The sequence below is a fragment of the Hyperoodon ampullatus genome (assembly GCF_949752795.1).
Source record: "Hyperoodon ampullatus genome assembly, chromosome: 5".
NCBI lineage: Eukaryota > Metazoa > Chordata > Mammalia > Artiodactyla > Ziphiidae > Hyperoodon > Hyperoodon ampullatus.
The window spans coordinates 35,392,636-35,464,596 of record NC_136918.1 but is presented as its reverse complement, the minus strand read 5'-3'; the positions used below and the strand labels follow the sequence as shown (position 1 = coordinate 35,464,596).

Below are 71,961 nucleotides of genomic sequence, written 5' to 3'. Positions count from 1 at the left end.
CAGGTGTTTATAAGGCAATTAGAGACGTTATAGGGCTCCACTAACAGTTCTCAAATTGAGTTCCATAGGAAGCTGGCTAGTGATACAAAGTAAGAGGTCATGCATACCAGGATTGTGGGGGATGGTGGTGGAGAGAAACCTGTGGACAGTACAGTGAGTTTATGACAAGCCAGAACAAAAGCAAAAATATTCTTTAACTGGAATTCTTCCATGGTTTATGAAGGCTTGGCATAAAAGTCTACTAAGAAACTGATTTATAAAGTGATATGGTCTTTATACAATTCTGCCAACAACAAAAAAAAACCTAAGCAACATTTAGTAAAAAATTTTACTGTAAAATCTAATACTTTCATTAAAGAGCATTAAGGAGTCTAACTGCATAGGGAACTATGAAAACAGAATTACACAGAGCTACTGACAAATGACTTTTTTCCCCTTCTGTGCTCTCAGAGCTACGAAACCTGAAATAGTACTATTGATTCAAGTAAGGTTATTTGTTAAGGAAAGGAAGAAAAAGAGAAAGAAATTTAAAAGGCATAGGCAACAAACTAATTGACATTTCACCTCTCTGAGCCTGTTTATAAACTAGTCTCCATTTTCAAACGGTGAATATCACCTGAAAAGCTTTTTAAAAATCGCAAATACCCGGGTCCCATTTCAGATCTATTAAGGTAGTGTCTGGGCATCTGGGGTTTTGTTTTAATTCCCCAACAGATTCTGATGTCCCTGCAGGTTTTGGAACCACTGGATGAGATGACTCTCAAGGTCCCTTCCGTATCCATGACTTAAAATTCCAAATTGACAATTCTGTGTCAAAGGAACTGAAGATTGCACTTCATCATGCTTCACTGAGCATCATCACACTCCAATGAGGGAAGGTAAGTACCCTTAATTTGTCTGACCAAGCAACTGTAAGAACAGGTGCTACTCACTCAAGTCACTGATTGCATCTCCCTTCCCCCCTCCCCAAACACTTCTCTTAGGGTCTACTTAAATTTCAGAGCAGGGAATGGTCTTCTCTCACCAATACAGAGAAAGGTATCTCCTCATATTAACTTAGAACTGTAATGTTCAGCCACTCAAAGGATTCAAGTCCCTATGTTTATTCTCTGAACATTTTCAATTAACATGAAATGCTTTAGAAGCAGAGGGAGGAGTCCTCAGAAACGTGCAAAGAATTCCTTCTAAAGCGGGCCAAGGTGTGAATGAAGCCCCTCCCAGCTTTTCTCCTAGAAAGGGCCCACTAGACATACTGAGCAAGAAGCAAAACTGATTTAGGTCATCCCTCATTCACCAATAATGTGTAATCAATAAGCATGAGACCTCTGGGTGACTAGGAGGAACTGATTTCTTTCTAATGCTGCCCGACCCAAAGCAGAGACCGCAATTAGCTTTTAACCACAAGATCCTAGTATCTCTTCTGGCACCCTTCTCCATACCAAGCGTAGTTATTCTGGGTAAAAGACATAATTAAGAACCTACCATTAAGCGTCCTGGGTACTCTTAAACCGACTTTAACCTGATTCCCAGAATATTTCATGATTAACGTTCTGCTTTCTTCATTTCATTTAGTTCTCCCAACTAATTTATACAGGTATAAGAAAGTTCCACTTTACATGGGTTAAAAATGTCTACACAAGATTAAAGCCACCACCAAGTGGCAGGCCAGGATTTCAATTCAGCTTTTCGAACTCCAAGTCCAAAACCCTTATCTCCGACATCCTCTCCGCACCCCTCCTCCCCCAAAAGAGTGGTCATACACTGTAACGGGGGTTGATACTGCCTAGCATAAACAGAAGGGAAAAACAGGCTTCCCACCGCCCAAATGTTCAATTGTGCCATACCCGTTCACTAGAACAGGGTCCCAGGAGTGTGAGGATGGAACCAAAGGCAGGAAGGAAGCAGAACTGTCCGAACAAATAAAACCCAAGACGGCAGGAGCTAGAGGACCTCTACCAGCAGCTCTTCCGCTCAAAGATTCCCCCGGCTTCAGGAGGAGCGGCCGGGGGCGCTAGCCCTCTCCGCTTCTGCGTTGTACAGCTCGGACTGGAGAAAAAAAAGGGACACTGGTCCCTCGGGACGAGCTCCTTCCCCGCCCCCAGAAAGGCACAAGAGCGCCCGGGGAGAAATCCGCTGCCTCTGGTTCGGCGGTGGGGGAAGAGCAGCGCTCGAGGCCTCCAGGCCAGGGTGCTGAGCTGGCGCGCACTGGCGCGAGAATAGCCAGCCAGCCTGGTCCGTCAGTCATTCGCCGTATTTGACACCCGGGCTCCCGCTTACCTACGTCCCTCGCTGCCGGCACCTGCCCCGCCGTGGGTCCAGATACTGCGGCAGTTCGGACTACAGCCCCGCCTTCGCCAGCTTTAGGGGAAAACCCGTCAGCCAGCAGACGTCCGGCCTGCTTACAGCGGCCACGGCCGCCGAGCTTCCTCTGGAGCCACTGCCGAGAAGCCGGCGCTCACTTACAACGTCACCTCCTTCGGTACCCTTCCGCCTCAGCCCCGCCCGCGCCGCGTGCAGGGGGCGGGGGAGGGAAGCGAGGGCTCGGGGCTGGGGGCGTGGCCCCGCCTTCCCTCCACTTCCGGCAGCGCACGCTCCCCCGCCCTCCCGGAACGGCTTTCTGACGATTCGCGCCCCCGGCGTCGGGACTCCGCTTTTGGTCGCGGACCCGGCTTTTTCCTCGTGGCGCGTGAGGATTGTAGAAACTCTGATCTGAACATTGCAGAACGGGTTTGAGACTTCCTTACAGCCTGCTCTCAAGTTTTTAACCCCCATATGGCTAAGGCAAACCGCAGCTACTATACGGCGTCTCCCTCCACTAATCCCTTTTCCCTTTGGTCAAAAGCGAAGGACCACATTCCTGCTCTGGCTGCACTTTGAGGCCTGGCCCAAGCTTTTCTTCTCTGGTTTTTCCATGGTGATCTTTCCCCTTGGCATTGCGATGTGCCTCTATATCTCTGACCCGCCTCTCCTCAACTGAGAGCACTTCCCCAGGAGGGCAGAACCTGGTCTTATTCACCATTGTAGCCCCAGCCAGCACCAAATAGTGACTGGCCTACAAGTGCTTAGTAAGTCTGTGCAATAAATCTATTATTCTCTTTCTGAACAAAGAGGAAAGTGACTTCAGTCTGATATGTTAAAGCACGATTCTTTCAACAAGCATTTTTTTTTTAATGTGAACATGAAGTAATATTTCTCTTGCAAGCCCTCAGTCTAATTGTGGGGAGACATACATAATTTTAATATGATATCCTGACAGGTGGAAAATATAATACCAGATTTATTGTGGAAGATGAATTCAATTTTGGCCGTAATAGATTTTTGGAATAGAGTGGAGATGTATACTATGGAATACCAAGGGTGGGGTGCTGGGAGCATTGTGCCCCAGGTACAAGCAATATGGGTGTGCATTGACTGTAAGGAAGGTTAAAAAAATAATAAAACCGACTACAGTGTGGTTTGCTTTTAATCACCACACGTGTCAGCAAATTCTAACCAATGTCAGTGATAAAGTAGTCCTTTACAAACAAAAGCTTTTCTTGGCCTTCCTTATAAACAATTGCTGTAGTTATTGAGTTTTAATAGCATATGTGTAAGCTCAGCTTGGCACATTTCCTCAGTTTAAAAGTAAATCTTTTTGAGATTTCCACTTCCAGCCGAGATGGAATAAGAAATCAGATTTTACCCTTCCAACTGAAACAACTAAAAAACCAGACAAGAAATATGAAACATTTATTTATTTTTTAATAGCTGTTTATTTATTTATTTGGATGCACCAGGTCTTAGTTGCGGCACGCAAGATCTTCGTTGCGGCATGCGGGACCTTTTAGTTGGAGCATGCAGAATCTATTAGTTGGAGTATGCGGGATCTTTAGTTGCGGCATGTGAACTCTTAGTTGTGGCATGTGGGGTCTAGTTCCCTGACCAGAGATCGAACCCGGGCCCCCTGTATTGGGAGTGCGGAGTCTTAGCCACTGGACCACTAGGGAAGTCCCTGAAACAACATTTAAAAAACATTTGACATAAGGCAAAAAAGAATGGTGATCCCTGAGAGATGGACAATAAATGGGGTGAGCCCCCCCCAAATGCACCAGTTTACTGCCTGGCAGGAGTCTCCAGGACAGTCACAGGTAGGGGACACCAAGAGGAGCCTGGTGGTCTCCTTGTGTTGAGGAGAAGACACCAAAGCAGCTAGAGTTCAGAGGAAAGAGTCCCCAGTGTAGAGACAGCTGCACAAAGAGAAAGTTCTAGCTGCTTTTTAATATTTTCTCTTTGTTGTTGATTTTCAGCCATTTGACTATTTTGTTACCTACTGTGGTTTTCCTTTTATTTATCTGACCTGGGTTTCCCTGAGCTTCTGTGATGTGTGGGTTGACATCTTTCATCAGTTTGGGGAAATTCTCAGCCATTATCTCTTCGACTATTGTTTTTGCTCCATTCTCTTATCTCTGTTCCTCTGGGAGTCCAATTACATATGTAAGATTATTTGACCTTGTTCACCATATGCTTTATACTTTGTATCATCTTTTTTTTGTCTCTTGACGTTTCAGTTTGAATGTTTTCTATTGACCTGTTTTTGAGTTTACTAATTCTCTCTTCTATAATCTCCAGTCTGTTATCAAATCTGTGCACAGTGTTCTTAATTTTTAATTTGTATTTTCAATTTTAGAATTTGATTTGTTTTATAATTTTTAAAATAGATTCGTTATGCATTGAAAGTCTCCATCTTTTCATCCATTTTGTTCATCTTTTCCTGTTTTCTTTATCTTATTCATCAGTTTTTTGTTTTTGTTTTTCGTTCTTTGTCTGCTAACTTCAACATTTTAATCATCTGTTGGTCCAGTTCAATGGTTCATTTTTCTCTTTTATTGTTTTCCTGCCTCTTCACAGACTTGGTAATGTTTTCTTCTGTGCCAGACAGTGTGTATAAAAGAACTGTAGAGTGAGCCACCACATGATATCATCTCCCAGTGAGAGTTCCCCCTTCCCTCCATTAGGTTGATAGAATGAGGGTCTGATAATCACAATCTAATTAGGGATCGAGCTGGGTCTTGGCAAGGTTGCCTTCTTACTTAGACTCATTCCACTTCTGGTTCATCCATGTTCCTCAGGGGTATATCTCCTCAGACCTGAAATACTATAGTACTATTCAGTTCAGTTCTTTAGAGACATTGAGCTTAGCTTTTTCACCTCCAACTATTCAGCTTCAAAACATGAGAAATGTTTCGAGGGAGAGAGTAGCCATGTGTTTGAGGAGGCCATGTCCCTCTAACTTTTAAAAAGTTTTGACCCAGGTCCACAGCCTCCCAAGGAGGTCTTGAACATAGCAAATGCCCCACGCAGAAAATCAGCCATGCACTGAGGCTCTTCGGGTTTTCAAACCAATAGTCCCACGTGACCACCAAAAGTTCCTCTGGGTTTTCTTTGCCCCAGTAGACAACCTCTGCCTAGGTTAAGACTGATCCTCAGCCTGTAACTAGAACCAATAAATGTTTCCACAAAAGAAAACAGCCACTGATTATCAATTCACCTCAGAAGGGCCCTCCCCTCTCTGGAATTTTAGTTTATGTAAAATAAGGTAAAAAGTCTTAGTCATTTCACAGTCCTCTAATATATTTTAAAATATGATGTTTTTAACTTATTCTGCATTTTTTAAGGTTGTTGTAGCAGGCACATTGTCCTGCTGCAACCTACTACATCCTATTTGGAAGCAAAAGTGACTTGTATAACTCAGTTCTATCATGTCCACAATGCCCAACTGTATAAATGATACCTCCTGTTTATAATTCTGACATTTCTTTAGACTTAGACATTGACATTTATATAGATCCATTGCTCAGTGAAGAACCTTTTTTCCATACTTTATTCGGTTATCATTTGGTTGCCCTAAGTTTGTCCGGTAGAAGATTTTTTAAAGATTTATTTATTATTTATTTTTGGCTGCGTTGTGGCACACAGGATCTTCATTGAGGCATGTGGGATCTTTCGTTGCAGCGCGCAGGCTCTCCGTTGTAGTGTGTGGGCTTCTTTCTAGTTGTGGCCTGCGGGTTTTCTCTTCTCTAGTTGTGGTGCACGGGCTCCAGAGCACATGGGCTGTGTAGTTTGTGGCACGCGGGCTCTAGTTGAGGCACGTGAGCTCAGTAGTTGTAGTGCGCAGGCTTAGTTGCACCATGGCATGTGGGATCTTAGTTCCCTGACCAGGTATTTAACCCGCGTCCCTTGCATTGGAAGGCAGATTCTTTACCACCGGACCACCAGGGAAGTCCCTAGAAGATTTTTTTTTTTAATTTATTTATTTTGGCTGCACCGGGTCTTTGTTGAAGCATGTGGGATCTTCGGTGCAGCACGTGGGATCTTCATTGCAGCACACATACTCTTAGTTGTGGCATGCATGTGGGATCTAGTTCCCTGACCAGGATTCAACTCCAGACCCCCTGCATTGGGAGCATGGAGTCTTACCCACTGGACCACCAGGGAAGTTCCTCTAGAATATTTTTAAAGATGTAAATAGCTATTAATTGAGCTCTTACCATGCACTAAACATTTTATGGGCATCACAAAATTTAACTTTCACAACAAAACTCCAATTACAAGTGAGAAGAGGCTTCTAGAATTTGATGAAGTTTCTTGACTGCAGAATGGTTAGCAGCCAATGAGGAGATGTGGCTCTCTAGGGACCAGTTCCCCCAAAGAACTGGGAATAGCAAATGGATGGGTATTGGCTGCATGGCTCATACAAACAAAAACTATCCAAAGGTGCTAGATTAGTACACAAGCCACTTCATGGCTCCTAGGAAGTGCCTCGTTATACCAAAATTCAGGGGACTATATATTTCGGATTTTGAACCAATGTTTCTCTGGGTTAAAAGGAATTGTTTCATAATTTTAATTTTCTTTAAACATGCACAATTGAAAATATCCATAAAACAATTTCCAATCCAAAAATTTAAATCTTTCAATAAAATCTTCACATTTTCTAGACATTTCTCCAAAGAAGACATACAGATGGCCAACAGGCACATGAAAAGATGGTCATCATCACTAATTATTAGGGAAATGCAAATAAAAACTACAATGAGGTATCACCTCACATCAGGCAGAATGGCCATCATTAAAAAGTCTACAAATAATAAATGTAGGAGAAGCTGTGGAGAAAAGAGAACCCTTCTATGCTGTTGATGGGAATGTAAGTTGGTGCAGCCACTGTGGAGAACAGTATGGAGGTCCCTCAAAAAGTTAAAAACAGAGTTACCATATGATCCAGCAATCCCAATCCTGGGCATATATCCAGACAAAACTATAATTCAAAAAGATACATGCATCCCAATGTTCATAGCAGCACTATTCACAATAGCCAAGACATGGAAACAAAATAATGTCCATCAACAGATGAATGGATAAAGAAGATGTGATATATATATACAATGGAACATTACTCAGCCATAAAGAAGAATGAAGTAATGCTACTTGCAGCAACATGGATGGACCTAGAGATTATCATACTAAGTGAAGTAAATCAGAAAGAGAAAGACAAATATCATATGATATTACTTATGTGTGGAATCTAAAATAGAAATGAACATATCTACAAAAGAGAAACAGACTCACAGACAGAGAACAGACTTATGGTTGCCAAAGGGGTGGGTGGGGGACGAAAGGATTGGGAATTTGGTATTAGCAAATGCAAACTATTATATATAGGATGGATAAACAACAAGGTCCTATTGTATAAAACAGGGAACTATATTCAATATCCTGTGATAAACCATAATGGAAAAGAATATGAAAAAGAATATATATGTGTATAACTGAATCACTTTGCTGTACAGCAGAAATAAACACATTGTAAATCCACTATACTTCAATAAAGTTTTTAAAAATCTTCACATTTTCCTTATAAACTTCATATACTTTTTTGGTATTAGTACTGGGTACTCTATATTTTTTTATGTCTTATAAATGGTAGACTTTTAAGATTATATTTTCTAGTTGTTGATAGTGTTTAGCAATAGAATTGACTTTTGCACATTGGTTTTGTATCCAGCAAACTTGCTAAATTTCTCATTAATTCTTATAATTCATCATGTATTCTTTTGGGTTTCCAGCATTCTCAACCTTATCTGCCAATGACAGCGTTTTTTAAAATCTTACTTTCCAGTTCTTACATCTTCTCTTTTTCTTAGTACACTAACTAGGGTCTTCAACTTCAAATTTAAATCAAAGTGGTGAATATGGGTATCCTTCCCTTATTCTGATCCTCAAAAGAATGCTTTCAGTGCTTCCACTGAGTATGATATCTTTTTTTTTTTTTTTGGCCACGTCACACAGCATGTGGGATCTTAATTCCCTGACCAGGGATCGAACCCGGCCCCCCTTCAGTGGAAGTGTGGGTCTTTTTCTTAATTTATTAAAAAAATTTTTATACAGCAGTTCTTATTAGTCATCCATTTTATACACATCAGTGTATACATGTCAATCCCAATCTCCCAATTTACACCACCACCACCACCACCCCACATGTCCATACGTTTGTTCTCTGCATCTGTGTCTCTATTTCTGCCCTGCAAACTGGTTCATCTGTACCATTTTTCTAGGTTCCACATATATGCATTAATATATGATATTTGTTTTTCTCTTTCTGACTTACTTCACTCTGTATGACAGTCTCTAGATCCATCCACGTCTCAACAAATGACCCAATTTCATTCCTTTTTATGGCTGAGTAATATTCCATTGTATATATGTAACACACCTTCTTTATCCATTCATCTGTTGATGGGCATTTAGGTTGCTTCCATGATCTGGCTATTGTGAATAGTGCTGCAATGAACATTGGGGTGCATGTGCTTTTTGAATTATGGTTTTCTCTGGGTATATGCCCAGTAGTGGGATTGCTGGGTCATATGGTAATTCTATTTTTAGATTTTTAAGGAACCTCCATAGTGTTCTCCATAGTGGCTGTATCAATTTACATTCCCACCAACAGTGCAAGAGGGTTCCCTTTTATCCACACCCTCTCCAGCATTTGTTGTTTGTAGATATTCTGATGATGCCCATTCTAACTGGTGTGAGGTGATACCTCATTGTAGCTTTGATTTGCATTTCTCTAATAATTAGTGATGTTGAGCAGCTTTTCATGTGCTTCTTGGCCATCTGTATGTCTTCTTTGGAGAAATGTCTATTTAGGTCTTCTGCCCATTTTTGGACTGGGTTGTTTTTTTTTTTAATATTGAGATGTATGAACTGTTTATATATTTTGGAGATTTATCCTTTGTTCGTTGATTCGTTTGCAAATATTTTCTCACATTCTGAGGGTTGTCTTTTCGTCTTGTTTGTGGTTTCCTTTACTGTGCAAAAGATTTTAAGTTTCATTAGGTCCCATTTGTTTATTTTTGTTTTTATTTCCATTACTCTAGAAGGTGGATCAAAAAAGATCTTGCTGTGATTTATGTCAAAGAGTGTTCTTCCTATGTTTTCCTCTCAGAGTTTTATAGTGTTCGCTCTTACATTTAGGCCTCTAATCCATTTTGAGTTTATTTTTGTGTATGGTGTTAGGGAGAGTTCTAATTTCACCACTTACTGAAGAGACTGTCTTTTCTCCATTGTATATCCTTGCCTCCTTTGTCATAGATTAGTTGACTATAGGTGCATGGGTTTATCTCTGGGCTTTCTGTCTTGTTCCATTGATCTATATTTCTCTTTTTGTGCCAGTACCATATTGTCTTGATTACTGTAGCTTTGTAGTATAGTCTGAAGTCAGGGAGTCTGATTCCTCCAGCTCCGTTGTTTTCCCTCAAGACTGCTTTGGCTATTCAGGGTCTTTTGTGTCTCCGTACAAATTTTAAAATTTTTTGTTCAAGTTCTGTAAAAAATGCCATTGGTAATTTGATAGGGATTGCATTGAATCTGTAGATTGCTTTGGGTAGTATAGTCATTTTCACAATATTGATTCTTCCAATCCAAGAACCTGGTATATCTCTCCATCTGTTGGTATCATCTTTAATTTCTTTCATCAGTGTCTTATAGTTTTCTGCATACAGGTCTTTTGTCTCCCTAGGGAGGTTTATTCCTAGGTATTTTATTCTTTTTTTTTGCAATGGTAATTGGCAGTGTTTCCTTAATTTCCCTTTCAGATTTTTCATCATTAGTGTATAGGAATGCAAGAGATTTCTGTGCATTAATTTTGTATCCTGCAACTTTACCCCATTCATTGATTAACTCTAGTAGTTTTCTGGTGGCATCTTTAGTATTCTCTATGTACATTATCATGTCATCTGAAAACAGTGACAATTTTATTTCTTCTTTTCCAATTTGTATTCCTTTTTCTTCTCTGTTTGCTGTGGCTAGGACTTCCAAAACTATGTTGAATAATAGTGGTGAGAGTGGACATCCTTGTCTTGTTCCTGATCTTAGAGGAAATGCTTTCAGTTTTTCACCACTGAGAATGATGTTTGCTGTGGGTTTGTCATATATGGCCTTTATTATGTTGAGGTAGGTTCGCCCTAAGCCCACTTTCTGGAGAGTTTTATCATGAATGGGTGTTGAATTTTGTGAAAAGCTTTTTCTGCATCTATTGAGATGATCATATACTTTTTATTCTTCAATTTGTTAATATGGTGTATCACACGGATTGATTTGCATATACTGAAGAATCCTTGCATCCCTGGGATAAATACCAATTGATCATGGTGTGTGATCCTTTTAATGTGCTGTTGGATTCTGTTTGCTAGTATTTTGTTGAGAATTTTTGCACCTATATTCATCAGTGATATTGGTCTGTAATTTTCTTTTTTTGTAGTATCTTTGTCTGGTTTTGGTATCAGGGTGATGGTGGCCTCATAGAATGAGTTTGGGAGTGTTCCTTCCTCTGCAATTTTTTGGAAGAGTTTGAGAAGGATGGGTGTTAGCTCTTCTCTAAATGTTTGATAGAATTCATCTGTGAAGACATCTGGTCCTGGACTTTTGTTTGTTGGAAGATATTTAATCACAGTTTCAATTTCATTACCGTGATTGGTCTGTTCACATTTTCTATTTCTTCCTGGTGCAGTCTTGGAAGGTTATACCTTTCTAAGAATCTGTCCATTTCTTCCAGGTTGTCCATTTTATTGGCATAGGATTGCTTGTAGTAGTCTCTTAGGATGCTTTGTATTTCTGCAGTGTCTGCTGTAAGTTCTCCTTTTTCATTTCTAATTTTATTGAGTCCTCTCCCTCTTTTTCTTGATGAGTCTGGCTAATGGTTTATCAATTTTGTTTATCTTCTCAAAGAACCAGCTTTTAGTTTTACTGATCTTTGCTATTGTTTTCTATTTCTATTTCATTTATTTCTGCTCTGGTCTTTATTTCTTTCCTTCTGCTAACTTTGGTTTTTGTTTGTTCTTCTTTATTTCCTTTAGGTGTAAGGTTAGATTAGATTATTTGGGATGTTTGCTGTTTCCTAAGGTAGGACTGTATTGTTATAAACTTCCCTCTTAGAACTGCTTTTGCTGCACCCCATAGGTTTTGGATCATCGTGTTTTCATTGTCATTTGTCTCTAGGTATTTTCTGATTTCCTCTTTGATTTCTTCAATGATCTCTTGGTTATTTAGTAATGTATTGTTTAGCCTTCATGTGTTGTTCTTATGTTTTTTCCCCTGTAATTGATTTCTAATCTCACAGCATTGCGGTCAGAAAAGATGCTTGATATGATTTCAATTTTCTTAAATTTACTGAGCTTGATATGTGACCCAAGATGTGATCTATCCTGGAGAATGTTCCATGCGCACTTGAGAAGAAAGTGTAATCTGCTGTTTTTGGTTGGAATGTCCTATAAATATCAATTAAATCTATCTGGTCTATTGTGTCATTTAAAGCTTGTGTTTCCTTATTAATTTTGTCTGGATGATGTGTCCATTGGTGTGAGGTAATAAAGTCCCCCACTATGATTGTGTCACTGTCAATTTCCTCTTTTATAGCTGTTAGCAGTTGCCTTATATATTGACGTGCTCCTATGTTGGGTGCATATATAATTGTTATATCTTCTTCTTGGATTGATCCCTTGATCATTATGTAGTGTCCTTCCTTGTCTCTTGTAACATTCTTTATTTTAAAGTCTATTTTATCTGATATAAGTATTGCTACTCCAGCTTTCTTTTGATTTCCATTTGCAGGGAATGTTTTTCCATGCCCTCACTTTCAGTCTGTATATGTTCCTAGGTCTGAAGTGGGTCTCTTGTAGACAGCATATATATGGGTCTTGTTTTTGTATCCATTCAGCAAGCCTGTGTCTTTTGGTTGGAGCATTTAATTCATTCATGTTTAAGGTAATTATCAATATGTATGTTCCTATTACCATTTTCTTAATTGTTTTGGGTTTGTTTTTGTAGGTCTTTTTCTTCTCTTGTGTTTCCCAGTTAGAGAAGTTCCTTTAGCCTTTGTTGTAGAGGTGGTTTGGTGGTGCTGAATTCTCTTATCTTTTGCTTGTCTGTAGAGCTTTTGATTTCTCCATCGAATCTGAATGAGGTCCTTGCTGGGTAATCTTGGTTGCAGGTGTTTCCCTTTCATCACTTTAAATATGTCATGCCACTCCCTTCTGGCTTGTAGAGTTTCTGCTGAGAAATCAGCTGTTAACCTTATGGGAGTTTCCTTGTATGTTATTTGTCATTTTTCCCTTGCTGCTTTCAACAATTTTTGTCTTTAATTTTTGCCAATTTGATTACTGTGTCTTGGCGTCTTTCTCCTTGGGTTTATCCTGTATGGGACTCTCTGCACTTCCTGGACTTGGGTGGCTATTTCCTTTTCCATGTTAGGGAAGTTTTCAACTATAATCTCTTCAAATATTTTCTCTGGTCCTTTCTCCCTCTCTTCTCCTTCTGGGACCCCTATAATGCGAATGTTGTTGCGTTCAATGTTGTCCCAGAGGTCTCTTAGGTTGTCTTCATTTATTTTCATTCTTTGTTCTTTATTCTGTTCCACAGCAGTGAATTCCACCATTCTGTCTTCCAGGTCACTTATCCGTTCTTCTGCCTCAGTTATTCTGCTATTGATTCCTTCTAGTATATTTTTCATTTCACTTATTGTATTGTTCATCTCTGTTTGTTCTTTAATTCTTCTAGATCTTTGTTAAACATTTCTTGCATCTTCTCGATCTTTGCCTCCATTGTTTTTCTGAGGTCCTGGATCATCTTCACTGTCATTATTCTGAATTCTTTTTTCTGGAAGGTTGCCTACGTCCACTTCATGTAGTTGTTTTCTGGGATTTTATCTTGTTCCTTCATCTGGTTCATAGCCCTCTGCCTTTTCATCTTGTGTATCTTTCTGTGAATGTTGAAGTGTGGGGTCTTTATCACTGGACCATCAGGGGAAGTCCCTATGATTTCTTGTTGCAGGTTTTTTGTACATACACTTCATCACGTTAAAGAAGTACAGTCCTACTTTGCTAAAATATATTTTTTTAAAAATTGAGTTGATATTGAATTTTACTAAATTCTTTTTCACCTTTTGAGATGCTCATTTAATATACTAATATGGTAAATTAAATTGACTTAAAATTTTACTAACTGTGCATAACTCTACTTGATTGGGATGTACTACCTTTTTTATACATTGCCATATTTGGTTTTTCATTAATAAGCCTGCCCTGTAATTTTCCCTTTCACATGTTGTTTTGGTATCACACTTTATGCTATCCTCATAACAGGATTTGGGGAATGTTTTCTACATACTGGAATAGTTTGTGCAGGATTGGAATTATTTTTCCTTGAATATTTATAGAACTTGCTGGTAAAACTGCCTGAGTCTTTGCTCTAAATTTCATCCATGGAACAGGTAATAACTAGCCTCATAAAATGGATTAGAAGAGAGGGAAACAAAAATAAATGTTCTTTGCACACTTCAGGAACTGCTTGGTCTACATTACTGTCAGTGTCTAGATGTAATAGAGAAAAGTCTGAAAAGACAAAATGGTAAGATTTCCTTCAGGAAAGGGACTTGGAGTGGAGTAAACCTGAATTGCTGTTAGTTACGAAATGAGAATGTATTCCTGTTTTACTTACGTAGTTAAACATTTTTTAAAGAATAAAAATGATTACAGGAGTTGGGCTTTCTGGAGCACTGGAAAGTTGGGGGAGATGCCTTGACTAGTTTTCTCCCCACAAGAACGTGGCTTTGTCAATACTGAGTTTGACTAAAGAACTAAGAGAGTCTGTGCTTCTAAACAGTCAGATTGTTACATCTAAATTCTTCCATAGTAGTGTCGTAAACCTGAGTATCACACCGCAGTGGCAAGAATCAGTTTTTCGTGTCCCGCACGATCGATCTTTCAGACTGTCTGTGGCAGCAACGCCCTCTAGAGGGAACTCAAAGGCAAGGCAAAGCCATGAAAGACCATTTGCACTGGGCAAGTGGGTCATCTCTGCTCCTGCTCTGGGTAGCTGCCTTGCCTCAGCTAAGCTAAATCAATCACTCCATCAAGAATTCATAGCAGCTACTTGTGGTCTCTTCCCACTGATGGATTACTAAATGTGTAGCACTGCAACAATATTTAAATTGCATTTATGTTTTCATAAGCTATGTAAACAATTACATTCCTTCAAAGTCAGCTATCTCTACAGCTGAGGTGAGGCCTATGGAGCTGAAAGTTGTTTCCAGTTAACTCTCGAGGAGTTGATGGGTAATGGAAAGGCTGAAATTCTAGCTGGGTCATTACTGAGTAAATTATTCAGCCTCTCTGACCCTTTTTCCTTCTAACTAAAAATGAGCTATGTAGTATCAAAGGAGACAACAGATGTGAAAGGGGATGCCAGAGACTGAATGTTTGTCTCCCCCAAAATTCATAGGTTGAGACTTAACCCCCAAAGTGATGGTATGAAGAGGTGGGGCCTTTGGTAGATGATTAGGTCATGAGGGTGCCCTTATAAGAGACCCCCAAGGAGTTCCTTTGCCTCTTCCACCATATAAGGACATAGTGAGAAGCAAAGCTATGAACTAGGAAGAGGGACCTCACCAGATACCAAATCTGCCGGCACCTTGATCTTGGACTGAGAAATGTTTCCAGAACTGTTAGAAATGTTTCTGTTGTTTATAAGCCACTCAGTGTATGATATTGTTACAGCAGCAGGAACAGACTAAGGGGAAGAGCTATAAAAAATTGAAACTGTGCAGTTTTCACATGCAAGCTATGGTGGCCACTGCTGTATACCACGTCCATTCCCCCTTCTTTACTAACAAGTCTGATTTTGTCTGGGGAGGCAACGTGCCCAGCTTTTAAAACACTCTTGCCCAGACCTCTTGCAGCTAGGAGAAGCCAAATGAGAGTTATGGTCAATGAGACAGAAACTAAGGGTTTCTGGGAACATATTCTTTACTGATACATGTACTACTCCTTCCTTCTTTCCTCGTCTTTTGCCCACCTTTCTTCTTCTTGCCTGACGTGAGACTGGAGGTGGAGCAGCCATTGTGCATCTGTGTGGCAACAGGCATAAGGATATAGGCCTACGTGTGAAGAATGGTGGAGTGAAAATACGAACAAAGCCCAAGTTCTTGGTGACATCGCTGGACTCTATGACAACCGAAACTACCAGTGAACTTTTTTGGTGTGACTTAAATTCCTGCTTGTTCAGTCACTCTTGGGTACCTGTTACTTACAGTCAAACTTATTAATAATAGATATATAAACCAATTCCAAAGAACATTTTTCTTTTTATTTTTTTTTTTTTTTTTTTTTTTTTTTTTTTTTTTTTTTTTTTTTTTTTTTGTGGTACGCGGGCCCCTCACTGTTGTGGCCTCTCCCGTTGCGGAGCACAGGCTCCGGATGCACAGGCTCAGCAGCCATGGCTCACGGGCCCAGCCGCTCCGCGGCATATGGGATCCTCCCAGACCGGGGCACGAACCCGCATCCCCTGCATCGGCAGGCGGACTCCCAACCACTGCGCCACCAGGGAGGCCCCTTTTTATTTTTTTAATCTCTTTCAGGAAAATGATTATCCAAACTATAATACAGAGTGTCTCATATTGCAAGTTATGCAATACTGTAAAATGAAATATGTAATTTCATAGTATGTTACCAAACAATGATGTATTGGGACTGTCTTCATATATTTGCAATATAATTTCCTTAAGATATATTATGCATACAGTTTTTTAAAAGATGAGGTGGGGGGAAAGGGCAAATAGCTCTGTGCAGCATTCTCAGTTCATTAGCCCCCTATCTGCTACTGCATTGTCATAAAGGGCTGTCCAATGAATATGGTTAAAAAAAGTGATAGGTGGGGACTTTCCTGGCAGTTCAGTGGTTAAGGCTCCACACTTCCAATGCAGGGGGGCTCAGGTTCAATCCCTGGTCAGGGAACTAAGATTCTGCATGCCACACAGCGTGGCCAAAAAAAAAAAAAAAAAAAAAGTGATAGATCACACTTATCGAGTGCTAAATATATGCTAGGCACATTCCAAGCATTTTATGTGTAATTAACTCATCTGGCCCTAAAAAAAATCCCTATAATGTAGGCACTTTTATTATCGCCCAAAACAAACAGAAAACAACCAATTCACAGCAACAATTTTCAGTGCACAGTCTACTAGAGTAATATTGTTACTAACTAAAAGCATAACTGGTTCTCCCATTGGCAGCAAAATTTAAAATTATACACTCCAATTTTATTTCTATTTAGAAGAAACTCCTAAGCACAAATAACTATATGATGAAACCAAGTTATTAAAAAAAAGCTTTAATAAAGCTCTGCTTTACAATGCTTAGTGATGAAGAAATGTGCAGCGAGAAATACTCAAGTACTTAGGGTTCTTGTGTCAAGACCATGGTCACCTGTGCATAGTCATTAAAATAAATACTGAAACAGGACACACAGTGGCACACAGTGGAGAGTATCAGCAGTAAAAACATGCATAGATGAAAGGAGGTGGAAAAGTATTTGCTTGGCTGACAATGCAAGTTATATGAAAGTGGCTGATCCATGTATTCAACAGTCTATGGCCTACACTTATTTTTCAATGAATCCTTGGTCTTAGAACATACTCCAAAAGATCTACAGATGAACAAAAGAAAAGGCAAAACATTTAAATACTTCTCGTATCACCAAGAAGAGTGTGATCAAAATAGTGGCAATGTCTGTAGTAAAACGTCAAATGGTTAAAGTTTTTTTTTTTTTTTTTTTTAGTTTATTGAAAAACAAAGCTCTTCAACAAAGTTACTAGCAGCAAAACTTATAGTATCCTAGAGTGTAAGGAATACTGAATGTGATTAAGAGGTCTTCTAGCTTCATCCACAAAACTCCTTAAATATTTTAAAGACAATATATTAAAGTAATGAGAATCAGATTGTACTGTTAGACATTCCTTAATCTTATGGCCCAGATCAAATAGTTTTTGAAAATGGTGCATTTGTTTTTAAATATAGGAGAAGTCAAGGTAAAGTAATTCATTAAGAAATAGAGAAAAACATTTTTTGGCAGTGCATTCATGGCAATACTGTATATACCTACAGATCTAAAAATGAAAGACAAGAATGTATGTGGCACTGTTACTCCATTTTGATTGCTTAAAAAGAAAAAGGGCAGCACAACTAGGATGAATGTTTTCATCTGCTACAGAACACAAACTGGGATCTGTGGATAAAAAGTAATGAGTATACCAGAAGTTATATATCCACATGAGTGTTGTTCATTTCAAAATAATCAACCTCATGGGTTACAAATTTATACAAAGGCTGTCATTATATACTGAACATATTTTGTTTTCTAGAAAGGCAGTATTTTTAGTCTTTTCCCCTAAACAAAAACTAAGATGCCTAGGTTAAAAAGTTATAATCAGGACTACACAGGCTATAAAAATCTCTTTATACTCATCAACTCTTAATTTCTGACCAAGAATCTATGACTGGTTTTTAAGGCTGGGCTAGCTTTCCTCCATCACTCTGCACATTCTTAGGTAAGCCTTTCTCCTTTGGGTGCCCACAATAATATGCTCAAAGAACAACACACGTTTTAAGACTACTCAAATAATGTACAGTACAAATTACGTTCTGAAGAGATTTTTAAGAATTTGCTCTTTTTTATCCTTACCACTCTTCCTTCCCGATTGCTAAGTTTACCAAGAGCTACTTGTATATTTTATATTCAGTGGTGAAAACAGAACCCTACTGATTAAAAGCTTACCAAATCCATACCTGCATCACATTCTGGACCTTAGCCCGAAATAAATATCTGGTCACAGCACTTTTAAAAGGCTAGGAATAAAAGTCCTCTATTTTGCATAAAGGAAGACTGATAACGAGTAGAATCTTAGAAATTCTCAAATACACCAGTGAGCATGCTAGTTAACAGTCAACAGAAGTCACTTTTTTGTTTTTTGCTTTATTTCTTTATTTATTTGGCTGCACTGGGTCTTAGTTGCAACATGCGGGATCTTAGTTGCAGCATGCTTGTGGGATCTAGTTCCCTAAGCAGGGATCGAACCCAGGCCTCCTGCATTGGGAGCGCAGTGTTAACCACTGGACAACCAGGGAAGTCATCTTTTTGATGTTTTGAGAATCTCTTGGAAATTCAGTGATTTGGAGATGTTTGTAGGGATAGTTTCAAAGACATGTTGACAGTAGATGCGATATGATAATGAGAAAAACAGGAAGTATGGTCTCCTCTTTCCACAAGTTTACCTGAGGAAAGTCAAAGGAAACTTTTAAAAGGAAGATAGGTGAGAATGCTTGTTTTGCTGAGGGTTGGAAAGAACAGAGGCACAGGTAAAAGGTATAGGAGAGTTAGGATCAAAGTGCCCTGGAGACCTGGGAGGTGGTGGAATACTGAGAATGGGTCCCTGGTGAGTCTGGCCACTGAGAGGAAGAACATCTTTCACTGAGACCAAAAGGAAGAAGGCAAAGTAAAAAACCCAGAGAATTCTGGCAGTAGGGGAGAAGAAAGTGTTGAGATGGTGGGATAAAGGGGTTGGAAGTCATGAGATAGTTTGGAGAAAATGAGAAAGGAAAAAAAAGACCTAGGAGCGAAATGAATGAGCAGTGGGCAGCACCAAGAGCCCCGCTGAGAATTGAGAAAAATCAGTGTGAAATGTTTAGTGCAGTTCCAGTGTTATACTTAAAAAAAGAACCCAGAAAAAATAAACAAACCTGGAGATAATTAAAAAACTCTTTTAAAAAAATGACCTATTATGGTTTGAATGTCTGTGTCTGCCCCCGAATTCATCTACCCCTCACTGTACTGGAATCTGGAGATGGGGTCTTTGGGAGGTAACTTAAGTTAGATGAGGTCATGAGGGTGGGATCTTTTGATGGGATTAGTGTCCTTGTAAGAAGAGACTCCAGAGAGATTGCTCTTTCCAAGTGTACATATACAGAAGGGGGTCCAGTGAGCACATAGCTAGATGGTGACCACCTACAAGCCAAAAGGCCTCAGAATGAAACCTACTTTGCCGGCATCTTGGACTTTTAAGACTCTGCAACTGTGAGAAATAAATTTCTGTTGTTGAAACCACTCAGTGTATGGTATTTTGTTATGGCAAATTGAGCTAAGGAAAAACTCTTTAATACACCAGGGAAGATATTGAATTTATGAAATAAGAACAGAAGGCTGTAAAAAGATCAGAAAACGAGAATGATCTTAAAAACGTGAGGGAGTTCCCTGGTGGTCCAGTAGTTAGGACTTGGTGCTTTTCCACTGCCGTGGCCCCGGGTTCAATCCCTGGTTGGGTAACTAAGATACGCAAGCTGCACGGTGAGGCCAAAAAAATAATAATAATAATAATAATAATAATAAATAAGTAAGTAAGTAAAACAACAAAAAAAGTGATAGTTGATATATATTCAAAAAAGGGTTAGAGGTAAAATCAAGGAAATTCTCCCAGAAAGTTAAAAACAAAAGACAAAGAGATGGAAAGCAGGAAAGATAAGAAAAACAGGAGATTAATGCTGGAATTCCAGAAAGAAATAACAGGGAAAAAAGTGGCAATTATTACAAAAAAATACAAGAATTTACCAGAACTGAAGGAAATTACTCTGCTATCATGAAGGCCTGCCAAAAGCTAAACATATAGACCCTCTCCAAGGCATTTCATGGTAAATTTTCAGAACAAAAGCTCCAGAGAGGCAGAAAAATGGGTTACATACACAGATGTTATCAGAAATGGCAGGTTTTTAAGATAATGAAGCAGGGACTTCAAAATTCTCAAGGAAGACTATTTCCAATCTAAAATCCTGTACTATCTGAGACATTTTCAAACATGCAAGCTCTTAAAAATCTTAACCTATATGCACCCTTCCTCAGGACACTAATGAAAGATGTACTTCTCCAGGACACTAATGAAAGATGTACTTCTCCAAAATGAGGAATAAACCAAGCAAAAGGAAACAAAGGATCTAAACTCAGAAGAAAAGTGAAACTGAGTTTCAGATGCCGAGGCCTGTAGAGAAATAGCCCAAACTGGAGCCCTAATCAAGTTCCCAGAAAGAAAAAGGAACTGTCCTTATCCAAGACATTTAATTCTATAGAAAATTGTTTTCAGAGGGCTTTTGTGGTGAGTTTGGAAAAACTTAGTGATAGGAACATAGAAACTTTGAAAGGAAACAAAAAGACAAAATTAACAATAAGAAAAGCAAAGAGTTGCACAAGAAATGACATGTGATAATAAATTACTCAACTCAAGTGAACAACAGTCCCACATAGTCATAAGGTAAAAACTGACTGCTAATCAAATAAAACTTTGCCACCTTTCTTAATTGGGAGACTAGAGGGAGTAGAAATTGGAAAATGGGATGGTATAATAGTAACTAAATTCTCAACTGTCATAACAGGAAGTTTCCAGAAAAAGTAAAATACAGAAATGTCAAGAAATACCTGTAGGACTTCGCTGGTGGCTCAGTGGTTAAGAATCCGCCTGCCAATGCAGGGGACACAGGTTTGAGCCCCGGTCCGGGAAGATCCCACATGCTGTGTGTGCCACAACTACTGAGCCTGCGTGCTGCAACTACTGAAGCCTGCGCGCCTAGAGCCTGTGCTCCGCAACAAGAGAAGCCACCGCAATGAGAAGCCCACGCACTGCAACAAAGAGTAGCCCCCGCTCGCCGCAACTAGAGAAAGCCCGTGTTGCAATAACTAAGACCAAACACAGCCAAAATAAATAAATAAATAAAATTAATTTAAAAAAAACCCAAACAAAAACCGAAATAAAAAAAGTTAAAAAAAAGAAATACCTGTATAAGTATATAATATAGAAATCTGAAAATTAATGCATGCTAAAACCAGCTCAAAGTTAAAAGCAGATGCCTCTGTGGAGCAGGACTCTGCAGTGAGAAAGTCTGCAGCTGGGGACTGACACTATTTATAATGACTCCTTTAAGATTATCTTTTTAATCTGTGCATATTATTTTGTTAAAAACCTAAAATAAAGGTCAAAAAAGACCTTTCCCTTCATTGTTCTACTCTTCCTCCTCTTCAAAAGATAAAAACTTGTTAAATGATTTGCATAAAAAATAATTCCCTAATTTAAAAAAAGTCACAAATGTCAAAATAGTAGTAAAGCATGTGTTAAGCTCCTACAAATAGTGCTTTTCAATAAAATCAATCATCTAGGCATTTTTGAACTTTTCTTAGGCAAATGTTTTGGGCATTTGCTATAGTTTAAGAAATACAGGGCTTCCCTGGTGGCGCAGTGGTTGAGAGTCCGCCTGCCGATGCAGGGGACACGGGTTTGTGCCCCGGTCCAGGAAGATCCCACATGCCCCAGAGCGGCTGGGCCCGTGAGCCATGGCCGCTGGGCCTGCGTGTCTGGAGCCTGTGCTCCGCAACGGGAGAGGCCACAACAGTGAGAGGCCCGCGTATCGCAAAAAAAAAAAAAAAAAAGAAATACAAATGGCAGAATAGCACAAAGCAGTTTTATAGTGTAACGAATATATTTTATGCAGTCATTGCCTACATCCCCCACTCCAGGCTAAAAAATGTATAATTTTGCTTTTTCATAGTGAACTCTCTATAATGCACCTGTTCTCCATGTCAGCATATCCAACATTCAAATTAAATGCATATAATGAAGTGATGCCTTAACGTATGGCACTTTTAAAGATTTCTTGGTGCATTTAACACAAAAATTCTAGTAAGATTCTTATTACTTCACCTAGGTAAGCATTAGAATTTCAGGCCAAATTATTGAAGGTATTTCAACAGATCAGAAGTGCTTCCCTGGGTCTGATAGCCAGAACATTTTGAACAAATTTATTCTGAAACTGATTTAGAAGAGCGAAGGCTCATGCTTATTACTCATTAATTTTTGAAAACCTTTCTAATTTGGAGCTCTGTAATACATTCATGGTGCCATGACATGTTTAAAAAACATTCATCCCTAAAAAATACTAGAACATTCTTTGAAAACCTATTACACTTATTCTTTTAAGCTATTCTGATCTAAAGAAAGAATTAAAGTTTAGGAAAAGGGAAAATGAACATTTAAAAAGTTTATTTCTAGCCCTGAAAGAACAAAATTATTGAACAAGGTCATCAAATACAGCAGTTAATGTCAATGTAACAATTAAATAATTGAATGGGATTAAATTAAAAATAAAAGTCAATATAAAATTTGAAGACAAAACAGAAAAGACAAGTTACTTTCACTTAATTCCATTTCTATCTAACAAAAACAAAAACAAAACAAAACAAACAAACAAAAAACACACAAGACATTCCTACCAAAGATGTTTGACAGAATTATCATACATTTCTTTCTCTCTCATTTGGCAACATTCTAGAATGGTGAATGAGAAAGACTTCAGTTCTCTCAAGGCTAGGCCAGTGCTTGGTTCTCCTTTGTAATTCCCACAATATCTACCACAGTGTCTTTGTCAAAGTGGTCAATAAATGTGTTAGTGAGAAATAAAATCAGTGTGTGTGTGTGTGTATTTTTCCCCCTTTCTTACACATACTCATATACACACACTGTGGAAAAACTGATTTTAGTTGTTTATTGTGGGAGCAGTTGAGACAAGGAAGACAATCTGCTTTCTGTATTACTATAATTTCACTAAAAAACCCCCAGAAGAATCTTAATCTGGATTTTAGCTATATTCCATAATGATTTTTTTGACATTTCACTGGATATGGATCTCAGTATATTTAAAAACTTTTAGATTAAAAAACTGATGCAAATTTAAGCACCCACTGTTTTTTCTAACTATAGCTACTGCCTGATCAGATCTAAAATTATTCTGGCTAGAATACAGTATATATAAACAAACATGTATTTATGTGAGCCCTACAAAGAAATACTCATAGGTAGTTTTAAATTGCTTATTAAAGGCACAGGTCATTTAGGACTGGTGGTAACTAGATACATTTTAAGCAGGAGAAGAGAATTTGTATTGTGTGCCAGGCACTCAACACATGAAAACAGAGTTGTGTTAGCTTTAGTTTCTTATGCTAGCACAATCACTCTACTTGTTTACTATTCTATGTAGGATGAAATATTCAATATTTTCATGGTTTCCCAGTTTTAACTGTCCCTAAAAGCAGCAAAAGGAACAAGAGGAGAAGGAAACTTTTAGACTGAGAGTCTGAAATATAATAAATACTACAGTAATATTGTCTTAATAACAAAAGAGGACTACTAAGGTAATTTTTAGATTTAAATGGGAATTTTCATTCTAAAGTAATGACAAAAAGGTAAATACAAAAGGCAGTTATTAAAAAAAACCCATGAATCTTGATTCAGATATAATTTTTCTTGCAACAACATGTGAACATTTTAATTTAAAATTAATAAATCACAATTCTGTATTGCTTTTAAGATTAAGATTATTCAAAAATTGACACATTTCAGAATTAACCAAAGTACATTTCTATTACAAGTTAGTTTATCCAAGTAAGTAAAGAATAAACCACAGCGTAGCTCCCTTAACCTAGGAGTCAGGTTTTAATGACAAAGTCCGTTGCCAGCAATGGACATGCAGGTAACCATCAAGCAAGTTGTAAATACAAACCCCAAACTGCTTCTATAAACTGAAAAGACCTTTGTTGAGTCACAGGCATAAAAATGGGGCATTGGCACTGCATTCAGTGAATATGGTCTTTATGACTTACGCATGGAAATGCCTTCTAGAGTGGTCATGAGGATCACAGTCTTATACCATCTAGTTGGTTTTTTATTTCATTGGTAGAATCTTCTTTATCATAATCCATCCAGACAACTATTTACAAAGAATGTTCAAATCTGGAACTCAACAGACACTGTAGCTTTCCACCAGAAATAAACCAGCTTATTTCTGTAAAGTAATTTAGTAATAGCTGTAGAAGGCCAACGTAATCCAGAGAAAAATGAAATCAAGAATCAAATTGAAAACAGAGACTATTAAGTGCTCTAGATACAAGTTTCACTAATTATCTTATTTTTATGAAAACCTTCCTGCATTACCAATTAAAAAAAAAAAACCCACCAGCCATTTCTATCCTTATACCTGTATCTTAACAGAGATATGATGGGAATGATAGGAAATAAAACTCATATTAAGTTCTCCTAATGTACTCCAAAACATCAAAATTATTTTTATTCATGATTTGTACTATTGCAGGATGGCAAGTAGGTGTGAAGTCAATTAGGAGCGAATGGTGGGAACAAAAAGCCAGAACCAAAGCACATATTTTTCTCTTTCATGTGGCTCTTGGCATGTCAGAAGGGACAATACTGCCTCCAAAAGCCAAACAATTAAAATGATGAGAGAAGAAGAAGGGAGGAGGGGAAGGGAGAAGAGGGCACTCTAATAATTAATGTTACAGGTCACAGACCTTTTTTAAATCTTTAAAATAAAAAATGTATTGCTATCAACAAGCACATTTCATTATTCTTTCTCCAGTTTTTTACATGAATATTATTTACTTATTTGAAAAAAATTTAAAGTAACTCAACATCTCAAATGACCCATGAATTTACCAAGAAGTACTTTGTCACTTAAGTTCTCACAGACAGTAAAAATGTTGGTAATGGGCTGGGAACAATGTTTATAACAAATCTCTACAGTTTACTGGTCAGAAACTGCATCTCTAAGTAACTGACAATTCTCTTTCATGAATATAATCTTATCTATTTTAGAGCTCACCAAGGTTCAAGCCTCTCACTTTGTCTCTGCTAGCTCCAAATATTTTTTACCTTTAAATGGAAAAAAAAAGGTTAACTTTTAAATTCTGAAAATTCAATGGTTATTACATTATTTACCATGGGAAGTGGGGGAGGAGTAGGGTGAGAAAGGGTTAATTAAAAAAACAAACTAGCTAAAATTACAACATATACAGAAACTTATTTCCAAAATGAAGGGAAAAAAAGAGGGAAGGGGAAATTAGCGGCACAAACCAAAGTCCTGAAGCCAAATCTGAAGAGGACACAGAAAGAAAAACAAAGTGTAAGAAAGTAGAGTCAATGGGATTCTTTTTCTGTTTCAATGATTTAGTTATAAATATAGATTATTAGTCTTCTCTCTATACATGTAACAAATGCCAAACAACTCACTATTATGAAATTTTTAAAACTGATTCTTTCACATTTGTTAAAAAAGGTAAAAATCACATTCTTTTCTTCCCTTCCTTCAGTTCAAATTCTGAACTATTACATGTAACAATAGCTGGTTCTAACTTCTATACAAAGTTAAACCATATTGAACTCCTTTGCCGATATAAGGAGCTACATAATTTCTATCACACTTGCCTCCAATTTAGGCATAAGAAACATTTCTCAAAGCAACTCAAAAGGAGCAAGTCAAGGAAAAGAAAGTTATGAAGAAGAGAGAAAAGAAGACTAGCAGATAAAACACATACTCTGAAAAACTCAAATCTGCCATTCAAGTACTGAGAATACCCCAAAAGGGACAATGAATGGGATCTATTATAACGAAGTCAGCAAAATAAAATGCAAATCTCAAGCATGATAAATGGCCCTGATGGGCTTTCTGCTGAAAGATGTAAGGCTAGTGATTCAGTCCACAATTCCTTTTGGACCCTAAAGAAGGGATTCAATAGAAAGTTGTCATTCTGTCCTGCAATTTTTTCTTGGTTGTCTTCAGAAAATAGTAGCTTGTTTTTTTCCTCCATGTTATGTAGACCATTTCTTTAAACCCCAAAAGAATAATAATTTTCATATATTAAAAGATTCTTTTAGAAAATGGAAAAAAGAATATGAGGCCACGGCAATGATGTTAACGGTTACTCTTCATTGCTTCTTTAGCTGCCATGATCAGTGGTGTCAAGCTGGATAATGGTTTGGCCAGTTTCAGGAAGGGATGCTGTCAGAAAGAGTGGGGGAAAATAAGTGTAAATGTCACCAGTTTAGAAGCCAAATATTTCAATTAAGCCCTAAAGACTACTTTATGGATCATAATTTATTTAACAAATACATATTTCAGTACTTATATAAAATCAACATAATCACTACATCACTTTTATGGTTGAAAGTGTAGTCTTTTTAGTTTTTCTCATATTATAAAATCTCAGTTAAATGACCCAGATACCCATGCCTGCAATGAACTGGTTTGAGAACTGGTAATATGAAAAACTCATACATTTATCCCAGTATTATGGGTATTTTATTCCCAGCAGATAAAATCCTGAACTGCAGCAGCTGCCATGCTGCTGGTAATGAATGAATAGTGAAATGTAATTATTAACTCTATGTAAACTTTCTGCCAGTTACTCAAAAAAGTCAACTTTTCCCCAAAATAGTATTATTTCCAAATTCACCTGTAACAATTCTCTGGCTGAACCCCTTTTCTCCACATCCATCTCCAAACATCGATTTAAGAAATCCCGAAATATTGGGGAAAGTTTCTCTGGGTTTTGAAGTTCTGGGGTTCCATTAGTCGCTATCAGGTACAAGGCCTAAGAATAGAAGAACAACTCTGACATACTTAAGATAGCTCAACAAAGTTAGAGAGTACTTTAAAGTTTATGGATCTTTTACGTATTTAAAGACAACTGTCATACACACTAAAGCGTGGTTATTATTTCTACCCATTTTGATTAGATATTTTTCACTTTATTTTTAGATATTACATTTCCCTGACTTCTTTTTCAAAATTATCTTCACCTTTTTCTTTTTTTGGATTATAAATACATACTGATAAATAAAACTACCACTATAATAAAATGGTATAAAGAAAAATGACCACAATCCCACCATCCACATATAGTATCCCATTTATCTTTCTTAAGATTTTTTTTCCAAGTCATACCACATTTCAAAACAATGGGATTTGTTGAAACCGCTTTAAGAAATTTTAAATTAACTGTATCTGTATAGCTATAGGTGAACAGGTGGAACACATAGGATTTTTAAGGCAATGAAAATACTCTTTAAGATACTTTTATAATGGACACGTTATTCAGTATACAATTGTCCAAACCCACGATATATGACATCAAGAGTGAACCCTAATATAAACTATAGACGCTGAATGATAATGATGTGTCAGTGTAGGTTCAATGATGGTAAGAAATGTACCCTCTGTGAGGGATGGTGATAATGGGGGAGGTTATGCATGTGTAGGGGGAGAGGGCATATGGGAAATCTCTGTACTTTTCTCTCAATATTGCTGTGAACATGAAACTGCTCTAAAAAAACAGTCTTAAAAAAAAAAAAACCCGAAACAAACCTAGCTATATCCCACCCTCATCATTACTATCAATAATAACAGATTAGATCTACAAAATTATTTTAATGGCTGAATTGAATAGTGTCTTATTATATGGGTGCTTCATAATTTAGTCAATCCCCTTTGGAAAATCTTTGTATTCTTTATGTAATTCTCTGACTATTTTCTTTGAATTCCTAGAAATGGAATTAAAAAAAAACAAAAAACCTCAATACACTTTTAAAAAGAAGTTTTAGATGTACAGAAAATTGAGCAGATAGTACACAGCTCCCATATACCACCCCTACACACATACACACACACACACACACACACACACACACACACACAGAGTTCCCCCCTTATTAAAATCGTATATTAGTAAGGTACACTTTGTTACAAGTGATGAACCAATACTGACACACTTTCATTAAACATAAGTCTGTAGTTTACATTGGGGTTCACTCTTTGTATTGCACAGTTCTATGGGTTTTGACAAATGTACAGTGTCATGCAACTACCATTATAGTATCATACAGAATACTTTCACTGCCCTAAAAATTCCCTGTGTTCCACCTATTGGTTATTATGAATAATGCTGCCATGAACATTTGTGTACAAGTTCTTGGGTGGATGAATGCTTTTAATTCTCTTCGTTATTTACCTAGCAGTTGAACTGCCAAGTCACATGGTAACTCAAAGTTAATTTTTACAGGAACTGTCAAACTGTTTTCCAAAGTGCTGTACCATTTTACATTTCCACTAGCAGTGTATGAGGGTTCCAATTTCTTCACATTCTCACCAACACTTATCATTGTCTGCCTTTTTGATTACAGTCATTCTAGTAAGGGTGAAGTGATCTTGTTGAGGCTTTGATTTGCATTTCCTTATTAACTACTGATATTGAGTCATATATGATAATTTAAAAGAAGTAAAAGATAAAAGAGAAAGAAAGAAAGATGGAACTCTCCACCTCAGCTGCTGGAATACGTACATAACTGTTTAAAGTTTACTGACTTCATCTGTTTCTCAGAACCCTCACTCTTTTGTTTGAATATGGGTTTTAACATTGCCATCTACACAGCCTTCTCGTAGATGTGATCCTGCTTTCCTCTTTGTACCTGGGGGTACAGAGGCCAAGGTTCAAAGTCAACAACCTGAAAGATATATCTAGAATCCCTTAATTCTGCAGAAAAGTGACCGAATTCTTACTTATGTGCAAATTTAGAAACCATTCAGCTTACCAAAAATTCACAAACTCTTTACCTAACACATTCAACTCAATAAGCCAGAAGCAAATGATTTTTAGACGTAGAGTGAGGGCAGAGACTAGGTTTTATCAACTTCGTATCCTAAATTCTTGGCCAGTGCCTGGCAAAAGCAAGGTCTAAATAAATGATTTAAAGAAAATTATTTTTCTTAAAATAAGGCTGGTGCTTAATTGGTCTTACCCTCAAAGGATTTTCATTGAGATATGGAGGCTCTCCTTCTACCATCTCAATAGCCATAATACCCAGAGACCAGATGTCAACCTTAGGGCCATAGGCTTTCCGTGTAACCACCTCTGGTGCCATCCAGTATGGCGTTCCAACCATAGTACTTCGCTTGCTCTGCTCAGGGGTGATCTGGGCACAGAAACCAAAGTCAGCTATAAAACAAAATAAAACATCTTGAGTTAATCGTGTCCATGGGTTGTTTAAGAGTTTACTTAATATGACTTAACTAATTACATTTGAGTCTTCAGCCTCTTAAGTTTTAAGAATGTATTAATAAAGAAAACCAGAATGGGCTTACAAATATTTTGATGATGTTATTATATACTCTCACTTTTTAACTTTTACTTCCCACAAGTAGAGTGTAAATTATCAGGAAACTTTTTTTTTTTTTTTTTTGGGGCGGTACGCAGGCCTCTCACTGTTGTGGCCTCTCCCGTTGCGGAGCACAGGCTCCAGACGCGCAGGCTCAGCGGCCATGTCTCACGGGCCCAGCCGCTCCGCGGCATGTGGGATCTTCCTGGACCGGGGCACAAACCCATGTCCCCTGCATCGGCAGGCAGACTCTCAACCACTGCGCCACCAGGGAAGCCCTATCAGAAAGCCTCTTATTCTAAATAATTCTATCCTAAGAATTTTAATAAAGTTGAAAAAAGTCTAAAAGAAAAAGTCACCAAAGCCGGACACCAAAACTATGTCCACTGTTAATCAGGCAAAGGTCAGGAAGTGGAAATTACTTTTGAAGAAAATAAACAGAAGCTAGAATTAATAATAATATGCATCCGACTCAGCAGACTGCCTAGGAAAAGAACATGTTTAACTGCAACTGTACCTACAAGGTCTTCACCAGCATTACTCTATTCCAACCACCTCATTTTATAACTGAAGAGCAGAATGCCTAATTTAGTACCCAGTATTAATTTAGTGGAAAAGTCAAGATGAGACTCTAGAATTTTTTCCTTCCTTCTACTGTTAAACCCATTCTACTCTATATGTAAATACTGTTAACATTTAGGTTGGTAAGCTTTAGACTTTTCGTTATGCATTTCCAAATGTACAAATAATACCCGTGAACCGATTGGTTTATTTTACCTAGTTAGGATATTTTGTAAACTGTTTTTTAAAACCTAATTTTTTAGATATCTTTCCATATTAGTCCATTAACCCACCTCATTATTATAACTACACAACTTCACGGAAAATAAAAATACCATAATGTATTTAACCATTTCTGTACTACTAGACATTTAAGATATTGTTGGTTTTTCTTTACAAGGTTGCAGAGAACATTTTTGTACTTATTGCTGTGCATATGTTCAGTAATTCTATAGGAGAGAATCCTAAAAGAGCAATTGTTAGGTCAAATCATAACATCTACAGCTAAAATGAGTGCTTATAACTGTTCCAAGTATAATAACTCATAAGAATTAACATACCTCATGATAACTTTATGAGACAGGCATATTTACTACTATTATGATTTCCATTTACAAATGGGGAAACTGAGGCATACATATTTTTATATAACTTATCCAATATCATTCATCTAGTAAGTTGTAGAGCCATGGTAACATATTATCCAAAAAAGTCAAATTTAGTTTACCTGTGTATCCACCGAAAATGTATGAGAATGTCAATTTCTAGTTTTCCCACTAAAATTACAATTATTAACTATATATTCTGACCATCTGACAGAACCTGTGGGTCCCCTTTCTTGTGGTTAAATAACCTTTGGAGGATCTATCTTAAAAAAAGATGTTGAAAAAGGAGCCAAACTCTCTAGGCAAACAGAAGAAAACATTTTTGGTCTCTTGATCTAAGAAATGCCTTGAATTTTGCATAGTTGGAGAAACCTCACTAGAAGGTCTTCTTGAATCCTCCAGAGGACATGGATGGAACTGAGATTATAACCAGCAGAGGAAAGGAGTTTTTTTTTTTTTTTTCCATGACTCTACCATGTCTGATACAGAAGTTAATTAGAGAGAGGTTTACACATGGTTTTTTTCAGACCTTGTCATCTCTGACATAAGGGTCATACAGCCCTCCCCCAATTAGGCCACCATCTACCAAATCCAGAGAAAGATGAACAGCATAATGACAAAAACCTACCCCAACAGGTAGCAGAGATAAATCCAAGTTTATGTTTGGAAGACAGCACCAACATTATAATAGTCCCAGACACTGTCCCTCAGTGCTTTACATTTTTACTACTCAGAAGAATTCTCTAAGATAGGTACTGTTATTTTCCTTATCATACAAATGAGAAAATGGACACAAAAAGAGATTACGTAACTCACCCACAATTATTCAGCAAGTAGTAGCAGATCCGCTATTTAAACTCAAGCTGTCCAGCTGACAGCCCATATCTTTTTACTACTATTCTCCCCCCACTCCATGTATTGTCATAAAAATGTTAATAGCAGAAGAGGGTTTTCACTTAAACAAAAGGCAGAAAATTGTAAGTAACATATAAATGTTATTTGTTCACTTGTTACTCACTAAGTTTAACAGATCCTTCCATGCCCAAAAGCACATTGTCACTCTTGATGTCTCTGTGGATCACTTGATTAGCATGTAAAAACTCCAATGCCTGTAAACACTGAACAGGAGAAAAACACCTATCAATGAAACAGTCCCTGAAAAGTCTAAGGGAAGTTCACATACACTATTTATGACCTGAGCACCACCTCTAGTAACCAGCAGAAGACACTCTAATAATACATTTATGAAGAAAAAAAATCCTGTCACATGCAGTTATGAAAATAGGACACCTTAAATAATTAGATCCCCCTCTTCCCACTCTCTGCTCTTATCCAGAGACAATTATTAAATAATGTCTCATCTAGTCCTATTTCTGCCACAGATTATTTAATACCATAGAATATCACATAGTCTTCAATGTTCTCATTTATGAAATGGTGGGTGGGTCTACATGATTTCTAGGTCTGCTCAGGTTTAAATGCCTAAAGGTATGCAGTACTTGGTAAAGATGCACAAGGCTTTTAAGAAATCATTTCAACAGTAAACGATAAACTTGTTATCATTCTCATTTGAATCTGAAATATGCCGAAGTCTAATCAATGTAAGCCACTGTGGGTCTGGTTCTCTCCAGCTGTTCAAAACTATGTAAAATGTTTTCTTCATTTCTTCTATGGTAGGTTTTACATAAAGCTATACCCACACCCTAGACACCAATGATGATCCTAGACACCACTACCCTCTTATGCCGTATTTCAGAAAGCACTGAGTCAAAAGAGCAGAAGAACTACTCTCACTTCCTTAAAAACAATAATGAAATTCAATTTTAAAAATCTGCTTGCTATGTTTTTTTAATGTAACTGAGTATAAATTGTAACTTGGAAAAAGTTGTTTTTATTTCTTACCCCCACTAAAGTATAACAACAAATAAAGTCTGTACATCATTAATAACAAAAGTCTCATTCAAAATACTCTACTATTCAAAGAAAAAAACCAGATTAACTGTGTATTACTGCAATACATTTACCAAGCATTTAAGCAGATTCCTGAAAAGGACAAACCCCCAGAAAAATACTTGTGTAAACAAATAGAAACAAATGTTATCACAATTAGAGGAACTACTAAAATAATTTTATATTGATTATGAAAAAAATTATTAGAAAAACAAATTAAGTATAAATAGATAAATCCTTAAGTTTTTATCAGCTTTTAAGTGATCAAACATTCTTTGTTAAGGGATATATTATTGTTTCCCTCCTGAGTCAAGAGGGCTCCCCTTAGGTGAAGCATAATTACATTAGAATTAAAAGTTTCAAAGAATACTTTTTAAAAAACACCTAATAAAAGCTGAAAAAGGAAAAACATCACATATACTGTTCTTACATGAACAAAGTTTATAATTTACTTATAATTCACTGTAAAAATGCTGAAAGCCAAATCACAGGAAACATAATAGTCCTAAGAACTTTTACAATTTTGTCCTTTGTGACAATGATTCCTAGGATATTCAAAGAAAGTACTGTTGCAGTTTTAATGACAATAAGCAAATCATTAACCTAAGTCTCATCTGTAGGAAAAGATTACATGGAAGAAAGAAAGGCTCATTTTTGGCTTAGATGTAGGCAATGTGGCAGAATTCTACTAGCCTAAGCAAACAGTATGTCTCAAATTCATTAATGAATATCATCTCATTGGTCACCTTTAATGAGATCGATAAAGCCACAAGTAAACTTATTAATTAATACTTAGGGTGAAGATGTGTACCACTTTGTCCTTGTTTCCACTGTTTAGGGGTGTATTTTTAATGGCACTCCCTCTCACCCTTAGAAGTATCCTGCTTGGATAATAACTAAAAATTTGCTTTTTTTCACATCCTCTTAACCACATTGTTACTGTAACTTTTCAAAAAGGGAGCAAACTCACCTCTCTGCATACAGCAGCAATCTGTGCTTCATCCATGCAGGTCTCTGTTACAACATCAGTAAGTGATCCCCCAGCGAGGTACTCCATTACCACAAACAATTCGTCTCCCACCAGGTAACTAAAAAAAGAACATACAAAATACATTCACACTTTCACTTTTTCTAAACATGTGGCACTCTATATTGAAGAATTCAAATGTTAGGATCCTAATTAAAGAAACTAGAAAGCTGGTAGCTTTGATAGCTGGGAAGAAAACTGAAAAGTTGCTATGGAACAGCACAAAAAAAAAAATAACTGAGGGTCATTATGATTTTCCCAAATCACTTTAAAATTTTGCCCACAATTCTAACTTGAGTGTATACATAGATTATTCCAATTCAAGGAATGATTTGTCCTGTTCTACAGATGAAGAGATGGAGGCTTGGAAAGGCTAAGCAACTCATCCAAGGTCACACAGCCAGTAAGTGACAGAACCAGAACGTGAAGCCAAGCACAACTGATTCCAAAACTTATGGCTTATTTTAACCACCATGCTTTACTGACTTGAAATACTATTTTAAAAAGCAGAGAAATGTACCTGGAAAGTTTCTTTCTATGAATATGGTCCCCAGAGCTAGCCCTAAAGTCTAAAAATGTGTTTTCTTTTAACCCATTCAAAACAAATTTAAATATCGAAATTAAAAAAAAATCACCCATGATTCCCTATCTCCAATACAATCACTACTATAATTTTCATTTGTTTTTCTACAATTCTTCTTTCATTCACATATATGTAACTGCTTAAAAAAAAAACAGATGTAAGGTAATTCCCTGGCGGTCCACTGGTTAGGACTCTGAGCTCTCACTGCCGAGGGCTCGGGTTCAAGCCCTGGTTGGGGAACTAAAATCCCATATGCCACATGGTGCAGCCAAAAATTTAAAAAAAATTAAAAATTAAAAAAATTAAAAATGTAAGATACATAATTTTCTCTTCTACTTTTTGTTCTGCTATTTAACATCAATTCCTAAATTAAGTGAGGTTTTGATAAACATGCTATTTGCCCATGAAAGACAAAATTTGAAATCAAAATTGACTTGAAAGTTTAAAAACTGGGTGGCCGGTCACCTCTGTCAGTCAAGACATGAGTCATAGCCAACGTTTCCTCAATGTTTCTGCTTCTGATCATTTGTAATTCATATGAGCACCAGCAGCAATGTCCTTCATTTAACTGCCTTCTCTCGCTTGCCAAGTGATAGCTATGTAGAAAAAGGACCTTCTAAACTGTAATATGCTATTTTTACCTCTCCTCCTCCTTCAAGTTTATTTTTCAGTGTTGACACTCAACCTTAGTCTAACTAAACTGGCTAGCCCCCAAAACCATGAGACTTAAAATTTCAACATTTTTCTCCCAATGTTTAAGAAATATTTATATTTACCTGTCTAAGAAGTTAACTATGTTGGGATTCTTTAATTCTTTCATCACCAGAATCTCATTAATGATTAATTCCTTCTTTGGCTGTTTCTGTAAATTAATCTGCTTAATAGCAACCTATGATGGAAACAGGAAAAAAAAAAAGTCAGAACAAGTTTCCTAATACTCTTAGAAAATTACAAACACAGATCAGTTAATAATCTAATTTATTACATACATACTATACGATGAGATTATAATTTACTCACAGGCAGTACTTTAACTTCCACACTGCCTATGCACAATTCTTTGTAATACACAGAGCTTAAATATTTTTAGATTTCTCTTGAAATCTAAATGCAAGGTTAGCCCAGTGCCAGGAATTAATCCTCTTTTCATCCCAAGCTGGGAAAATAATTTTTAAAATATTTATTTATGAAACCAAACAAATAATTACTTCTTTTTTCCCCTCAATAAGGAAAGTGCTATAAAATTACCTAGAGTAATTCTTTCAACATATTCAACTGCAAGAGATTCCTTATTGATTATTCACAGGCAGATCTAGTTTCTTCCCATATTAAAAGCTAATGGTAACACCCAGAAGTATGAAAAAGTAGCTACCTCTTGTCCCAATGCCACATCAGTAGCAGTGAAAACTGTGCCAGAAGCCCTAGGGAAAAAAAGACACAACCAGATTTAAGGTTTCGAAATCATTCTCATTTATAACATCCAAAGACTTTATACTCAGAACAACTAAAAAGAGGTTAAAGAACGTTTAAGATTGAACATCTTTAAAAGAAGTAAAAGCAAAAACAAAGGGGGAAAAATAAGAAAAAGAGGCAATTCTTGTGGCCAAAACTTATGTTAGAAATTTGTCATGAATTTCAGATCTACAAAAATACAGAAAAAAGATACAGAAAAGAAAGAAAAAAGTCACATATACTCATAGATCCACTGCCCTGTTTAAGAAACAAAGAACTACAAATAAATTTGAAGGTTCTTATGTGCCCTGTCCAAAGGCATCCTACCTCCTCTCTAAAGTAATCTATATTGGGTATTTATTCTGTATTTGATGTGCATCATTTACATGTATTTCTCTATACTTTATTAGGCCCATAGGTGTGTACCGCTATAGCAAATGTTTCACATAATTTTTTAACTTCAGATAAATGATTTCATTTTATGTATTTTCCTGTAATTTGCTTTTTAAATTTAACACTGGATTGGGGATGGTCATCCATATGCATAGGTGTTATCCTTCTTCATTTGTAATTATTACATATATTATCCAGTATACTATTTACAATTTATCCATTCTCAGGCAGAAGAATATTAACATGATTCTCAATTTCTTGTTATTAAAACCTGTGCTGCAAGTGAATTTGTTGTTTTTTTTTTTTTTGCAGTACGTGGGCCTCTCACTATCATGGCCTCTCCTGTTGCGGAGCACAGGCCCCGGACGCGCAGGCCCAGCGGCCATGGCTCACGGGCCCAGCCGCTCCGCGGCATGTGGGATCCTCCCGGACCGGGGCACGAACCCGTGTCCCCTGCATTGGCAGGCAGACTCCCAACCACTGCGCACCAGGGAAGCCCGTGAATTTGGTTTTTAAAAAGAAATTCATAAGGAAGTTTTCAAAAAGACTCAAGCTCACTTTCTAAACTCACAGAACACCTTCCAGAGATTAATAACATTAAAAATTCAAGATGTTCATTTGCTCCCAAGCAACAGAAAAAAAGATTTCAGTTAGCATAGTTTAAAAATACAAATTACTGGGAATTCCCTGGAGGTGCAGTGGTTAGGACTCCGTGTTTCCACTGCAGGAGGCCTGGGTTCAATCCCTGCTCGGGGAACTAAGATCCCATGAGCCATGTGGCGCAGCCAAATAATAATAATAATAATTTAAAAAAAAAACAAATTATTGAACAAAACCAGAAGATCAGTAGAATTAAATATCCATACTTAATGACGTGATTCAAATGCAGGTTTTTTAAACTATAATCCTGTAGTAAATTTTCTTACTCTCTTTTAAATATTTGCCGGGCAATTTTCCCACCCATCTAATTTCTTATCACCAACGCAAAATAACACTTAAGAAGAAACAATGTACAATCACTGCTAAGTAGCACAGTATTTTAATAGCATCTAGAAGTAAACGTATTACTTATTTACACAAATACAAGGATACTACTCATAGAATACCAGAAGTGCTCAATGTCACAGACAAAAGAGATATCATGCTGGACACCCAGGAAATAATGAATATTCTGGTAATACAGTCACAAATACTTACCCTTGCCCAATTTTTTCATATCTTGTGTATTTTTTCTTAGGGTCTCCTATGCTTACAATAGTTCCTATTTTAAACAAAAACAACAAAAAGTTGGAAACTCAGTCAAGCATTTAAAAATTATAAACTAATTCTGATAACATTATTTCTTTTAATAACCTCCACTGATTTTAGAAGTTTTCAAACATAACACTAAGTTTCAAAAATAATGTATGTTTCAAACACAAAACACTAAAGAAACAATTAATAAAAATAAAAAAGTATCAGAAGCAAGAAGACACATTATTTCCACTAGGTTAGACCTCCTAACTAATGTCTTGATTATCCCACCTTCTCAAAAATGACCATGTTTTAGAATGACCAACAGTACTAGTTTTCTTGAGACTAAGGGGATTTTAGGATGTGGCATGTTCAGTCTTAAAACTGGTAAATTCCTGGGGAAAGGAAAAGTTGGTCATCCTACTTTTCATACTCCACTGAAAGGTACTAAACTAACGATAAGTTATAAAACTACTTACTATGAGAAAAAAAATATTTATATATATATAAAATATCCAAATGAAAAACCCTAAATGGTTTTTCTGACTCTTCTCGTATATCTTATATCTTTCAATATATTTAGGAAACCACTTATTACTATAAACATTACTCAAATGTGAACTAATCATACATCTGTTTTAGGAAAGTTCACTATGTCACAACTAAGAAACAGGTTTCATTTTACTTTATTTAACTTTTAATTTTACATTGGAGTATAGTGATTAACAATGTTGTGATAGTTTCAGGTGCACAGCAAAGGGACTCAGCCATACATATACATGTATCCACTCTCCCCCCAAACTCCCCTCCCATCCAGGCTGCCACATAACATTGGGCAGAGTTCCCTGTGCTATACAGTAGGTCCTTGTTGGTTATACTTTTTTTTTTTAATTAAAAAATTTTTTTAAATTTTTGGTTGTGTTGGGTCTTCGTTGCTATGCGAGGGCTTTCTCTAGTTGCGGTGAGCGGGGACTACACTTTGTTGCGGTGCACAGACTTCTCATTGCTGTGGCTTCTCTTGTTGTGGAGCACAGGCTCTAGGAGTGCAGGCTTCAGTAGTTGTGGCACGCAGGCTCAGTAGTTGTGGCGCATGGGCTTAGCTGCTCCGTGGCATGTGGGATCTTCCTGGACAAGCGATCGAATCTGTGTCCCCTGCATTGGCAGGCGGATTCTTAACCACTGTGCTACCAGGGAAGTCCCTGGTTATCCATTTTAAATATAGCAGTGTCTACATGACGATTCCAAACTCCCTAACTATCCCTTCCCCCATTCTTCCCCCCTGGTAACCATAAGTTCATTCTCTAAGTCTGTGAGTCTGTTTCTGTTTTGTAAATAAGTTCATTTGTATCGTTTCTTTTTAGATTGCCCATATAAGGGATATCATACGATATTTCTCTTTCTCTGACTTACTTCACTCAATATAACAATCTCTAGGTCCATCCGTGGTACTGCAAATGGCATTATTTCATTCTTTTTAATGGCTAAGTAATATTCCATTGTATGTACGTACCACATCTTCTTTATCCACTCCTCTGTCGATGGACATTTAGGTTGCTTCCATGTCTTGGCTATTGTAAACAGCGTTCCAATGAACACTGGGGTGAATGCATCCTTTCGGAACATGTTTTTCTCCAGGTATATGCCCAGGAGTGGGACTGTAGTGTCATGTGGTAGCTCTACTTTTAGGTTTTTAAGGAACCTCTATACTGTTCTCCATAGTGGTTGTACCAATTCACATTCCCACCAAGAGTGTAGGAGGGTTCCCATCACTCCGCACCCTCTCCAGCATTTATTGTTTGTGGATTTTTTGATGAAAGCCATTTTGACTGGTGTGAGGTGATATCTCATTGTAGTTTTGACTTGCATTTCTCTAATAATTAGCGATGTTGAACATCTTTTCACGTGTCTCTTGGCCACCTGTGTCTTCTTGGAGAAATGTCTATTTAGGTCTTCTGCCCATTTTTTGATTGGGTTGTTTGTTTTGATATTAAGCCTCATGAACTGTTTGTAAATTTTGGAGACTAATCCCTTGTCAGTCACATCATTTGCAAATATTTTCTCCCAATCTGTGGGTTGTCTTTTTGTTTGTTTATGGTTTCCTTTGCTGGGCAAAAGCTTTTGAGTTTAATTAGGTCCTGTTTGTTTATTTTTGTTTTTATTTCCATTATTCTGGGAGACAGATCGAAAAAGATATTGTTGCGATTTATGTCAGAGAGTGTTCTGCTTATGTTTTCCTCTAGGAATTTTAGAGTGTCCAGTCTCACATTTAGTTCTTTAATCCATTTTTGAGCTTATTTTTGTATATGGTGCTAAAGAATGATCTAATTTCATGTTTTTACATGTAGCTGTCCAGTTTTCCCGCAACCATTTGTTGAAGAGACTGTCTTTCCACCATTGTGTAGTCTTGCCTTTGTTGTAGATTAATTGATCATAGGTGCATGAGTTTATTTCTGGGCTTTCTATCCTGTTCCACTGATTTATATTTCTATTTGTGTGCCAGTACCATACTGTTTTGATGACTGTAGCTTTGTAGTATAGTCTGAAGTCAGGGAGCCTGACTCCTCCAGTTCCGTTTTTCTTTCTCCAGACTGCCTTTGCTATTTGGGGTCTTTTGTTTCTCCATACAAATTTTATGATTTTCTTGTTCTAGTTCTGTGAAAAATGCCATTGGTAATTTGATAGGGATTGCATTGAATCTATAGATTGCCTTGGGTAGTATAGTCATTTTGACAATATTGATTCTTCCAATCCATGAACATGGTTTATCTTTCCATCTGTTTGTCTTCTTTGATTTCTTTCATCAGCATCGTATAGTTTTCGAAGTACAGGTCTTTTGTCTCCTTAGGTAGGTTTACTCCTAGGTATTTTATTCTTTTGATGCAATGGTAAATGGGATTGTTTCTTGAACTTCTCTTTCTGATATTTCATTGTCAGTGTATAGAAATGCAACAGATTTCTGTGTATTAATTTTGTAACCTGCAACTTTACCAAATTCATTGATTAGCTCTAGATGCTCTGGTAGCATCTTTAGGATCCACTATGCATACTATCATGTCATCTGCGAACAGTGACAGTTTAACTTCTTCTTTTCCAGTTTGGATACCTTTTATTTCTTCTTCTTCTCTGACTGCTGTAGCTAGGACATCCAAAACTATGCTGAATAATAGTGGTGAGAGTGGACATCCTTGTCTTGTTCCTGATCTTAGAGGAAACGTTTTCAGCTTTTCACCATTGAGTGTGATATTAGCTGTAGGTTTGCAGTATATGCCCTTTATTATGTTGAGGTATGTTCCCTCTATGCCCACTTTCTGGAGAGTCTTTATCATACATGTGTGCCAAATTTTGTCAATAGCTTTTTCTGCATCTGTTGAGATGATCATATGGTTTTTATTCTTCAATTTGTTGGTGTGGTGTATCACACTGCTTGATTTGTGGATACAGAAAAATCCTTGCATCCCTGGGACAAATACCAATTGATCATGGTGTATGATACTTTTACGTTATTATTGGATCCGGATTGCTAGTATTTTGTTGATTATTTTTGCGTCAGTGATATGTTCATCAGTGATACTGGCTGCAATTTTCTTCTTTTGTGGTATCTTTCTCTGGTTTTGGTATCAGGGTGATGGTGGCCTCGCAGAATGAGTTTGGGAGTGTTCCTCCCTCTGCTATATTTTGGAAGAGTTTGAGAAGGATAGGTGTTAGCTCTTCTCTAAATGTGTGATGGAATTCGCCTGTGAAGCCATCAGGTCTTGGACTTTTGTTTGTTGGGAGTTTTTTAATCAGTTTCAATTTCAGTGCTTGTGATTGGTCTGTTCATATTTTCTATTTCTTCCTGGTTCAGTCTTGGAAGGTTGTACTTTTCTAAGAATTTGTCCATTTCTTCCAGCTTGTCCATTTCATTGGCATACAGTTGCTTGTAGTAGTCTCTTATGATCCTTTGTATTTCTGTGGTGTCCGTTTTAACTTCACCTTTTTCATTTCTAATTTTATTGATTTGAGTCCAGTCCCTTTTTTTCTTGATGAGTCTGGCTAAAGTTTATCACTTTTGTTTATCTTTTCAAAGAACCAGCTTTTAGTTTCACTGATCTTTGCTATTGTCTTCTTTGTCTCTATTTCATTTATTTCTGCTCTGATCTTTATGATTTCTTTCCTTCTACTAACTTTAGGTTTTGTTTGTTCTTCTTTCTCTAGTTGCTTTAGGTATAAGGTTAGGTTGTTTATTTGAGATTTTTCTTGAGAAAGATTTTAAAATTAGGATATTGTACATAAAACTCTAACTTATATTCGTATTAACAGTAAGTCAAAACATGAGAAAACCACAAGAAATTTTCACTTAAACTTTCACTAGGTAAAAGGAGAGAGGGGCATATCAAAGAAATTCACAGAAATAATCCAGTTTTACATAGGTATCCAACCTCAAGCCTACTGCCAATACATAATATTTTTCCTTGATCCCTCTAGGTCAGTATCCTTTATAACTAAAGTTGCTATAGACTTGTAATGAGACGTTATTGCTACCCTCTCTGGCACTGTGTGTATTATTTCCAGTGCTTGATCCAGGCCAATGATAGCTGATGGATGAAAAAGGAGAAGAGAAAAAAATATATTTTATGCTTACACATATTATCTATATAGGCCATTTTGTTTAGTTATTTAGGGACATATTTTATTCTACAGGTGTGCATAAATATATACAAACTTCCTTTGATAAAGTTTCCAACTAGGACCCATAGATTTGGCCCTTTGAGAAGAAGTATTGCTCCCAAGGTACTGACTATTTTGCAAAGATGCTGCTCACTAGCCAGCACATAATAATAAGAAAGCAAAGAATAGTATTATTTTGGCTTTATTACATTAATTGAAGCTGTTGTTCCTAGACAAAAACAATTTATTTTTTATGTCTTAAGCCAACATATAAGACATAAATCAAGATCCATCTGGGCCAAATGTTTCATGGGCTGTTAACAATTTAAGAATAATGTAAAATGTAGTTAACATACTTAATTTCTCCATAATCTCTTCATCTGTCATTTTGGCCTTCTTTTTCTGTTTGTCTGAAGTCTTGGCACCACTATCAACATTAGAATCACCAACTGGTGCAGGAATAGGATCAATTACAGACCGTGTATAAATCTGCAGAGAAACAGTTAATTACCGAGACTTGAGGAAAAATATCTTTAGGTATTCTTACTGGTACACTATTCAGTTCTTTGATTTTTGACAAAAACTAAGTTGTCCTCAGTGTTCTAAAGAATGAGAATAATATTTTCAGACTTGTCTTATAAAAGACTGGTAACTAAGATGCAATGTGAAACATTTTTCTTTGGCACGTCATGTATATATTTTAAAAGTCTGTATAACAAAACAGCAGATCTGTGAATGAAATTTAAGTGTAACCAGATTGAAAATAATATGCCAGAAATGAAGCAAAAAGAAGTACAAGTTAAAAATCATATTTTTTCTACAAGAGAAATAAGGAGCAAAGAAACCCTGATGGTGAAATAACTATTATTAATTTCCACAAAAATTTTTTATACAAATATAATATCTACCATTTCATTTCAAACAGCCAGTTCTAAGTGGTAAAGAAAATAGAGCTCTCTATCATTAGATGAGGATCCAATGGCAGTCCTTAGAGCCTTACCCGCCTATTGTGCCAACACTTCATCATGCTCCCCGGACTTTATTTGTATTAGTACAGGGAGAGGGATAGGACTCTTTCTGTCTCTATCTAAGGTTTTTATTTTTAAAATTCTCCCATATCTGTTAGAAACTTCCACTCTCGGCAGCCTCTTAAATGATACCAAGGCTTTAAGAGAAATGTTAAATGGGAGTTAAATACGTACTTTGGATAAAAGGTAAGATCCAAGTTTTAGATACAGTACTTTTCTGCACTGAGATAAACAGAAAAAGGCAGAGAAACAGACGAGTTCTCTGGAACAGATGGTGTAATACAGAAAGAAAACAAAATGAGAAAAGTATTTTAACTTTTAAAGAATCCATTCGATTTTAATTTTCAAAAAACTAGTTTTTTGATGAGTGGTATTTAGGTAAAAATCTCCTAGTCAAATATCCCATATTAAAACATTTTAAGCCTGAGGACTTTAAAAAAATTAATCACTGGAAGTCAAATACAGACTGCTTTTTAAAATACACATTCACAGACACACACAACCCAATTCACTAATCAGAAACTCACTGATTTTGTATGATCTGGTCGTGGGGCAATAACAGGAGGAGGAGTCTCTTCATCATCATCGTCTTCTTCTGTTACTACTGCTGTTTCCGAACTCTTGGTATTCAGCTGCATTTATCACATGAACAAAGTGAGGAAGACAAGTCAAATATAACAACACGTTAAGATATGACTATCTCTCTTTTTCACCATACTTGAAAAAGTATTTAATAGCTCATTTCAAAGCAATAAAACCTCACTGGTTCTAATCTACTCATTTAAAAAGTAAAGGTGGGGGGGCTTCCCTGGTGGCGCAGTGGTTGAGAGTCCGCCTGCTGATGCAGGGGACACGGGATCGTGCCCCGGTCTGGGAAGATCCCACATGCCGCGGAGCAGCTAGGCCCGTGAGCCATGGCCGCTGAGCCTGTGCGTCCGGAGCCTGTGCTCCGCAATGGGAGAGGCCACAACAGTGAAAGGCCCGTGTACCACAAAAAAAAAAAAAAAAAAAGTAAAGGTAATTCTATACGTTACAGAAAAATTTATGAGACAAATGTATACAGTAAATACCAAGTATTCTTAAGAGGGAATTCATACCTTTTATAGAGAATTTTATACCATTTTAACAAGCCCAAAAAGTAAACAATCATTTCATTTGTTAAGACCCAAAACAAAAATCCTCTGGACTTTGTACAGGTCAGAGATTTCTGGCTATTTAAAACAGGTAGATTCACCAGAAGAAGTTGTGGCTAACAAAGCAAAAGAGGAAGGCATTATCCTTTATACAGAGCTTATTATATGCCAGGTGTATGCTAAGTAGGTACTTTACATGTTATTACATATAGTCTTCAAATAACTCCAGGAGACTGTGTCCTCCTAATTGAGGAACTGAAAATAAAATAGCTACTGTTTGCAAGAGGTATTTGTGCTTACATGATAACTTAGATAAAGTTTCAGACAACTCTGAAGATTCTGACAGGCTTCTATTGTTCAGTATATTTCCATAGTCTGTATTCAGTAGGATGATGCCAGAGGAAAATGCTGGCAAGTTCTTTGTATTCATGTTTATATATGGAAACATTATCAAAAGTAGCTAAACTGCTCTAAAGATCATAAGCTTTAGTTACTTTAAGCATCATCTGAGGAAATTCTATTTGCTTAATATGGCTTCCTCAAATAATCAAGTGGCTAGCTAAAAACATATATCAATATTAAGTAGCTATTTCTGGAGGCTGTAATTCATTTCAGAAAGTAAAATAAAAACTGAGATTTGTTTTGGGTAACTTAAATTAGAACAAGAGCTATAAGAAATAACATATTAACTTACTGCTGGTGTTCCAGACGGGAAGCCATCTTTCTCTGAATACAAAACAGAAAATAATGCTAAGTTAACAATTCAAAAAATAAAACAATTTTATACAATAAAAGGAAAAAAAGAGAAAGCAGAGCAAGTAAAAAGTTCTAAGACTGATTTCATTTTAAGTTGAATTAAGTCTTGAGAAAAACAATATCAGTATTCAAACAAGAATTTACACATTATAAACCTCAAATTTAATGGAACTCTAAATTTGCTAAAAATCATTGAATTGTATACTTCAAGTGGGTGAATTTTGCAGCATGAAATTATACCTTAATAAAAAAATTTTATTTGAAACTATACCTGTATTTATTAAAATAAGACAGAAGTCTATTCATAATGATATTTTTCTCCAGCAAACTGCCTATCAAGGAACTTAAAGAAACCAACAGTAACTCTGCAAAGGAAAATTACTGACATAAATTTCGATCAGTATGAAAGCAAATCCCTGAAGATAAAACACAGTTCATGAAGACTAAATATCACAATATTCATTCTGGAGTTTAGAAGAGCAAGTTTTGTTTTACCTTTTAAAATGACCAGACACACACACATGTGAATATACCATTCTCTGTTCAAACACTGATTAAAAAAAAGATTATTCATTTACACAGACTTAGAAGTTGACAAGAAAGTTGGCGACAAATCTGATCTTTTGCTAAGGTTGTACTAGACTATGTAAAAAAGGTCAAGATTTACTAAGTGGGCTCTATTTCTTCCTTCAACACAGCCCTTATTTCAGCGAGAATGCAATCAAATAAGTACAATTAATTAAAACTAAATGTATGATTTTTAGCTCAATCATATTGTTTTTTAAAACTATATGTATGACTTGAGAGGACAGAGAAACATATTAAATGATAACCTGTGATGTAATTAGCTAAATCTACACTGAGGGAAACAGGACAAATGATTCTGTTTCTTTAACAAATAAACTGCAAGAAAAGGAGAGCATGAGAGCAAACAATGTGAGGGAGGGGAAGCCTAAATAACAAAAGATGCAAGAGATACCACAATCAACTGTAATGTATGGATTTTATTCTAATCCTTATTTGAACAAATAAACTTAAAAAACCCCCACTATTCTCTAATTCTTAACTGATGATTCCAATTCTGAGGAATAAATACTTTTAGTTCTAATTCTTATTTTATGTTTATATATGTGATGAGTTTCAATTTTTGAGCAAACATTTTTTACTTCAAAGTCTGTGCATTTATATATAGTAAAACAACCTGTCCCACTGACAATAAATATATTTCTAGTACAAACATGCCTATAAATCAGCCTCTTGCCCTTCTACTGCTGAACTCATTCAAAAGCAGTAAAGAGAAAAAACAAATAAACAAAAGGCCCAAACACCCATTTTTGGCAAAACTAAGAGATTAATATAATCCCCAGACTCCAAATTATACATAAGAGCTGCCCCAATGAGTTTACAAAAGGCAGGATCTATGCAGGGAAAAAAGTAGCTTAGTTTTTTAATTTTTCCAGAAGCAATCTTTTTATCCAGAAGTGCTCCACAACTCTACAATCCCATTTAAGTCAGCCTTTTACCATGGTCTGATGTCTTACCAGGAGGAGTAAAGCTCAGATATTTCTGCTTCACTGTGTTGGAGTCATAGAACTTTAAGACATCCAGCACAGCCTGAGGATTCTTCTTTTGCTCTAGTTTGGTGATATTGGAGGTCTGTAATAATCGAGCCCACTGTTCTGGCATGCCCTAACAAAAAGATATTCAGAAATTAGTTGTTTTAAATTGCTCTAATCAGATCAATTTCCAGAGGAAAGTGAGAAAATATATAAAACAAATCAATCTACATAATTGTAGGTATGACTAAATTCTAAAATGTCTGGTTTTCTAAATCTATTTTGCAAATTATAATCAATAGGCTCAGCTCCCTAGGAAAAGAACACATCTAAACACAAACACTTTTGTAAGAAGAGAAAAGTACTAAGAATTCACAGTTAACATGTGGATGGAAAAGTTAACTTCAAATTTAATACTGAAAGGAAAGGTTTGAGTACTGCTTTATAGATGAGTCTCAACTTGGTAAACTTACAGTGAATTCTCCAGTAACAGCATCAAAGCCAACATGGATGGTGTGCTCAAAATCAGATGGAGGAGAAATTTCTGGCCTTTCCTTCTCTTTCTTCTTACTTCCTAGAGGGCATTAAAAAAAGAGCCTCTTTAAACAAGATTAATAAAGGTACTTATAATCATGTTTATAGTTTTCCCAAAACAGACTAGGAACAAAATTATTCTAAAAAAGAAAATTTCCCTAAAAACACTGGCTGATAGGAAACTGATAAATCAAGTACAGAAACCTATTCTGCCATCAAGGGCCAGGGTTGGGGGAGAGGGGTGGAGGGGGAGGGTGTCAACCTGTGTTCTGATTAAAGAGGCACACAGACTAACAGCACCAGGCCTGAATAAAAGCCCTCAGGGCAGAAGAGAGAGCCCCTTAGATTATCTGTTCTCTCATAAATAACTACACCTCAGATGCCGAACAATCTGGAAAACGAAGTCTATCAAGTCCTATTTCTAGTGAGCTATACTCATCTAGAAAGAGCAATTTACATTACTATGACTATGGATAATATACACCATACAAACAGGTAGTTTACAAGGACCACATCGCCTTTCTTGTGCAGCAACTCTAACTCTTCCTTTTTATTGACATTAATAACTGTTACATTTTAAGATTTCCCAGTTCTTCTGTGGTTCCGCCAATTATTTTTACAACATTTCTGCCGCACACCTATCAATAATATTCTCTGTAAATTCAAACACATCAGTTCCTTTTTTTCCCCCACCTAGCCACCTTGCTCTCAGATCCTCTTGCTCTAATCTGCAGTAGTTTATTATGCGGAGGCTTCTGGCACAGCTATTGGTCCTAGGTCATTCCTTCACTTTTAAGCTGTGCTAGAATCTATTTTCTGTATCCTGTGCTCTCCTCTTCTGGTATACACCCTTGTTTTAATTGATAGTTCTTGACTAACTATATATGTATTTAATTGATAGTTCTTGACTATATATGTATTTAGGTTGAAAATAATTAGTTTTAATTGATAGTTCTTGACTAACTATATATGATAGTTCTTGACTAACTATATATGTATTTAGGTTGAAAATACCATCCCCCTTTGAATTTCTTCTAATTTCCAGTGTTGCTATTTAGAAGGCCAAAGCCACTTTCTCATTCTGAACCACTGTTGAAAATCAATTGACCATATATATGCACAGGTCTATTTCTGGATGTTCAACTCTCTTGCAATAATCTCTTTACCTTATGCCAATAGTATAAGACTGCCTGGATTACTGTAGTTTTATAATAAGCATTGAAACTACACAGTATAAGCCTTGTGACCTTTTCTTTCTTTTTTTCTTTTTATTTATTTTTAAAAAAGAATTCACAAGTTTTTGTTTTATACATATATTTTTAATTTTTTTAAATTTATTTTCTTTATTTTTTTCAGCTGCATCCGGTCTTAGTTGCAGCATGTGGGATCTTTCGTTGTGGTGTGCAGGCTTCTCCCCAGTTGTGGCACTCGGGCTTCTCTCTAGTTGTGGTGTGCAGGTTTTTTCTCTCTAGTTGTGGCGTGCAGGCTCCAGGGCATGCGGGCTCCAGAGTGCATGGGCTCTGTAGTTTGTAGCACATTGGCTCTCTGGTTGAGGTGCACGAGCTCAGTAGTTGTGGTGCACAGGCTTAGTTGCCCTGTGGCATGTGGGATCTTAGTTCCCCAACCAGGGATCAAACCCACGTCCCTGCATCGGACGGCAGATTCTTTACCACTGGACCACCAGGGAAGTCCCTGACCTTTTCTTTTTTAAAAAAATTGTTTGGCTGTATTCTAGGTCATTTGCATTTCCATGTGAATTTTAGAATAATCTTGATAATTTCCAAAAAAAAGCCTGCTGGGATTTTGATTTGGACTGCACTGAATTTATAGATCATTTTAGGGAGAACTGATTTGTTAACAATATTGTGTCTTCTAATCCATGAAAATAGTGACTCTCTCCACTTATTTAGGTCTTCTTTCATTTCTCTCAGCAATGTTTTATAGTTATCATTGTACAGATCTGTTACTGCTTTTGTATGATTTCTGCCACAGTATTTCAAAAGGTCTGATGCTAATGCAAATGGTACAGCTTTTAAAATTTCAATTTTCAATTGTTCATTGATGGCATAGAGAAACTGATTCTTAAATACTGATCTTATATCCTGAAACCTTACTATTAAGCCTTACTTTTTGTTTCGGTAGTATTTTGTAGCTATCACAGAATTTCCTATAAAATTTCAATTATGTTGCTGGTGAATAAAGACAGCTTTACTTCTTCCTTCCCACTCCGAATTCCTTTCATTTATTTTTCTTGCCTTGCTGCACTGGCTAGAACCTCTAGCACACTGTTGAATAAAAGTGGTGAAAAGGAAATCTTTGTATTTTTCCTAATCTAAGTAGGAAAAGCCATTTTTTCTCCACCAAGTTTGATACCAGGGGTAAGTTTTTCAAAGATGTTAAAGGTATTTCCTTCTATTTCAAATCTGCTGAATGCTTTGATCAGAAATGAATATTGGATTTCGTCAAATGCTTTTTCTACATCTATGGAGATGAACGTATGGTTCACCTTTTAAATTTTGTTAATATAGTAAATTACACTGATTGATTTCCAAATGTTACACCAACCTGCATTACTGAAATGAAATCCACTTGGTCGTGATGTATTACTCTTTTTGTACACTGTTGGGTTGTAATTACTAAAATCTTGCTAAGATTTTGTATCTATGTTAATGAAGGATATTGGTGTGCAGCTTTCTTTTCTTGTAATGTCTTTGGTTGGGGTATGAGTAATGCTGGTCTCATAAAATGATTTGGGAAGTATTCCTTCCTATTCAATTTTCTAGAAGTTTGTGTAGAATTGGTAATGTTTCTACCTCAAATGCTTGGTAAAATTCACCAATGGAGCGCCATCTGAGTCTTTGTGGGAAGGCTAGTAACTATAAACTAAATTTTCCTAAGAAATATAGGGTTTTCAGGTTACATTTTTTTTTTGAGTGAGCTTTGAAAACTTGTGTCTTTCAAGAATTTTTTTCACTTTAATGTGTTGAATTTTTTTGTATATATTTGTTCATAATACTACCTTCTTTTTAATATCTGTAAAATGTATAGAGATACCATCTCTGTCATTCTCAATATTGATAATTTGTGTCTTTTCTGCCTCCCGACTACCCTGTCAGTCTTGCTAAAGGTTCACCTATTTTATTGGTATTCTCAATGAATTAACTTTTTACTTTATTGATTTTTCTGTATTTTTTTTATTTCACTGATTTCTGCTTTGATTTTTATTATTTCTTTTCATCTACTTACTCTGGATCTCACCTGTTCTTCCCTTCTAGTTTATTAAAATGGCTTAGCTGAAATCACTGATTTGAAATCTTTCTTTTCTTTTCTAATATGGATGTTTTAAATACTATAAATTTCCTCTAAGTACTGCTTTAGCAGCATCATGCAGATATAGATGTCTTGAATTTTCATTTTCATTCAGTTTAATGTATTTCCTAAATATTCTTTTAATTTCTTCATTTATTTGGAAGTGCTTTTATTTACTTTCCAAATATTTCCAGGGATCTTTCTGCTACTGATTTCTAACTTAATTACACTGTGGTCACAGAATATACTTTGTGATTTGAATCTTCCTAAATTTATCGAGACTTTAAAAAATGGCCACAGAATACATCTTTGTAAATGTTCCATGTTTACTTAAAAAGAATGGAATATTTTATAAAGGTCAATTGGTCAAGTTGGCTGATAGTTTTAGCAATTTTCTATCTACTTGTTCTACCAATTATTGTGAAAGTGTACTGGAATTTGCAATTATAACTGTATTTGTCTATTTCTTCTTGAAATCTGTTTTTTGTTTCATGTATTTTGAAGCTCTGCTATTAAGTGCATAAATGTTTAGCTCTATTACACCATATTGATTAACAGACCCTATTATCATTATAAAATAAATTATTCCTTATCCCTTAACTAGAGGAATATTTATTGCTCTAAAATCTACTTTGTCTGATATTAACAAAGCCCATCCAGCTTGTTTTCATTGCTAGCATACTTTATTATTTTTTTAAAGCACCAGTGCTCTTTTTTTTTTTTTGAAGCTGTTCACAGTCTTTTTTTAAAAAATTATTTATTTATTTATTTACTTGGTTGCACCGGGTCTTAGTTGCAGCTTGCCGGCTCCTCAGATGCGGCACGTGGCCTCCTTAGCTGTGTCATGTGAACTCTTAGTTGCGGCACGCATGTGGGATCTAGTTCCCTGACCAGGGATCAAACCCTGGCCCCCTGCATTGGGAGTGTGGAGTCTTATCCACTGCGCCACCAGGGAAGTCCCACTGTTAGCATACTTTAAAAGAATTATTTTATTTTAACCTAGTTTGTGGCTTTATATTTTTAAAGTGGGTTTCTTATAGGTTGCATATAAATTTAGGTCTGCTTTAGCAATCTGTTAATCTCTGCCTTTTAATAAACAGGGTGTCTAGATCAGTAACATTTAATGTGATTGCTATAGTTAGGTTGAAACCCACCATTCTTTCAGTTGTTTTACAATCATCTCTATCTATTCTTTGTTCCCACTTTCTTTTTTTCTTCTTTTGGATTAACTATGTATTTTTTTTTATAATTACCTTTTTTCCCCCTTCTATATGTGTCTTTTTCTTTCTGACAGCCTTTTTTTTTTTTTTTTTTGTGGTACGCGGGCCTCTCACTGTTGCAGCCTCTCCCATTGCAGAGCACAGGCTCTGGACACGCAGGCTCAGCGGCCATGGCTCACGGGCCTAGCCGCTCCGCGGCATGTGGGATCTTCCCGGACTGGGGCATGAACCAGTGTCCCCTGCATCGGCAGGCGGACTCTCAACCACTGCGCCACCAGGGAAGACTGACAGCTTTTTTTTTTTAACAGACTCTTTTAGAGCAGTTTTAGGTTCACAGAAAATAGAGCCTATGGACTTCCCCGGTGGCGCAGTGGTTAAGAATCCACCTGCCAATGTAGGGGACGTGGGTTTGATCCCTGGTATGGGAAGATCGCACATGCTGCAGAGCAACTAAGCCTGTGTGCCACAACTACTGACCCTGTGCTCTAGAGCCCACAAGCCACAACTACTGAGCCTGCGTGCTGCAACTACTGCATACTGAAGCTCGTGGGCCTAGAGCCCATGCTCCACAAGAGAAGCCACCGCAATGAGAAGCCCGCACACCACAACGACGAGTAGCCCTTGCTCGGCACAACTAGAGAAAACCCGTGCACAGCAGCAAAGACCCAACACAGACAAAAAATAAATAAATAAAACAAAAATTAAAATAAAAAAATTTAAAAATTAAAAATAAAGAAAATTGAGCCTAAGGTCTGGATGTTTTTAAGATTTTTCTATCATTGGTTTTAAACAATGATTATGTGCTTTTGTGCAGTTTTCATCATGTTTCCTGTGCTCAGAATCCACTGAACTTCTTGAATCTCTGGGTTTATAGTTTCCATTAAATTTGGGGGAAAAAAAATCAGCCATTGTTTAAAGTTTTCTATTTGTTTTTTTTAAAATAATTTTTATTGGAGTATAGCTGATTTACAATGTTATGTTAGTTTCAGGTGTACAGCAAAGTGAATCAGTTATCCATATACATGTATCCACTCTTTTTTAGATTCTTTTCCCATTTAGGTCATAACAGAGTACTGAGTAGAGTTCCCTGTGCTATACAGTAGGTCCTTATTGTAAGTATTGTTTTCTAAATGTCTCTCCTTCCCCTCCTTCAGAGACTTGTTATACTTACATTAGTCTGCATGAAGTTGTCCCATGGTTGTTCACTTTTGTTTCAGTCTTTTTTCTCCAAGTTTTATTTTGATGGTTTCTATTGCCATGGTCTTCAAATTCACTGATCTTTTACTCTGCAATGTCTAGTCTACTGTTAGTTTTGTCCAGTGTATTTTCCAACTCTAGAATTTTAATTTGTTCTTTTTTATCTCTTCCTTTGCTTTTCCTTAATATGCTGAATCCTTCCTTTGGGTTCTTCAACATATAGGATACAGTTATTTAAATATTTTAATGTCCATGCCTACTAATTCTATCACCTGTGTTATTCTGGAATTGATTCCCATTGATGGATTTTACTCATTTACTCATATTTATTTACAAATATTGATTGGATACCAGACTGACATTTTTTCCTTGTTAGGTGCAGATATTTTTGCATTCCTATAAATATTTGTGAACTTTGTTCTGGGACATAGATAGGTGATTCTTAGCTGTCTACTCATATAGGAGAGAAACAAATTTAGAAACAGTTGATCCTTTTAGGTATTATTTTTAAAGCTTTGTTAGGCAGGGCTAGAGCAGCATTTAATCTAGGGCTAATTCTGTCCTGCTACTGAGGCAAGACCTCTATCCAATATTTTGTACTCTGAATAGTGGGAACAGGAAATATTCTGGGCCCTGTGTGAGGTTTAAAGGCTGTTCCCTTTTATAATTTCCAGTGGTTCTTTCCCTCCAGTTTTGGGTAGTTTTCTCACACACATGTGCTACTGAAGACTCAAAGGGGACCCTCTGCAGATCTCTTTTTCTCTCTCTCTGTTCAGCTCTTTACTCTCTGATACTCTGACTACAAACTAGCAGCCTTGGCACCCCCAAATTCCCAGTTCTGTTTTTCAACTTTATGAGACCACTTAATTGTCCCTCCCTATTGCTGTAAACTCTTCAGGCAATAAGCTGCATCAATTATAGGACTCAATTCATTTGTTTCCCATCTCTTTGGGATCACTTTCCTTTACTATTTGATGTCCAATGTCTTGAAAACTGTTGTTTTGTACATTTTTTCCCAGTGTTTTAGTTTTTTTAGATGGGGAGATAAATCTGGTCCCTGTTACTCCATCTTGAGTGGAAGTATAACAGGTTTTGTTGTCTTATCTGTGGTATAATGAAACTTCAGGATGATGTGATTTGATATGGTCTTCATTCATTCACTGTGTTGAGCACTCAGTGAGCTGCTTCAACCTAGAAATCATATTCTTCAGATCTGGACATTTTTTCCTATTATTTAATTATTTTCTTCTATTTTCTTTGTCATTATTAGTTAAATAAGTCCATCCTGGTCTGATCTTGTAACTGTTACCTTTTCTCTCATATTTTCCATCTTTGTAGTTTCAACAATCTGGGAAAATCTTCTTGACTATCTTCCAATCCTTTGCCTATTGATATCTTTTGTTTGTGTTGATAATCTTAACTGTTGATATTCCAATAATTATTTCTCATTGTTCTCTGATCATCTTTTCTCTGAAAATACTTTTCCTGTTTCATGGATGCACTTTATTTTCTCTCTTTGAAGATTATATAGTTTATGTGTGTGTATACGCTGGGTTTTTTTCCCTCCCTGTTTCTTCTACATTCACATTTTACCCCCTGTTGTTTGGACTCTCTTATGTTAAGGGTTTTTCTCAAATGTCTGGTGATGCTTTGCTGTCTACTCGTACAGAAAAGTATTAAAAAGTTAACTGGGAGATAAGTCAGGCTTTTCATTAAAGGTGAGGATGGGTGTGGAGTATCTGAAATATTTCTCCCCAGGACATTCTGTTTATCCAGAAAAAAATCGTTCATTCTCTTGTCTGAGGGCTTTGACTCAAGGTACAAGTGCTCTAAAAGCAGGGCAGAAGAAAGAAGTTCAGCATGTTAACTTTCCTGAATCTGTCTTTTTCATTTTGGTTTTATACCTTTTTCTGACTCCTCTACAAGAATAAGGATTGTTATAAAGCAGAAACTAATTAAAAAAATGCTAAAAAAAAAAAAAAGAATAAGGAGACTCTCAGATTTAATTCTCCTCAAATAAATATAAATATCTTTTTGTTCTTTTGTTCTCCCAGAGGATGGAGTTATATTTGCATGCCTATGGGATAAAGGAGGGGCCCTGAGGGCCTTCAACACATCCTATATAAATATTCAACTAATTCCCCCTTTGCAGCCTATGTATTACACACAACCACACACACACACACACACACACGAATTGTGTACCTCTAAATCCTGAGCCTCTGAGATTTTTACAAGGGAAATTGGTCACTTCTCATAAACATTCCCCTCTGTAAACACTTAGGATATGTCTTCCTCTGTTCTGCTTAGTCAGTTACCATTCTCCACCACTTCACTCTTCCAAATATGTATTGAAATCTCTTGTATACTACTGTCTCCTCTCCCGTTCTCTTTGTCCTTGTGATAGAAAAAATAATTCTTTTTTTACTGTTATTTTAGTTGTGTCTGGGGAGGGAGAGTAAATAGAGGCATGTTTAACCATTAGATTCTCCTAATAGGCTATGGTAGGAGGGCAGCACACATTGGTCATGGAAAGGAGCAGAGGGAAATGCAACTGTTAAGCCTAATATAAACTTTGCTACCTTTACTGAAATGCACACTTACATCTCTCATAAACAATCTTTCATATTCCATTAGACTGTGAATAACCTGAAGTCATGCCCTCTACTTTCTCTATTATGTCCCTTGACTTCTAACTTGGTATCCTGCATACAGGGGGAAATATTTATTAACCAACTATAAACTAATAGTTGACGACTCTTTATACGGCTCTGAACTGCTGACAGAAAAACATACAATTTCATGCACTATATAAAAGTATTTGTTTCTTCTTTTTATAAAATCTGCTCAGTATCCACTTCTGATATGTACATAGTTGGGAAAGATGCAATTTTCTTTCTTTCTTTCTTTTTTTTTTTTTTTTGTGGTACACGGGCCTCTCACTGTTGTGGCCTCTCCCGTTGCGGAGCACAGGCTCCAGACGCACAGGCTCAGCGACCATGGCTCACGGGCCTAGCCGCTCCGCGGCATGTGGGATCTTCCCAGATCGGGGCACAAAACCATGTCCCCTGCATCGGCAGGCGGACTCTCAACCACTGAGTCACCAGGGAAGCCTGCCATTTTCTTATATGACCCTGATTACAGATGACTGGTCCAAGGTAGGCATCTAATTCAAGTCATGTCAGCCACAGTTGCCCACATACTCCCAGACAGTTAGATTGGTTCAGGGGTGAATACATAAACTAAGCCAGAATTAGGACCCTTAGAATCAGTCTCTCACCAGTGAATATAAGAAATAAAGCCCAGGAACTGTTGAGGGCTGTATTTCCCAACACACAGAGAAAAAAAATCAGTCTGATATAGAAAAGAAATATGACCAGATACACAGAAAGCAGGAAAACTAGACATATAGCAGGAGAATTCCCGGTTCCTGTTGTATCTAAGGCCCAGCCATATTTTTCAACTTGGGAATTTTGAAAAATTTAGAGATATTTAATAGAAAGTTTCATATATGTTAGGAGTATAGAATAAAGAGTTAAAAGAAAGAAGTGAAAATGATTAAGCAGAACTTGAAGCACAATACCCTAAAAATCTGTTTAATTTCACTTGTTTTTATATAACACACATACACACAAATACTCCTTTCATTTTAGTAGTCTTAGTAGGAGGGGAAAGGGATATTAAAAACAGTATCTAAAACAAAAAGATACTGAGGCATGTCTCAAATCAAACAATGTGCTGGAAGGATATTGCTATGTAAACAGAATCACTGCTTTATAACTCTGGAATCCAAGAGCTATATGGACAAACAACAACAAAAAAACCCCACAATCATCTACTTACAGGATATCCACCCAGCAACTGGATCACTTGATGGGAAGTAATGGCCCAGGGAAAGAAACTTCTTTTAATAAAAATGCACAATTTTTTAGTGGACTAGGGAAAAAAAGGATTCTTAGCATCATTTTTCAACTTCATAAGACAACAAAACAAGCAGGCAGGCAGCAACCTTCAGCTAAGAGGTGGGTACCCTGAGTGATGTGCTGCACAAAAGGTACTTGAAAGAATCCTAAATATGCCACTACCATATCCTTAAAAGCCACCATTACTTAGGCTACATTTGAGCTAGAGTCTAAGGCTAAAAAAGCCCCCATTTCTTCAAAAGGAAGACTTTTCTGTTTAACAGAATCAGTGATTACTGATTACTTTGTTCTTTTGACCCAAAACAGCTTCAAATTGGTGACCTAAACTTGTTCCATCATACAGAAGGGTATTCTCTAGGAAATAGAGGAGTATGGACTACTATTATTAATCTTAGAACTAGATTTTTAGACCAGAAAGAATATTTACAGTTCTAAGTCTATCATCTTCATAAACAACTAGAGGTGAAGGTGCATATAGGTTGAATAATTAGATACAAAAATCGCTTTAGTTTATAAATACACACCATTCACCTCTAGCTAACTGAATAGAGCTTTTAAAAATAAGCCAAGACAATGGCTCACTGACATTTTCGTTTTTCGTTATCAAAACTACTAGACTTGCTAAGCCCATTTCTCACCTGGACTACTGCAAAATCCTCCTAACTAGTTTCCAACTTCAGTCTTAGACCTCCAACAAAACCTATTTTCTAGACAGCTACTAGTCTCGCCTATTTAAGACAGAAATGTGACCAGGTCTTCCCACTGTTTAAAATCCTGTAATGGTTCCCCAGGAAACAGAATAAAATCTGAGCTCTGTAGCATGGAATACAAGGCCCTTTATGAACTACTCCCTGCCTACCTCTTTAGCCTCTTCTGCTACCTGTAGTTTCCTACATACATCATGCTATTATTCTCTCTTCTCTGCTTTCACACCACACTTGACCATACTCAGCTCCACGAATGTGCTATGATCCCTCCCGTACCTGGGCCACTGAAACTCTTTTCTAGGCACAGAACATACTTTTTAACTGTCAAAATCCTCCTATTTTCACTTACTCATCCTTCAGCCTTCAGCTCTAATATCCCTTCTTTAGGAAGCCTTCCCAGATATTACAGACATCTTACTCTATCCCTATTATCATTTTTCACAGTTTGTAATTATATGTTGCAGTCTTTTATTAGTGCATGAGGGCAGGGATATCATCTGCCTTGCTGATCATGGAATCTCTGATGACTCACAGAGTGCAAAAGATACATAATTAGCAGGGATATGAAAAAGATTTATTCAGTCAAGTTGTTATAAAAGGTACAATTTCTAATGTTTTTAATTTTTGCAGTGACATGAAAACCAATAATGAATAACTGAAGATACTCTAGATTTTTTTTTAATGAAAATATTAGCTGTCTGTTTAGTAATAAGGACAGCAATAAGGGATGTAAATTTGAGCAGAACAAAATTAATATCTCTAGACGAGGCTTTACATTAGAGTTGGCAAAGATCTTAGGGTCACTGTAATTTTTTTAAATAAAAATACAATTTTTTCCCTTTTATCCTTCTGTTTAAAGGTGATAGACCAAGCACATATTGTAGCTCTCCCCTTCTACACCAAACCTCTTTATTCACCATGGAACAAAATCTGTGAGGAATGCCCAAAGATGAAAAGCAATTAGGATAAAACTAGAGAGAGAAACAGCAGCTCAGGAAGTGGACAGGAGAATGAAATTGCAGATGGATTTCTGTATTCATACAAGCATGAATGTGCATACACATTCACATTCCTAACCCTCAAGGTTCAGGCCCTGTCAGAGGTGTTAGCTCCCAAAAAAGAAACTTTAAGTGTGGGAGGTTGGGTTGGAAAGGGAGAAGAGCCCCAGGAACAGGAGGAATCAAAGAGCACCCCACCCTCCAAACATCTTCTTCTCTCTCAGTCTAAGTGAAAATTATGCACTCCTAAATATCTCCCTCCAAGTAGATGACAGAGACTCTGCAGATGTTCTACTCTCAACTACAAAGCTGAATGCAATTCTCCCCAACTTGCCCTACAAATTCAAGGCAATTCTAATCAAAGCATCAACAGTTTTTTTTTTTTTTTTTTTTTTTTTTTTTTTTTTTTTTTTGCGTTACATGGGCTTCTCACTGTTGTGGCCTCTCCCGTTGCGGAGCACAGGCTCCGGACGCGCAGGCTCAACGGCCATGGCTCACGGGCCCAGCCGCTCCGCGGTATGTGGGATCTTCCCAGACCGGGGCACGAACCTGTGTCCCCTGCATCGGCAGGCGGACTCTCAACCACTGCGCCACCAGGGAAGCCCATCATCAACAGTTTTTTTAAAAAAGTACATGATAAGCAAAGTCCAAAATTTATACAAAAGAGCAACGGGTCAAAAGATCCTGAAGAACCACATGGTACCAGATTTGCTCTATCAGTATTAAGAATTATAAGCTATAACAATTAAGGCAGTCTTGTATTAGTGTAGGTACAGAGAAATGAGCCAATGCAATAAAAGAGAAAACACAGAAACAGATCCTGGCATACATGGAAACCTGATGGATAATGGCTAATACTGTAGGTTAGTGGGGAAATGATAAAAGTTTCAATAAATGGTCTGGGACACTGGTTTTAAAAAAAAAGTGAAAATGAATCTCTCTTTACAAATACACAAAAACCAAATCCAGACAGTTCAAAGGTTTAAACTGTAAAAGCCAAATTATAAAACTTTTAGAAAAACCTAAGAAAATATCACCTCTAGTTTGGCAAAAAATTCTTAAAACACAAAAAGCTCAAACTTTACATAAAGGAAAGAAACTGATCAATTCAACTACACCAAAATTAATAACTTCTATTCATCAAAAGATACCACTGAAAGGGTGAAAAAGCATACTGCAACCTGGAAATCTATATTTAATAACACATAGCTGACAAAGGATTGGTATATAGACTATAAGGAATGTTTAAGGAAAAAGAACTCAACAGAAAACTGGACTAAAAAACAGGTATGTCACAGAAAACACAAATGAATAGTAAATTAAGATATGGAAAGACACTCAATTTCCCAAGTCATCAGGGAAATCCAAATTAAAACCACAATGAGATACCATTTCACACCTCCCAAATTGGCAAAAATTAAAATCCCATAATACAAGAATTGGCAAGGATGTTCAGCAATAAAACATTTGTGTTCTGTGGGTGAGAATGAACATTAAAAAAAAAAACTTTAGAAAGTAATTTGATAAACCTAGTCAAGTCAAACATGGGAATACCCTGTAACCCAGCAATTTTACTCCAAGTATATAACTGAGAGCAACCTTTTAATCTTTGGCCAGGACCCACATCAATACATTTTACATCCTGACACACACACAACTGAAACAAAAGTTTCATGAAACTTTTGTAATAACTCGATTTATACTGTGTGCAATAACTCTATTTATACTCCATTTCATTTAGTGTCATCCACTATATAGATTTCATAACTCACTACTGCAGTGGTTCTTAATATTATATGCACATTAGAATCCCCTGAGGTATTAAAAAAATTAAAAGCAAAACTAAAACTGATGCCCAGGTAAGCTCCGGAAGACTGATTCAATTGGCCTGCGATGGAGCTTGGACACAGATTTATTTAATTAAGCTTCCCAAGAGATTCTAATAAGCAATTAGAATCAAAACGACCTGATGTCTCAAAAGCATTGCCCTAGAAAAATACTTCCACATGTCCACCTAGAGATATGTTCAAAATTACCCATAGTAGCATTGTTCATGAAAATAATCCAAATGTCTATAGATCGGAGACCAGGTAAATAAACTGCCATCTATTTATACAGTGTACTAGTATACAGCAATGAAAATGTACCACAGCTACATATATCAACATTAGCAGTAAAAAAGAACTACAGCTATATATATCAACATAAATCTCAAAAACATGAGGTTCAGTGAAAATATACATCCTGAAAATATGCATATAGTATAGTATGATTCCATTTATAAAATGTTCCCAAATAGGCAAACCCAAACCATATATTATTTGGGGATATTATGTCATAAGATTATAATAAAAAGCAAGAAATAAAAAATGCAAAATTCAGGATGGTAGATACTGTCGGGGGAGGAGAAGGAGGAAGAGGAGGGGTAGGATGGGGTGTGGCCGATGGGGACTTCAGGGCATACTGGTAAAATTCTATGTTGGGTGGTGGGTACAAGGGTGTTTATTAAAATATATACATTATGTATATTATACTCTTTTGTGTATGATGTCACCACAAAACCAAAAACATAAAGCAAAATTCTATTTATGTAAAGTTCTAAAACAGGCTGAACGGATCAAAGGTGAAAAATCAGACAAAAGTTTCCCAAAGGTGGGGGAGGAGTAGACTGTTTGGGACACAATGTGAAAGAGTTTTCCAGGGAGATGGAAGTGGTGCATAATGTGATAGGGGGATAATGACTATGGCTTACACAGGTCTGTCCATTTGTCAAAACCGTAGTTAATTTTCATGCATTTCAATATATGTAATTTTAACCAAAAAAGTAAGTGGAGAAAGAATGATGATTGTTGAAGCTGGGTTACAAGGTTCATTAGACTGTTACACTTTGTATAGTTTGACATTTTCTATTTTTTAGAGAAAGGAAAAAAGGAATTGGATAAGAAAGGCAAAGCTTTTTTTTTGTTTTTGTTTTTTTTTTGCGGTACGCGGGCCTCTCACTGTTGCGGCCTCTCCCGTTGCGGAGCATGGGCTCTGGACGCACAGGCTCAGCGGCCATGGCTCACGGGCCCAGCCGCTCCGCGGCATGTGGGATCCTCCCGGACCAGGGCACGAACCCGTGTCCCCTGCATCGGCAGGTGGACTCTCAACCACTGCGCCACCAGGGAAGCCCAGCTTTTTTTTTTTTTTTAAAGAGCTTGTAAAGTTTTAAGATTAGCACTAAAAAGTTATTAAATCTTGAAAATAATAAGCACAAGAAAACAAAAGACTTCAGAAATCACCAAAAAAAAACTGAATGGATGTTAATTACAGACCTCAAAAGCTGATAAACCTGAAGGCAATCAGAGCCTTCCCTAGGACCCCCAGGTACCCTCACCCTCCCTTTGTTAGCGGGGGACCTTGAATTAGTTACCACTGGTAAGTATTAATATTTCTAGGAGAAAAGAAAAGAAAGGGGAGTTAATGAAGGAGGGTAAAACTGGAAGATTCTCAGTGTGATCAGAGAGATAGGCATGCTCTGCTACATTTATGTAAATGCGTGTTCAATTTGCTCACAAACCCCACCACCCTACCATTTACCCAAAGTGCTGGACTGTCCACACTTTCTCCCTCATTTAGTGCTCCTCTCTTCCCCTTTCCAAGGCTGTCCCCAAGTACATGTTTTTATCCTATCTTGAGCATTCTCCTACCCCAATTTTGCATTCTGCTCTCCATAGGCAAGTAATATCAACCCTGTGAGCAATTACTTCTGGTACTAACCACCATAAATTTTTTTCTAACCTCCGCAATTATAAATACTGTGTTTACACTGCCATTTTTAGGTTTTCTTACTTTAAATACACTGATTTACAACTATGGAAGATTACAATTTAGTGCTCTCCAACACATCCACTTTTTCTGCCTTCTTCCCATGCATACTTTTTGGTTCATTTCCTGATTTCCCCCTTTATCTTTTATTTAATCCAATCTAAGTAGATACACTTTTCATTCCCAAACATGTCAAATACACATGCTACCACTTGTTAAATAAACTTAAAAAACATATATTCATGAGGCTTTTCAGTTACAACCTCACATGAAATCTTAAAAATAAGAGGAAAATTAGAAATAAGAGATATACACCAAAATGAACAGTTTTTCAACTGCTCAATGATTACATCCTGCTGGCATATCTAAATTCTCTAAGACTTGATTCTCTATTAACTATACTACCTCATTCAAATTTTCATTGATTATGTATTTTCAACTCTCAAATTAAATGTGTATTTATTATTATATACAAAGCACTGTTTTCTTCCTCTAGGGTTTACCTCTCCATGTAAACTTAGACATATATAAGTGGAAAAATACCTTTACCTCTACTTATATCTATTACTAGCTGTCAGAGCCATACTGTCATGCTTAATATAATAAAACAAACTAATCCCTTTTATTCTAAAATCCATTACAGTCCATAATCCCTTATCCAATTCTAAAATCCATAAAGCTCTGAAAACCAAGTTATTTCTTTAGGTTTGGCACCAAAACAAATTTAGTGAATTCAACTTATGTGAGACTATTTATAGTCTTTATTCTACTTTGTGTGACTAGACCAGTGGTTCTTAACTGGAGGCAATTTGCCCCACAGGGGAATCTGGCAACGTCTGGAGACATTTTCAGTTGTCACAACTGGGTAGGAGGTGCTACTTACTAACATCTAGCAGGTAAAAGCTAGAAATGGTGCTTAACATCCTATAGTGCACAGGTCAGATCCCTGCAACAAGGCATTATTTGGCCCCCAAATGTCTATCTTACTGAGGCTGAGAAACACTGGACTAGACTCTTGTTTATGGAAGATCCATTTATGTGTTGACTACTGAGTGTTGCCTCAGATGAATCTGAGGGTGTTATAGAATACATGATAAAAAGACGGCATTACTGCTACTCAAAAGTCAGAAAAACTCTTAATTCCAAGCCACAGTTGGCTCCTGAGATTTCAGACAGGAGACTGCAGACTTTATATTTCCATTCTTCTAATAGCAAGTCTTTCTCAAATATCACGAATCTCATTAATGTTAGGAAGCCATGAACTGTGGCCCAAGCCTTAGAAAATGAAGGAGGGGAGTACAGAAATTCACTGGACATAACAAATAGAATGAGCAACAACTTTTGTTTTATTCTTTTCCATTACAGTTTAAAATAAACTAGCCTTCCTATTTTTTTCTTTTGTTGGCTGCACCGCACGGCTTGCGGGATCTCAGTTCCCACCAGGGACTGAATCCGCACCCTCAGCAGTGAAAGCACAGAGTCCTAACCACTGGACCACCAGGGAATTTCCAAACTAGCCTTTCTAATAGTGCCTATATACCACCATCAATTGTATGTTTACTGTTCTCACCATAAAAGATATCAGCTTATTATACTTTAATTAAAAAGATATCAAAACCAATAACATAAAATAATAACTGTGACTCTTGAAACCACAGTAGCTATTTACCTTTCTCTGTGCTTGAGAATATAGAGATGATTTTATTCCTGGGCTTTTTTTCCTCTGGAACAGAGGGCAAAGGTTTTAAACTGTGATTGGCTGACAAAGGGTCTTTGCCTCCAGTGCTAAAAATGGTACTGCTCATTCGCACAGGGGGTGCTGGAGGCTTGTCTTCCAGTTCTCCGTTATCAGACATGATTCAGAATTACGATATGGCCTGAAACAGAAAGGCAAAAACATACAGTTAACAACAAGGTAAAAAATAGTATGGACAAGCACAAAATAGTATTAATTACCTCCTCAACTTTAAATTAGAAAATGTTACCCATTTAAAGCTGTAAAACTTAAGAGATGAAATTAGTTGCAATATAGGCAATCTCCCCTGACAAAGTTGGTAAATGGCTAGCTGAGGGAACCTTTGAAAAGTCATATCCCATTAAGAGGACTATGATAATTTGGGGGAAGCAAGATGACACTAACATATCAGAGTATATCCACCTATTCAACTGATTCTAAGAGTAAATGTTCCAATGAACAGACAACATAGAGTCTTAAAAAAATAATAATTTGAAGAGGGAGACAAGACTATGTCCTGACCAGCCAATAATAGGATATATGTCTCTGATAGGTCTACTTCTAGAGCAGAGATAGGATGCTTGCTACTAAAAATATAAACCAATAGCCTCCAAACTGATTCCATGCTTGCTAGCTTTGTCATTACAACTTAACCTCAATATGAACTTTCGTAAAGGATAGGAACGTGCCACTGATACAATATTTGGTTTCTCTGAAAATCTGACCATCTAACTACATATGTTAGTCCCTTCAAGTCTGGGAACACTGACAAAAGTAAATCCAGAGTTTGGCCAAATCCCAAGGTTCTGTCATCCTGTGATGCCCTGTCCAGGCCGTCAAGTTACCCTCCTTATCCACATGGCTAATTCAGCAGAAATGTCAACCTTGTTTATATATATGTACACATATCTATTTTATGTCTTTAAAAAAAAGTAGATTACACACATTTAAAATCAGCAGTGAAGGAGAGGGGATGCCTAACTTATAGATGAGCTCTGATACAAAAGTATATATGTTAGGAAATAATACCTCACTAAACAAGATTTTGATTGTTAATTAGATCCTGATTTGATTGTAACATTATTTAATACATGTAAGTGAACGAAACTTTGTATATGTACAATGAAAAGAATGCAACTGTTTTAAGATAAAATTAATAATAATTTAAAAGATTTTTATTTAGTCTGAATGCTAGTAGCTGAAGAATAGTAGGTGGTTGCTAGACAGTGAGGGGAATGGGATGTGACTTTGGGGGAATGAAAATATTCTGGAATTAGACATTGGTAACAGTTGCACAACCTTGTGAATATATTAAAACCACTGAACTGTTAAATTTCAGCTATGTGAATTATATCTGAATTTAAAATAGGAATTAATAATATTTACCTCATAAAGATTAAATGAGTTAATAATTGAAGGCTGCTACTATTACTATAATGATATTATTATTTATAAGATTCTATGCTAGAAGTTGGAGAAAAGAGGACTTAATTCTTCTCCAAGAGTTCATAAACTACTGGGAAAGACCAGCACATACATATTTAAGTTAGGTTATGCCCTTTATCAACATTTGTTCTCAACACATGCATATTAAAAGCCACTTTGTTTCTTCAAAGCAGCAGTTCTCAAAACATTTTGGCCTCAAGACCACTTCACACTCTTAAAAATTACTGAGGATCTCAATTTGTGTTTACGTGCATTCTATCTATATTCACTATAAGAAATTAAAATAAGTTACTTAAGTATTTACTTCATTAAACCTATTACATTACAATGTTATTCATAAATAACATTTTTATGAAAAATAACATTTTCCAAAACAGAATATAGTGACAAGAGTGGCATTAGTTTACTTTTCTGCATATCTTTTAAATGTCTGGCTTAGTAGAAGACAGTTGGATTCTCATATCTGCTTCTGCATTCAATTTATTGTGTTATGTTTTGGTTGAAGTATATGAAGAAAATCTGGTCTTACACAGATATGTAGCTGGAAAAGGGATAGCTTTTTTTAATAGCTTTCAGATAATTGTGGATATTCTTTTTTGATACTACACCAAACTCAACCTTCATAAGGTTAGCTATGGACTCTGAAACCACAGCAATAATTTTTTTGTACTCTGTTACATTAAATCCATTGATTTCTCTTGCACTCTGAATGGATCTTTTACCCATGAATGAATTTTGTAATGTCATGAATTGATTATCTGGAAAGTACTGGCTCACTCAATTATTAAGATATTCCAATGTTGACACTTCATTATACAATAAAAATAAAATCACATTCATTAATATCACCACTGATCTCATCAGAAAAGTCTAGGTATTGGGAACCTGTCAAACTCAAGAAAGTGAATACAAGTTTTCTAAAACTCTAATTTTCATTTGAAAATTTAAATTATCAATTAACAACAAATTCTGTCACTTCATTCATTTTCGAGAAAATGTCTGCCAAATACCTAAGTCTGAACAACCAGAGTTGTTCAGTGGGCCAGTCGTTCTTTCAAATAAAAATGGTGTTCCAGGAAATGGGGCCTTTTTAAGCTCAATCATATAAGTGGTTTTCTGTAAGACAACCATTTCATACTTCCTAAGTACCTTATGAGTACTTCCCATTTTGCTATACAAAATACTTTAAAAGTAAACTCAAAAGTAGAGATATAATAAGGTTAGTAATTTTATTGTTTCAAGTACATTCTTTTTTTTTTTTTTTTTTTTTTGCGGTACACGGGCCTCTCACTGTTGTGGCCTCTCCCGTCGCGGAGCACAGGCTCTGGACGTGCAGGCTCAGCGGCCATGGTTCACGGGCCTAGCCGCTCCGCGGCATGTGGGATCCTCCCGGACCGGGGCACGAACCCGTGTCCCCTGCATCAGCAGGCAGACTCTCAACCACTGCGCCACCAGGGAAGCCCTCAAGTACATTAAGTGAAACTGGCTTTTAAAAAAAAACTACAAGAACATAGCTATTGCCTTGAATGAGTTGTATTAAAGTACAGTCAGTTTTACCCACCACTGCTTCTGCATCATCAATGCAAATGTCAACACAGTGTAAAAAGGCAAAGAACACCTTAGTATTATTATGAAAAATAGGTTTTGACTCACAGACCCCAAGGGTACCACAGACCACTCTTTGAGAACTGCTGCTTTAGAGTTTACCCCAGCTCCATACTTCACCCTCATAGTCCCAATTTTTTCTGATGTGCTACTAGGCAGCAGAAGACCCATATTTATTTCCTCCTATACTCTACAGAACACATTTTTGACACAGGAAAAGGTAAAAGGTAATCAATGGCTAGATTTCCAAGCTGGGGCACGAAAACCTAATCAAATCTTGAAAATGGTTCAATGTAATTACTACACTGTTTTTTGTAACAAAAACCAGAAAGATGTCAGCCAGAGACTGTCATTTATATGAAAAATACCACCACCAAATTCTAAAGCAAACAACACTAACAAGGCAACTTTCAGAACACAGCCTTTCCTTATACTCTGGTTATTCAAAAAAATTTCTTTACTACTTTATTTTAATATACTGTGCAGTAATTTTTAAAGTTTTCTGCACAAATTCAGTCCAATAAAACTAAAGAGGAGCTAATACGTTATTTGTTTCAGAACTTTCTTCTTTATCTACATTATAAAGTTAAATCAGCTATGTCTCAAGGAAATCCCAATTAACACGACGCACCCTATTAGGCAACACATGTCTAAACAATATCTAAATTTTATAGGTCACAGATGTCCCTAATGATATTACTCAAATGACAAATATGACGGCAATAATTCTAAGTAATATGCCTCATAAGTGATTAGATGGTAGTAAATAAAAGCATGACCCTTGATAAAACATTGATGACTCTGCCACTAGCTAAGCTGAGGACTTGATCCCTTCATCTCATGATTTCTCTAATGAATCTGTCTTCAGCTGCTATTCAAAGGAAGAGGTCAGAAGAAGCCCTAACTAGCTTCCCAAAGAGTATCTATACTTCAGCTTTTGTTTAGAGAAAGAAGTTAAAATTGGTTGACTAAAAATAACACATGATAACACTCTCCCTGGCTATACGTTCCTCAGCAGCTACTGCCATTTAGGGCCATTTACTACCAAATCAATCTGATCTCACATGAGTGCACATAAATATTATACTTTATGTTCCCCAAATATATCAAAGACTTTCCTGGCCTAAATCATCTTTGGGTATACATTTCTCCATTCTTAAATTTTCTTTATCCTTTTCTCTACCCAACCAAATGCTCAGTAAAAATTATTTCCTATGTAAGGTCATGCCTGTCTGTCCCTGTTCAAAAAGACCCCTCACATCCTCTGAATGCAAGTTACACAGGAATATAAATCCAGAGAGTATTAAAGTTAGAATGGAATTCATTTGGTCCATCTTCCTTATTTTATTTGTGAAGAATCTGACTCACCAAAATGTAAGCAGTTTGCCTGAAGTCACACAAATCTAATTATTAACAGAACGAAGACCAGAATCCAAGTTTACTAACAACCCTTCATCTCATATTTTTCTAATTATATTAACATATCAGACCATTCTTTGGCAATGAATTACAACTGTGCATCATTAATTATTATTTTGAGTGTGTTCCTGCCCAAGACTTCAAGCAATTCAAAAGCAGGGATTATACAGTGTCTTCAATAAGTGGTGCTGGGAAAACTGGATAGCTACATGTAAAAGAATGAAATTAGAACATTCTCAAACACAATACACAAAAATACACTCAAAATGGATTAAGATCTAAATGTAAGACCAGGTACTATAGAACTCTTAGAGGAAAACATAGGCAGAACACTCTTTCACATAAATTGCAGTAGTATCTTTTTGGATCCACCTCCTAGAGTAATGAAAATAAAAGCAAAATTAAACAAATGGGACCTAATTAAATTTAAAAGCTTTTGCACAGCAAAGGAAACCATAAACAAAACAAAAAGACAACCTACAGATGGGAGAAAATATTTGCAAATCACGCAACTGACAAGGGCTTCATGTCCTAAATGTATAAACAGCCCATGCAGCTCAATATCTAAAAAACAAACAACCCAATCAAAAAATGGGCAGAGGAATTCCCTGGCAGTCCTGTGGTTAGGACTCTGCACTTCCATTGCAGGGGGCACAGGTTTGATCCCTGCTTGGGGAACTAAGATCCTGCAAGCCGCATGGTGCTGCCAAAAGAAAAAGAAAAAACAGGCAGATCTAAATAGACAGTTCTCCAAAGAAGATGCACAGATGATCAAGAGGCACATGAAAAGACACTCAAGGGACTTCCCTGGTGGTCCAGTGGCTAAGACTCCAAGCTCCCAATGCAGGAGGCCCGGGTTCTATCCCAGTTTGGGGAACTAGATCCCACATGCCTCAACTAAAGATCCCACAAGTGGCAACGAAGATCCCATGTGCCTCAAATAAGACCCAATGCAGTCAAATAAATAAATAAATATTAAAAAAGAAAAAAAGATGCTCAACATGGCTAATTATTAGAAAAATGCAAATCAAAATTACAATGAAGTATCACCTCACACCAGTCAGAATGGCCATGATCAAAAAGCCTACAAACAATAAGTGATGGAGAGGGTGTGGAGAAAAGGGAACCCTCATACACTGTTGGTGGGAATGTAAATGGTACAGCCAGTATGGAGAACAGTACAGAGGTCCCTTAAAAAACTAAAAATAGAACTACCATATGATCCAGCAATCCCACTCCTGGGCATATATCTGGAGAAAACCATGGTTCAAAAGGACACATGTACCCCAGTGTTCACTGCAGCACTGTTTTCTATAGCCAAGAAAGGGAAGCAACCTAAATGTCCATCAACAGATGAATAAAGAAAATGTGGTATATACATACAATGGAATATTACTCAGCCACTGAAAGGAATGAAATAATGCCATTTGCAGCAACATGGGTGGACCTGGAGATTACCATTACTAAGTGAAGTAAGTCAGAGAAAGACAAATATCATACGATATCACTTATATTTGAATCTAAAAAATAATACAAATGAACTTTTTTTACAAAACAGAAACAGACTCACAGAAATAGAAAACAAACTTATGGTTACCAATGGGGAAAGGTGGGGAAGAGGGATAAGTTAAGAGTTTAGGATTAACATATACACACTACTATATAAAAATAGATAATCAACAAAGACCTAATGTATAGCATAGGGAACTTTACTCAATAGTCTGTAATAACCGAAATGGAAAAAGAATCTGAAAAAGAATGGATATATGTATACGTATAACTGTATCACTTTGCTATATACCTGAAATTAACACAACACTGTAAATTAACTATACTCCAATATAAAATAAATTTTTTTAAAAAGCAGGGATTATACTACTACTGCTGCTGCTACTACTACTATTATACCATATTACTATTTCCTTTAACACAAATCCTTCCATGTATCAGACAATGATGTTTACTGACTTACAGTAGTACACTCTGTCCCCAGATGAAATATTATTTTTCCTCAACTTTCTTGTATCAAACAGCATTTCACTAGGCAACACATAAACTACCCTATATTAACAAAAATATCTTTGGAAAGATTTATACTTTCCCCCTAATAGCCAATTCATAGCCTTAGTCTTCAACTTTTCCATAAGGCAGTGTATTTTTTTCTTTATTGTTTCTACTGACAGGGTCAAATGGCTAAGAAGCACCAAATGAAGATGTGATAAGGTTCTTTACATCTTATATTTTAGGAGAAACAACAAAGAATATAAAAACAATTCATTATAAAATACTGATTTACCAATGTTTTGCTCCACCATTACACAAAAATGTTTTATAAAAAAGGGCAAAATGATAAGGAATGCCTCTCTCCAAATCCTTTCACTTTTTGCTACTTTTCAGTGAAAAACAAGTAGGCGAAACAAAAAGCATGCCCAAAACACACTGTACTCTTCTAACAGGACCATTGTTTAATTGTGACACAACTCAAAGACAAACAATTCCTCAATTGTCTACTGAAGGAGATGAGGGGAAGCTAAATACACAACAGAAATGAAAAAAGGAGTGGTGTCTGGAACCAGTCAGTCCAACTAGGAGAAATTACTAAATTTATTATAATTCACTCAGATCATCTATGGTACTCCAAATACAAACCACATACTACTGAAAAACATGATTTTAATAGCATAATTTTGCTTTATATTTTTTACTTACATTTTATATAAATACCAAACAAACCTTAATTTTTTAGTACCTTACGAATATACTAATACAACACTGTAAGACATCAAACAATCTCTCAATAAACTCTAAGAGTCCCAACATCACTGACCCTGAGTCTCTCCAAAAAAGCTTCAAATGCCTTTGAGAGCAAAAGCATTAATGAAAATATCCCAAATCACCTTAAGTGGATGGACAACACACACTATGAAAGGAAAGTTCACAAATCAGAAAGGAGTGTTTTCATTTGGTGGCAATGGCCATAACATCAGGTCTATCAGTAGCAAAGCCTATCAGTAGCAAAGTAGAAAACAACTGGGGCACTGGTAAAGAATAAAGGAAAATAAAAAGAAACTGTGCTTCAAACTCAAATAAATAAAGGATAATGGAACAAATCCTTAAATATGCATGGATAAGCTAGTTAAGATGAAAGGGGTGTTTCCATATGGTGCAAAGCAAAGTGAAACCAGGAACAAGAGAGTAAACAATTTACTAATCCAGGTATTCTCAAGGGACTTCTGACTAAAGTTCTACTACCATGGCTGCCACAGGGGACAGGTGATAAAACCCAGAGTCTGCCAAAATTGGAGTCCCTCCCACAGAAGGCTAGCTATAATCTATATAAGAGTAAATCAGGAATAAATCCCTTTGCACAGAAGGGAATGAGAAAACCTTAAGCATTTTGAGCCCAGTAATAACAACAGAAGTGCAGGCAATAGGGAATCCCTGAGAAATCCTAACAACAAAATGCACGCTTGTGGTATGAATTCATGCTACCCATGAGGTCCCCTCACATCCCAAACAGGTTTAATTGAATGTGGCCGTGTTGGTAGCACTCCCTAGTGAATGACAGAATCAAATATAAAGCCTCCTTGGGAGAAAACAACTTCAACACAGGTCTCAAAAAATACCCAAAGATCAAATTCTAACGAAAAGGAGCAGCTCATAGGGAAAATTCAAAAAACAAACAACACACTGTGACTGAGAACTAACCAAAACAGACTGGTGAAACAGATGTGAAATA

General features: G+C 36.6%; 1 protein-coding gene across 1 annotated transcript; it reads right to left on the bottom strand.

The window, feature by feature from the left end:
• Positions 1–26,159: 26,159 nt before the first annotated feature.
• PAK2 (p21 (RAC1) activated kinase 2) lies at positions 26,160–63,873 on the bottom strand (the record flags this gene model as incomplete). The annotated part of the gene is made up of 14 exons (XM_079704743.1): positions 26,160–26,246; positions 26,701–26,838; positions 29,042–29,238; positions 31,583–31,682; positions 33,485–33,602; positions 34,901–35,013; positions 35,497–35,545; positions 37,167–37,230; positions 42,206–42,338; positions 43,405–43,509; positions 44,705–44,736; positions 46,308–46,455; positions 46,796–46,896; positions 63,687–63,873. 14 exons carry the CDS (start codon positions 63,871–63,873, stop codon positions 26,160–26,162), a joined length of 1,572 nt encoding a protein of 523 aa, XP_079560869.1.
• Positions 63,874–71,961: the final 8,088 nt, after the last annotated feature.